The 72,089-nt window shown below is 36.0% G+C and overlaps 1 long non-coding RNA gene across 1 annotated transcript; it reads left to right on the forward strand.

The window, feature by feature from the left end:
• The first annotated feature begins 1,325 nt into the window (after positions 1-1,325).
• On the forward strand, positions 1,326-50,112 carry LOC117660807 (uncharacterized). The gene is made up of 6 exons (XR_004589809.2): positions 1,326-1,457; positions 6,547-6,681; positions 42,302-42,431; positions 43,473-43,651; positions 48,934-49,027; positions 49,917-50,112. It is a non-coding gene; the product is annotated as an uncharacterized LOC117660807 (long non-coding RNA).
• The last annotated feature ends 21,977 nt before the right edge of the window (positions 50,113-72,089 follow it).

A 72,089-nucleotide genomic window follows, 5' to 3' on the forward strand; every position in this document is an offset into this window, starting at 1 on the left:
GACATGACAGATGTACTTAGGATAAACACATTGCACCAGAATATATACAATATATTGTAATGTATGTAATGAGTGGAATGGTAGCCTAGTGGTGAAGACGCTCACCTCCCACTAGAAGGTTGAGAATTCAGTCCTAGGTAGTGGCTGATCTTTCTCTTTCAGGGCACAAAGAGAAAATATCTGCTGTGAACTCAGCATAGGCATCAGGAAGGGCATCCACCAATAAATGCTCAGCTCCTTCCACTTGCCCCAACTCTACCCCAAATTAAGAGATTATGGGGTGGTAAAAAGAAAAAAAATAAAACGTATGTAATGTACCATATATATGTTTCATTATGCTAGCTAGTCACAATTTTGTTCTCATTACACAAACACAATTTTTCATTGGCCAGTATGTTAACCCTACAGGAATTTTTTTTAGCTCTGGAAAGACATTTAAAAATCCTAAAAATCCTATAAGGAAAGAATCAATGATATGAAGAAGGTATGTTCAAATGGATAAGCAAATATCATTAATACTATTATTATAAAATCAATATTAATGTAATGAACACTGTTGCAAATATTCTGATTACTATTTATTAAAATTATTTGTACCTAGACAACATATTGTTTAATTTGAAAATGGAATTTTTATATATAAAAAATAAAAAAATTGATTTAAAAAAATTCCTAAAATTTAATTTCTATTCAGGCAAGTTGTTTTTTTTTTTGCTTTGTCTAATGCATTATTACCACATTATAACCTATGTTTACATACTAAATTTTTATTTATTTTTGGTAGTCTAAAATATTTTAAAGAAATAATTTGAATTTCACCAGGGCAGAACCCTGTTACTTCAAGAAAGAACCTATGACTGTTCCTAATACTAGTAGTGAAAATGTGTGGCTCTTAATGATAAAGTCATTGCTTAGAGCAACTAATCATTTTGTATTCGTATTATAATGTAAATGCACATCATAATGCAGAAATAGTTCACATTCATATTAGCAGGTGCAGGAACCTAATTCAATTGAATTATGTCACAAGTATCTAAATGTCATTTCTTTGAAATCACTCTGCCAATCAAGAAAAGTGAAACATTTTTGGTGACTTCTGATTAGCTCACTCTTTAATCAAGAGGTAAATACTAATAACAGTGGTTTTCTATCATCTTTAATCGTTTTGGCAAAAAATATATCTGAGATTCAATAGACTTAAACATGAAATGGTACAACAGACTACATACTGTAACACCGTTCAGAAAGGGGACAATCCCATTGGTTAATACCCCCATATTTATTTTAAAGGCTTGTACTTGAAAAGGTGGCCAGGCTATATCCTTACCCAATTGAGTAGAGTAGGTAGAGCCCAGGTTTTGTAATCTGGTTGCTTTCAGATCAGCAAGAATGCTGGTTGATGCCAAAACAGCTGAAGGAGAGGGACAGATAGGGTTGGAATTGAAAGCAGGAGAGAAGTAAGTAATTTACACTCATGCCAAAGAACAACAGTCAGATTTTGATATTTTCTCTGTTGAATATTATTATTATGAAAGCAGATCGGACCATCTTAATATGCTAGGACCGTGATGGCGAACCTATGGCATGCGTGCCACAGGTGGCACATGTAGCCATATTGGTGGGCATGTGAGCTCAGCTCTGGCATGTGCCAGCTGATTTTCGGCCTTCTGGGCCTATCAGAAGTAGGGAAACAGGCTGTTTCCTGCCTCCAGAGGGCCTCAGGAGGTGGGGAAGGCCGTTTTTGCCCTTCCCAGATTCCTAGAGAGGCTCTGGAGCAAAAAACAGGCCTTCCAGTCCCACTGGAAGTTGGCAAACAGGCCATTTCTGGCAAACGGGCCTCCAGAGGAGTGGGGAAGGCCATTTTCGCTCTCCCCAGACTCATGTGCCATCATGTGCCAGGAGCAGGGGTGGGGGTTGCGCATGCATGCGCGAGGGCAGGGCACATTGAATTATTGGTATGGGCATGCACGTGTGCGACCCCCCCCCCGCTCCTTGCACATGATGGCAAAAAGGCTAGCCATCACTGAGCTAGGATTTTTATTTTTCTTGGTATTTTCTTTTTGTACTGATGAGTTTATTGAGTTCAACATTACTTACTCTAAAATATGAGTACATAGGATTACAGATTTTTCTTCTTATTTTTTTCTTTGAGATAATGGGTTTGAAGAATAAATGTTAAACTTGCTAACGGAGATAAAGAAAATGAATTAAAATGGCCTCTTTCTGTCAACTAACATGCCAAATTGACATGTTGCAGTAATAATAAAAGAGTTTTGGATATCAGAAATTATTATGCTACAGACAGATAAGGAAAAGGGTTAGGAAAGACCATAAACCAAGGATCGGCAAGTTTCAAAATAATTTTGTTTTTCACTATAATGTTCTACGCCATGTGCAAAATAAATAATAAATAGAATTAAGGAATAACATTACTGTAAACGAAATTTTCTACAGTCAGGGACTATTGTATAGTCACACAATTAAACACTCCATCCCTTACATTGTTATTCATACTTCACACTTCATATTCTTCATAGTCAATGAAGAATAACTATAGTTGTATTTATATTTTATGCCTCCCTATGCTCTCCACTCTTAAAGGCTTTTATACTAAAAATTAATTCAAAGTTATTTTTGTATCACTTGAATTATTTTACTTACCTCTTGCAATAATAACATTTCATACATCTGCTGGTCAGGTATGATCTTCAGTAGAAATCTCTGAATGCCAAAGTGCTAGAGGCAAATGAGTCTTCATTTCCATCTCCATTTTGGAGATATTTATCATGTGTCATATCCAGGGAATCCAAGTTGAGACAGCAGCCACTCCAAATAATGGAGTGCCCAAGTAGCAGCTCTCACTAGCTAACTGAGGGTACTTGCAGAAAAACATGACTGAAGTAAAGAGTGAATTTTGGCTCATTAATGTAGGAAGGTTATCATGGATTACTCAGTGGTTCTCTGTGAATCTCTAATGGTCTGTAAAAGGTTAAAAATTGTTGCCCTAAGCACATTAATAATAAGCTGAGTAAAATACCCAGCACCATAGAAAAAAATGCATTCTTCTTATTAAAATGAAGAAACAACTCTTCAGTCCTCAATGCGGTGGTTCATATAATCTGAGAGGCTGCTCTGATTATTGGAATTGCACAATAAAATACAAGAAAGGAACAAGATTTTTCTTTTTTAACCCAACAGTTCTTATTCCTCTGCAAAGCTGATCTAAACAAGGGGATGCATCATTTGAGAATTTAGTGAAGGGAGCACTTTTTTGAAAATTTTATAGAATCATGCTTAGTCCATGAAATTAGTGACAAGGGTCACAAAGTTTACAACTTTGAGATCTCAAATTCAAAATATGCTTCTCATTTTACTTTCAGACTCTTCTACAACCTATAAAGAAAACATTTAATTGTGGCTACTGTTAGAAACATAGGAATCAGAAAGTCTGTACAGTACATCACCTAGAAAATAACTAGTATGTCTTGGATCTACTTTTTGCCTATCATGCCATTTGATGAAGAATGGTACTTGTTTAACTCTAGTCGTGACATAATGATTAATTTAGTCAATTGCCATTGCTTGGGAGAAAATGATTATCTCTGCAATCCTAAACTGTTATTCCATTCTTTTTTTCCTTTCATTATTCTGACAATTAAAATGTATGAAAACAAGTAACAAAAAGTAATTTATAAATAAAATTTTAGAAAAGTATGTAGAGCATATGCATGTACATGAGTGTGCCTGCATGCATGCACACACACATATACACAACATTTGTATATAGATTCTTACATAATCATCTTCTTTTGTGTATCTGAAATATGACAGATTTTTTTTCAGTTGAAGCAGATACTTCTAAATATTTTATTAGTAATGAATTATTTTCTTAGTTCTGCTCAGTCAGGAATTCCCAGCAGATTAGATGAAGAATGGGTGATTTAAAATTGTTGCCCACAATACATTAAATTTAAAAAAAAATGTTGGGGTTTCTATCACAACTTCAAATCAGAGAAGCTGATGAATCAGGGAGAACATACTGACATTTAAAGAAAAGCTTTTATATTGGACTTGGATTTGTTCAACAAAGGTTTCCACTGTTTGCTGTGCCTCATTAAATAGCCCACTTTGTATTTTGTTGGTCTCATTTCAGCTCATCATTTCCCAGCAAACTTTATTTCAAACTATTCAGAATTTCATGCTCATTTAGATGTAATAAGAATATTTACATAAGTAAATGATAGCGTTACTGGAGATTCTTTAGAAAACATTCTTTAAGCGCCAAACTTTCATGGGAGAATTTTGAATGGCGGAGAGGAAATTCCATTCAAGTTTAGTTCTCACTGTCAGCCAGACTGCAGTTCACCATCATTTGAACTCAGACAGTAATTCAGGCAGACCTGTTCTGGGTCACCCCGGTGGCAATAGCTTTCTGATTGTTCTTCCCTTTGGATCAGAGTCAGCAATAGGCATTAAATTAGTACAGTGACACCAGGAGAGAGCGCTCAGTCTGAGTGGTCCAGATTGTGTTGAACAGCATACTAGATTACCTTGACCTCCAGGGCTTGGTAAAGATGTGGGGACTCCCTGAGTTGCATCTTTAAATTCTCATAACATGGGAGCTACAGGCTGAACTAAATAGAATCATTCCTGTTTTATTTTCACTCTTTAAAACATATGGGAAGGTAGAGAGGGAAGGATGTTTTGGTTGCGCCTGAGCTGATTGTATCTCACTGTAATTCTGAGGCTATGCTTTTTTGAAAGGCATAACAATATTAGGAAATTATCCATGCGTGATAAAATTTATTTTCTGTAAAAAATAATAATAATAAAAATACCATAATATCAGGTGATCAACCACTTACTTGCTAAATTATAGATTCAACCCATAGAACCAATAACCTGGAGCCCGCTTACCAAAAGGACTTACTTCAACTTTAAACTAAACTTTAAAGCCCTACTCCAACAAGTTATATTAGATAACTCTGAGCCATTCTACCTATGGAATACCTTTTGTAGATAGGGTTACTACCATCTGTCTTTCAGTCTTTTCATCACCAAATGAAAAGTCTCTTCTGCACTGGTCATATTAGAGAGAATGTCATATCTCATACTGGACACTGCAGTTTAGAAACAACATTGATAAATCAGAGCATGCCCAGAGGAAACAACAAAGATGATAAACTGTCTGAAAAAAACAAACAAAAAAAGATGAAGAGTTGGTATGATTAGCCTGGAGAAGTGACTGCAGAGAGACATTAAACTTTTTCTGCAGAGTTACCATGTAGAAAGTGGACTAGACACATTCAGTTTACTCTAAAAGTTGGGAGACATATCTATAATACTTATAATATTCAGCTATTCAGTCATAAATAATTATATACTTTGCTATTTCCCTTAGGAAAATTCTAGGTTTTCTTAATTACTGGGCAGATATTTTTGTAACTAACTATTTATTTATTGTTTATTTATTGGTTTGATTTATATGCCGCCCTTCTCCGGAGACTCAGGGCGGCTTACAATGCGTTAAGCAATAGCCTTCATACTTTTGTATATACCTGCTTAGTAGGGCTTTCGGCCCTACACCTAAGCAGTGTTCTTTTTTATACAAAGTCAGCTTATTGCCCCCACAATCCGGGTCCTCATTTTACCTACCTCGGAAGGATGGAAGGCTGAGTCAACCTTGAGCCTGGTGAGATTTGAACTGCCAAATTGCAGGCAGCTGGCAGCTAAGTGCTACTTAACAGCACGTTAGTCCGCTGCACCACCAAGGCTCTTGACTAACTGAATATTCAATATTATTTCTTTCTTCAAAGGAAGATTTATTTCCAATTTAAATACTGTGTAATTTGTTAATAAGGTGGCTTTCTAAACAAACAATATTTGGGAGTAAATTCCATTAAATATATTGAGATATAAAAATGCATATCATTGGATTTTTAGTTATGGATGTATCAGTTAAAGATGCTGTCATTAAAAAAAACGAAGTGAAGAAAACATGGAAGTAGGCTATGTACATAGGGGAAAAATATTACTCTCTGTAATATTTATATTTATTGTAATATTCTCTGTATATTTATTATTTACCTGATTCTTGTGTGTGTTTGTTGTGCTGTGTTTGTATAATCTTAAAATGTTCAGTTAAAATAAGAAGGCAAGAATTCAGTTAACTAAAATCCTTATTATAGAAATCCAAAGGGCAGGCCAAATTATATGTATGGAAAAGAAAAGAGAGGAGAGGAGAGGAGAGGAACTACTTTTTGAAATACCTAACTCATTCTACGATAATGTCAATTTTTTTTCTATTGCTTTACATCAGGGCTGTCAAACTCCCAGCCCACAGGCCGGATGTATCACATCCTGGCCATGCCCACACCTGGTTTAGCAAAGAGGGGAAAGTTCCATTACGTCCTGTGATGCTGCCATTATGACATGAGTTTGACACCCCTGCTTTACATGATAGGAGATCCATATTTGACACTTATCTGGTGCCAAAGATGGCAGAGAAAAACGTTATTTGTCCCCACTCTCTTTATATATGTGCAGCAACTGAAGCTGGTGAAGTTCAAGCTGGTTCTACATAGAGCAGAAAACACTGTGTAAAATGAAAGCAGATGCATTCCAAACTCAACCATGGGATAAGAATGGCTATGATTACAGGGCAGAAGGAAAAAGCTGCAGGTAGGTTAAATCCTCAGAGCTGTCATATATAGATAATCCTCACTTGGGACAGAGTCTTTGTCATTGAGCAAAGTGGTTGTTGAGCAAGATACCCATACGACTGTTTCGCTCAATTATTGTGATCCCAACATTCCCCCTTGTGATTGTTGATCTCAGGGGGTCATTAAACAGAGTCAGTCTCTGTGCCTGTGGAATGGCTTGGAGTTCTTTGCATGCTTGAGTTTCAGTTGGTGAGATCTAAGCAGGAATGAAACAGCAGGGTTGTCTTTCATCCTGTCACCAGAGACAAAATGGAGTCCTATCAGCAGGCAGTAGCAGTTTGCAATTTTACCTGATGGGTTTTCAATGATTTTCTAGGAAAGCCAGCAGATATAGAATTCTTTATTGGCCAAGTGTGATTGGACACACAAGTAATTTGTCTTTGCTCTCAGTATACATAAGGAGAATAAAATACATTCTTCAAGAATAAAAAGATACAACACTTAGTAATAGTCAAGGTTACTAATAAGCTATCAAATCGTACTAGGAAACAAGTAAAAACAATATAAATTGAAAGATACAAGCACATGGTTATAGTAATAAATGGGAAGAGATAGATACTAGTAAGGAAGAGAAGAATAATAGTAATACAGCCTTAGTAAATTATTTGACAGTGTTGTGGGAATTAGTTGTTAAGCAGAGTGAAAAAACTGTCCTTGTATCTAGTTGTTCTGTGTGCAGTGCTCTATAGTGTCTTTTTGAGGGTAGAAGTTGAAACAATTTATGTCCAGGTTGTGAGGGGTCTGTAGATATTTCCATCCCATGATCGAGGGATACTTGGCAAGTAGTCTTACGTACAAGCAGGCTGCCAAGAACCCAGATTGTGATCACGTGACTGAATGTGTGTGTGTATGTGTGGGTGGGGGGGGATGACATTTTGAAACAATCAGAATTAATTCACATACTGTAACGTACCCTACTGTAACGCATGCCACTACTGTACACTTGATATTAATCAAAACCCTCAGCCATTCAGGTCATTTTTATGTTTGATATTTCTGTTAGATAAAGATTCTACAGTAAGATACAAGTTGCTACATTTGCATTTCTAGCATTTAAAATGCTAGGCAATTTACCTAATATATAGAGGAGTAGAAGAAATATAAACAATACAACATTACTTTTCTCCTTCTGCTCTCTTTTTTTAGTCTAAACAATTTAAGACTTGGTTTATTAAGATAAAGGCTATATCCATATATCTGTGTTATTGTTTAATATCCTTTCTATTTCTAGTATATTAGACTATGCAAAATTTTACCATAGATCTTATTTTGTTATTCTATACAGTACATGGCCCCAATATTTATGAAATTAATTTTAACTCATAGCCCCTACTGTTTCTTATTTTTCTGTTTATATATTTTTAAGTTAATCACACACACACACACACACACACACACACACACACACACAAAATCAGGAACTTTGGGTATATCAGGTGTGGGGAAGCACCTAAACAATTATTTTGAGATTTATGATATTTATGACTGGATTCAGGACCTGGGTAATTTTATAGATTTTTGAAGAATCTATGTTTTCTATTAATGGTAAAGTGATATGTTTCACTTTGGCATGGATTTCCTGATATTGTAAGACTTTATAAGTCACATTTTCCTGTAAACCTGTACATTTTATATTTTGCTTAACACTTGATAGGAGATTGTGTTTTTTATTTTTTCTGTTTTAGTTTCTTTACTTTTGTTTATAATTTCTTTTTCCTATTTCTTTGCCATGATGTTTGTATTTGTACTTTTCTGTTTTTCTACTCCTACACTTGGAATAAGATAAGTAAGCAAACAAAAGTTTGACCTGACAAAGAAATAATCCAGTGAATTGGGGAATGGGGTGTCAATGAAGACTGAAAGAATTGGGTTGATTCAAACACCTCAGGATATAGGAGGTCTCTTTAAGGAGGTGAGATCCAGCCAGTGGCCAGGAAGAGAATAAGAGAAACTTTGTACAGAGAACTTTTACAGAAACCGCCATTGTTGTGGGTGCTTTTGTAAGGAAGGAATGAGAATGGATTTATTAAATCAACCCTGCTTTTGAAATACATTGTCTCTTTAAGAAGAGGATTCAGAATGTTGTATAGAATCTCAGAAGCAAACTTCAGAGAGAAGTTTCTGGTAGCAAATTCTTGTTCCTTTGGTATTATCTATATATCTTGTATGGTTATTGTTTTTCTAATCAGACGTAAAAATATTCTTGCTTGTTCAAATCTTTTTCTTATTAATGTCCTAGGAAGGAAGATAAAAATTGCCCTTTAGAGCCACTCCGTTATTTGAATTCTTGGAAATAGGCTTTTTGAAAGTGAATTAGGTAAGAGCTGAAGGCTGAGTCCCTTTTCTTTTCTTTTTCTTTTTTTCTTTTCTTTTCTTTTCCCCCCTTTTTTCTTTTCTTTTTCTTTTTCTTTTCTTTTTTTTCTGGTGGGGACGATGATGACGGGACAGGTCTTTGAATTCAGGAACTATATGTAACTATGCATGACCCCAAAACAAACAATATATAGGATTTTAAAATGCCCTTTAAGGAGTTTATGACTCCTTATAAATACAGGTAATCCTTGATTTCAGCACTTCATTTAGTGACTGTTCAAAGTTACAACGGCACTGAAAGAAGTGACTTGTGACCATTTTTCACACTTATGACCGTTACAGCATCCTCATGGTTACATGATTTACATTCAGATGCTTGACAATTGGATCATATTTATGACAGTTGCAGTGTCCCAGGGTCACGTGATCCCCTTTTGCAAACTTTTGTCAAACAAAATCAATGGAGAAGCCAGATTCAGTTAACAACCATGTGACTAACTTAATAACTGCAGTGATTCACTTAACAAATGTGGCAGGAAAAGTCATAAAATGGGGCAAAACTCACTTAACCAATTTCTCACTTAGCAACATAAATTCGGGGCTCAATTGTAGTCGTAAGTCGAAAACTACCTGCAGTTGGGGGATCTTCGGGAGTAAGAAAATACTGGAAGAAAGACAATCAGATAGGCCCAACATGGGTTGTCTAGAACTGAATTTCTCCCCACAAGACTGGGTATTAAAGCTTGAATAAATTTATTTATTTATTTATTATTCCAATTTATATACCGCCCTTCTCCCAAAGGACTCAGGGTGGTGTACAGCCAAAAGTAAAAGCACACAAATATAAAATTTAAAACGATTTAAAAGCATATTAAATAATTTGGCCCAGCTATTCGAATAAAAACCCCATTTTAAAATTTTAAAATTAAAAAGTTAAAAAATTAGGCCAGTCCGGCTTGTTGGAATAAAAACGTTTTGAGGGCACGGTGAAAGGTGCGCAAGATTCATAAACTATGAATCTTGTAGTGGTGGCCTTATGAAAAAGGTCAGTGATTTTTCTCTGTAATATAATTTTACTCTAGTGGGGGGAAAAAAAGTTACTGGGAAGCCATCTATATTAATAAAAAAGAAAATGATTGTTAGAAATAGCCAAAGTTCTATTCTCTGAAACTTTTTTTACTCTTCTCCATGTGGTGTACACCTGAGCAATTTGGAATCTTACATCTGGGGGCTCTTTAGTGCATCTATGAAAAAAAAAGAAACAAATTAATAATATTTAAAATGAGTCTGCAAACTTTTTAAAATGTAGCAATATTACTTACTATCTTTAAAACTAGCCTCTTAAATTACTTTAATTTTTTGTTTTGTTTTGAACAAAATCAAGATGTTATAGTTTCTTGTTTTATTTATTTATGTGAACTGCCTTAGTAGCATTTAAGCAGAAAAGCCAGCGTGGAAGAATAAATTAGAAGTAGTGAGAAATAAAACTTTACTCCATAAAATTTCCATAGTTCAAAATCTGCATAGCTTAGTCCAATTAATTTTGCATGTTCAGGGCCAGAGTGGTGAATTAGCATTAAAACAGATTTTCATTTAATTTGGACTTCTTATGTTCAGACTTACTTTGAAAACAGCAGGAGGGAGTTCTGTGATTAGGACTGTCTGGATCTGAATTTCCTCACCATGCTGTTTCTGTTTTTCTTAGGACTTTAAATCTGGAAGAAAGTGGAACTGGTATTTCAAATTAGCCACAAAGACGATATAACTTTAAATGTTCAGTAGGTAGCCAGTATTCTATAAGTAAAGCTTTTGTGGATGGAAAAAATATTTCCATATTACAAAACTTGGGTTGGAATTAATAAAGAAAGCCATTCAATTTGCTTTTTGCTAATTAAAAAAAAAAAAAAGACAGGACATTTTCTTAGGTTACAGGATAAAGCCTAAAAGGTGCCTCATGATTAATAGTTTTACTCATTTCTTCTAAATTCTCTCTCCCGCATTCAAATCTCTCTCTCTCTCATGCACGCACACACTGCACGCACATATGCTTTCTCTTTCTCTCACACATTTGATCATTGCTTTGTAATGATTTCCTTTGTTCCTCATCTGTTAAAAGCACCAAGTGCTATAAATGTAATTCCCCCCCCCAGATTAATAGCAAGAGGATGAGATGACCAATGCATACTTTCATTGAAACATTTCAAGGAGTGTTTATACAGTGCTGATGAAATCAAGGCAAGGTAGTTTCTTCAGTCCTGCACACCTAAGAGTTATTTACAATGATATGAGTGGGTTTTGACAGTTGTTGTTTGGCAAGTCAGAGGACTGGTTTGAGCTTCTCATTAGCACTGCATCTTTCATCACAACTTCTAAAGCCACCCTCCCGCGCCCCCCCCACCCCGAAAAAGGTGAATGAGGAGCTATCACAAAGTTTTTCAAATTAATTTCCAGAAAGTGACATGCTCAGCTTCTTTAAGAAAGGCCCTTTCATTAGGAGCACTGTCAAAGATAGCTGTAACAATACAGTTAGAATGCACAATCGATAGAGAGCAACTGGAGAACAGAATGGTAACATTTGGAAAATCATTCACAGCTGCTTTGTATTTTCCCTATCAATCAGATATGTTTTAAGAAAAAAAGCATCTTACCCAGAAATATTTCCATTCCTTTCTAAAGCAACTTTCCATATTCTGAGTGCACTGAGTGCATTTTTACATTAAACTGTTACCCCTCTGCATAAACAATAAAAAGGTAAAGATTTCCCTGTCCAGTCATGTCCGACTCTAGGGCATGGTACTCATCTCCATTTCTTAACTGAGGGAGCCAGCATTGTCCAAAGACATTTTCTGTGGCCATGTGGCCAGCATGGCTATACGTCAAAGATGCACAGAAGAGCTTTGTTACTTTCCCACCAAAGCGGCAGGTATTTATCTACTCGCATTTGCATGCTTTCAAACCGCTAGGTGGGCAGGAGCTGGGGCAAGTAATGGGAGCTCACCCCATTGTGCAGCACTCAGGTCTCAAACTGGGCTGTCAGCTTTTCAGCCTGACAAGTGTTTTTAACTGCTGAGCCATAAATAAGAGGTATCAGAATTTGCAGACAGAAGTCTGCTAATTTCTACCATTGCCAGTTCTTTTGGTTGAAACTATGAAGTGCCATTCTGGATGTGCAGGAGGAAATGTCCTATCACTTTTACTGGTATAGTTCTTGGCAGACATAATACAGAGAGAAGTCGGGGAGTGAACAAGATGATTAGCACAAACTATAGAAGCACACAGAGGAATAATTTAAGATGTTAAATGTTCAAAGTGTGAGGGTTGTCCTTTGGTTGTATGGCTTTTTACTAGCAGTATTAAGAAAATAAACACCTGCTTGATTATATGTTTGTTATTTAAATGGCAGTTATTCAAATGGAAGGCTGCTAATGAGACGGGGAAGCATTATATTGTTATCTGCATCTAATTAAGGAAAGATTAGAGCAGATCCACTGCTCTCTCTCTCTCTCTCTCTCTCTCTCTTTTTTACATATTTTAACATTTTTAGTTCAGAATGTATAGTAATGCAAGCCAGTTTGGTGTAGCAGTAAAGACATCAGGGTAGAAAGTGGGAGAATATGAGTTCTAGTTCCACATTAAGCCCAAAGCCAGCTGGGTGACCTTGGGCCAGTCATACTTTCTCAGCACTAGGAAGGAGGAGGGGCAATCACTAATCACTTCTAGAAAACGAAAGGGGAAAAGAGGGAGAGGGGAGAGGGGAGAAGAAAAGAGAGTGAGAGAAAAAAATAGTAATGGAACATTTTGCATGTAAAGAAATTTCAACACCTGGGTTAAAGAAAGATTGCTTCTGACTTTTAAATAGGCTATAAATAACAGAATTGTGCAGGTTTTTAAAAACATAATCAAATAAGCATACCTGGTAAAATTTGCACAACTGATTATTCAGTTCGCCTTAAAGCTCCTTAGAATAGAATAGAATGAGCTGCAAAGGACCTTGGAGGTCTTCTAGTCCAGCCCCCTGCTCAAGCAGGAGAACCTACACCATTTCAGATAAGTACCTGTCTAGACTCTTCTTAAAAACATCTAATGAGGATCACCCATGATTTCTGGAGGCAAGCTGTTCCACTGGTTAATTGTCCTCACAGTTAGGAAGTTTCTCCTTAATTCCAGATTGCTTCTGTCCTTGATTAGTTTCCAACCATTGTTTCTTGTTCTGTCCTCTGGTGCTTTGGAGAATAATTTGACCCCCTCTTCTTTGTGGCAGCCTCTCAAATACTGGAATACTGTAGAGTTATGTATGTTTTTGCATTTACAAATTCATGTGTGGAAAACGCTTTTCAAAACTGTTTGTAGAATTGTCTTCAAATAATTTTAATTTTTGTCCTGGGCAGAGGAGGACAAATATCAGTCAGTATTATTGTTTTTGTTTAAAGTGGTTCCTAAAGCAAATATCACTAAATATTCTACCTGTTTGAAAGAACAGCATTTTATATTTGTATTTTATTTTGAAACTTCCAATACAAAGAAAGCAGTTAATCATTCTAAATACCACATTCCAGATGAGGAAGGAAGAGGAAGGAAAAAAAAAAACAAAAGAAGAGAAAAGGAGGAGGAGATTCTGATCATCTAATGTAAATTTCAGTTTAGTTCACACATTTCCTAAGCCATGATTTGTTTTACTGACTATGCTGAAATGGGTTGGGTTCTCCAGCTAAGCTAACTATATATAAATATGTTTAAAAGCCATATTTGAATAACAGAATGTGTAACTCAATGTGACATCTTCTTGTGAATAGGGGTAAGGAAATATCAATCTCTGTTTAAATACCAGAAAAAAAATCTGTTTTTACGTACAAATGTCACTGATCCTTCATAAGCCATGGGCTGCTTTTTTACAAAGATATCCTGATTATTTCATAGGTTCTTTAAATAGCTAATGGCTTGTAAAATGTTGTATACTATATGGTGCTGCCAAGCATGTAATATGTAAAAAGAGTCAAACTGACCAGTATCATATCTATATACCATATCTCATCATTATGCTAACTTAGTACTTGCAGTCATACAAGCCATGTATATATGATTTGTTGAAAATTGTTATTGCAAATTACATTATTATAATTGGATAAAATAATCTAAAAGCAAGATTTTTTATATATAATTTCAAGGCTTCATAGCTAGAATCCCTATTACTTTTGAAGGAAATGTCTTTACTATTTGATAATACAACTTTGTACTAATACTTTGGTACATAATATATCCAAACTGTTTTTGTAGCTTCTTATAGTTTTTTCCAAAGTAGTCATGTCATAATGTGATCTACAACTTTATTTTTGCAACAGATATGAAATGTGAGTAAGAAATATGTGACTAGATTAAAATAATACAGCTGGCCAAACCCTTTTGGGATTTCTTGGTTGTAAGTAATTGTTCTTAACAATCTAACTATTATATCCTTTAGCTATCCCAGAAGGGATAGATAGATAGATAGATAGATAGATAGATAGATAGATAGATAGATAGATAGATAGACAGATTTGTTTGCACATCATCATTTTGGTAAATAGCATTTACACAGAAGCTCATTACTTCTAGAGCTGAAAATATTTTCCCGAAACTAGCCAAGTTATGCCATGCTGTAATAAATGACTTTGCAAATAACCATCAATGCCATTGTTTGAAAATGGGAAATCTACCCACATCTTGTCCAATTGGTCTATAACGGATATCTGTTTTGACTCATTTTCTAAAGCACTGTTTGAATGTTGGCTTGACCCACTACTATTTTTTGTAATTTGGGGCAATAGTTCATGTGGCTAGTTTAGAAAGAGTAAACATGATTGATGTGCATATGAGCAAAATTAAAAATTAATTCATTAAGTATTCCATCAAAATGTGTTGGAAATGACGGTCCAAACACTTAGATAGATTCTAAGGCTGCAACTGATTACTCACTGTTAGCTTGTCACCTCCGTATGTTTTGATTTTTCCAAAGCAAATGAGATGTGAACTGTTAGCCTATAAATGAAACTAAAGTGGGCTCCTAAATTTTATGAACATGAACTGATTTACTCTGGGCTTTTTATCACTCATAACATGTAAGAAGTGAAAGAACATTTATCATGAAGGACATAGAACATGTCTTTTAATGAAGTATTTTCAAGGGACAAAAACATTCACAAGCAGGTGGACTAATTCACTATGTACTAAATTTAAAAGGCACTGTTCTGCATTATATTGCTTATTCATCATACCTATACTTCGCAAAAGTCACAGGTGAATATTTTACAACATGCAAGCAATGCATTATACAAATTATTTATAAAAGTAATCGGTTCTATTTTCATTAGATTGGCAGTTGCTGTCTAGATAAAGAATCTGTCCAGAAATGTAGAAAAGATAGGAAAAGTCTAGATTGCTGGTAGAAGTGAAAAGCATAATATGCAAGAGTTTATAATGAGATAGTGATGGCTAACAGTTTTCTGGCTATTACAGCAAAATGCAGGTGTTGTTGGTCTATTACTATTACTATTAATCTTCTCATCTTTCTTATCACCCATCTCCTCCCATTTATGACTGTATGACTGTAACCTTGTTGCTGGTATCCTTAAGATTTATGTTGACTGTTTCCCTATGACTATCATTAAGTGTTGTACCTTATGATTTTTGACAAATATATCTTTTCTTTTATGTACACCAAGAGAGTATGCACCAAAACAAATTCCTTGTGTGTCCAATGACACTTGGCCAATAAAGATTTCTATTCTGTTCTGTTCTGTTCTAACTACTGTATATATCCTATACACAAATAGTTAGATCATAGGCAACATGTCATAAAGAAGACACATGTATATTGTGGCTCTTCTCTTTCTTCCATTGTTCTCTTGGCCCTTTATTGCCCTCTCCTTCCTTAAAGGATAAGACATAAAGGAGGCAAAAGAAGTATTGATAAGACTATTTTCTTTTCTAGATCTAAGTCCAAAATATTTGAACTTGAGGACTGGCCTGATACATTTGTTCTTGTTTGTTTGTTTGTTTGTTTATTATTTATTAGATTTATATTGCCACCTTTTTGCCCATGGCGACTCAAGGCGGCTTACAAAATATAAAAAAACCACATTTAAAAAACCAGTAAAACTATAAAAAATCAAATAAATTAATAAAATCACCCCTGACCCCCACCTCCGTCCCAGTGACAGCCAATCACATGAACCATTTAATGGGCTCCATCCCGCTCTGGGTTCCCCAGGCCACTGGCAGAACCAGGTCTTCAGCACCTTCTGGAAGAGAATTAGGGTGGGGGTTGTGCTAACCTCTGGGGGAATGATGTTCCAGAGAGAGGGGAGCCACCACAGAGAAGGCCCTTCTTCTGGGTCCCACCAGATATATCTCCCTCGGGGATGGGACCCACAGCATTCCCTGCCTCCACACTCTAATGGGTCGGGTAGATGTGACCGGCAAGAGACAGTCCCTCAGATAACCTGGTCCCAAGCCATGAAGGGCTTTAAAGGTGACAACCAGCACCTTGAATTGCACCTGGAAGCAAATCGGCAGCCAATGGAGCTCCCACAGGAGAGATTATATAAGTGCACACCGGGGTTTGCACAAAACCATGCGGACTGCTGTATTTTGCACCAACTGGAGTTTCTGGATGCTCTTCAAGGGCAGCCCAATGTAGAGCGTGTTGCAATAGTCAAGACAGGAAGTGACTAAGGAATGACTGTGAGTAGGGATTGCCAGTCCAGGAAACGGCATAACTGGTGCACAACTCGCAGTTGCGTGAAGGGCCTCCTGGCTGCGATTATCACCTGCTCTTTGAGCAGGAATCGTGAGTCCAGGAGAACTCCCAGATTACACACAGGGTCTGTTTGGGGTAGTGCCACCCCATCCAAGACCAAAGATGGCAATTCTCCCTGAGCCAATGAACCCCAAACCCAGAGCCACTCGGTCTTGCCAGAGTTTAGTTCAACCCATTGCTTCCCATCCAATCCCTAACAGCCTCCAGGCACTGAAAGAGGGAGGACGCTTGGGAAATTTGTCCTGGGAAGAGAGGCAAAAATTATGTTCATAGAGTTTCCCCCAAACATATTTTCTTAATATTCTTAATGCAATATTAAAGCAGTATATTCACTATCACTAGGCTGAGGGCGTCCAGTGGGATATTTTGCCATTTCTTTAAAACAAATCCAGTAATTCCTAATTAATAAGAATCAACTATGTCCATGGCATTTGTAGTCAATGTATAATCTAAAGTGCTAAATGGAAGTATCTGTAAAAATGATAATGTCTAGCACAGACATTTATTTTGAAGACTGGATGCCTTAGAACTAACAACACTTCATCTAAAATTAAATAGGACTGCGAGTTTCATTGATAGAGATGAATAGTACTGAGTAGTAATGAAAATCTCACCCACAAATCTGTAGGGGATAGGATATAAAGGACAGAACTCTTCTTAAACAGGAACTCATCTGTTCAGATTCCATTATATATGAATATAATGAAATTGGGTACATCTGAGCTATATGCTGCTTTTAAACTAACCAACATTTGTTTTAGCCTTCTCTGAATGAGTGCTCAAACTACATGGTAAAATTATATGGATGATAATTTAGAGAGAAAGCTTATTGTGGCCAAAAACTGACTCAACAAAAGCATCAAATCACTATGAAAATGTGTATGCTAATATTCCCTCTTTCTCTTATTTCTGTCTTTATTCTAACTTTTATTCATTTCACCATTATATTAAAAGATGTTCCCTTTGTATTACAATACTATCCTTCATTATTTCATTGTTCAATATTTAAATATATAATTCTAATAACAATCACAATATTATTTAAACATACAAATTAATTCTATTCATATTCTTTGCAATCGTCCAATCAATATGATTCCACTATTAATACACCTGTTTATATTAAAATATGTTCTTTCATCATTTTATTACTCATTATTTCACTTTATTATTCCACTGCAAATCATATTACTTAAACATACACAATAATACCATTATTCAATCTCTAATTTCCCTCTTTTTAATACTTAGTTCTTATTCATATTTCCCATATTTCCCTCTTCAAATCTATTTATATTAAAACACTATCCTTCATTGTTTCATTATTCAATGTTTCAATATACTATTCTAATGCTGATCACAATATTATTTAAACATACAAAATAACTCTATTCATATTCTTTGCTTTCATCCAATCTATATGGTTCTAGTATTAATACACATGCTTAGATTAAAATATGTTCTTTTCATTATTTAGTTGCTCAGTGTTTACCAATCATAATGTTATTTAAGCCTACTTAATAATACCATCATTCAGTCTCTAATTTTCCCATTTTATTATTACTTTTGTTTTATCATATAAAGATATATGTACAAATAATCCCTCAATCTCTTACAGAACACATGCCTATCTCTGTTCTAATTTCTCCTCATGCCACCATTATAAAAAAGAGCCTTGGTAGTACAGTGGTCTAAGGCACCCTGTTATTAAGCTGGTTATTAAGACCAGCTGCCTGCAATTACTGCAGGTTCGAATCCTGCCAAGGCTCAAGGTTGACTCAGCGTTCCATCCTTTCTAAGGTAGGTAAATTGAGGACCCAGTTGTGGAGGCAATAAGCTGACTTTGTATAAATATACAAAAGGATGAAGACTATTGCTGAGCACATTGTAAGCCGCCCTGAGTCTCCGGAGAAGGGCGGCATATAAATCAAATTAAAAAAAAAAAAAGGAATAAAAAGATTTTTCTTTCTTCTTTTTCCTATCCGCCTTCTATCCATCATCTCTTGCCTGCATCAATATTCTTATTCTTCTTTTAACTTGCCTCCCATATTCTTCTCTTAAATCTTTATCTCTTTCTGTATCTGTGACTACATCCTGCCTAGTCAATCTAAGTGTTTCTCCCATCCCTACCCTCTTCCACTGTCTAGCTTTGAAATTATCAGCCTGGACCGCTGCCTCCCTTCCCAAAGTATCTTCCTGCTCCTCCCATTCTCTTTTTCAGATCTCTTAGAATGTTTTCCCCCTGGTTTGATTCATCAAACATTATTACCGTATATACTCGAGTATAAGCCGAGTTTTTCAGCACATTTTTCATGCTGAAAAAAGCCCCCCCTTCAGCTTATACTCGAGTGAGGAAAAAATGCCTTTTTTCCTCCAACCCATTCTGGCTTCCAGGGGCTGCAGGGAGGCTTGGGGGGGGGGTGTTGCCTAGCATTCCCCCCATGAGGAATGGGTGCCTACCAAGACTCCTTGCAGTCCCTTGGAATCAAAAACGGGCTGCGGGGGGGGGGGGGGGGGGCTTCAAGGGAGAAAGTAACAAAGAAATCCTCACTGTTTAGGGAGATCCCCGCGTGCACTGAGCTTGAGTTGAGAGCTTTTTGTAGTAGGCTGGCTGCTAGCTATCCTTACTCAGGCTAAGCTAATCAATAGTGGGGCTCTAAGAATGCCAGATGAGAAGGAGAAAGGGAGGGAGAAAGAAAGAGAGAGGGTGGAGAGGAAGGGAAAGGTAAACTCTTTTACTCACACTTCATCCTCACTGTTTGGGGATCCCCACGTACACTGAGCTTGAGTTGAGAGCTTATTGTAACTGCCTCACTAGCTATCCTTGCTCAGGCTAAGCTACAAAACGTTTCAAAACGTCTGGCTTTTCTTCCTCCTATCAAAGACCTTCTGGGGTTCTTCACAGAAAGGGAGAAAGGAGAAAGGGAGGGAGAAAGAAAGAGAGAGAAAGAGAGAGAGAGAGAGAGAGAGAGAGAGAGAAAGAAAGAAAGAGAAAAAAAAAGAAAAAGGAAGGGAGAGTGAGAATGCAGGTATCTCTTAACAGAGGCTTGAACTTGCCTGAAATTAAGCCCTATATCACTTAACCCAATGTATCAGATTAAATTGTTATTGAATTATTTTAAAGGTTTTAAAGGTTGTACTCTTAAAGTTATTGTTGATACCATATTGTTTTTGTTGACCCTCTTTTCCACTTACAGAGCTAGTTTACTGTTTTTCTTTGAAATAAATATTCAAAAACATTTAACCTACTGATGCCTCAATTAATGTAATTTTATTGGTATCTATTTTTATTTTGAAATTTACTAGTAGCTGCTGCATTTCCCACCCTAGGCTTATACTTGAGTCAATAAGTTTTCCCAGTTTTTTGTGGTAAAATTAAGTGCCTCAGCTTATATTCGGGTAGGCTTATACTCGAGTATATACGGTATTTTTATTGATGACACCTTGTTATCTTCTTTTCATTGATTCATCAATTCTGTTTTTCCCTCTATTCCTTCTGCTAGTTCTTTCCTTTCCTGGGCATCTTGATCATTACTCATTGTCCTTTGTATAATATTTTCCAATTTTTGATCTATGCCATCCATTAATTCCATAATCACCGTATGTTCTTACTGTATAATATCCTTTATGCTTTAAAACATCCAGTCCATCTCATTCAAAGTTCCACTCATTTCATCCTTATGTTGCATCTTATCTTGTTTTAATAAATTCCACTTTTGGCCAATAGCCCAAGAACCATTTGTTCAAACCTGACGTTACTCTTCAAAGTATACACTAATCACAGTTCTTTATGTTCCATAAGAAGTTGGTCAGTTCCATTTACATAGTCCAGAGAGTTATCCAAGCCTCTTTAAGTCACCTTTATAGATTCAGTCATATAACATTCAGGGGTCACTTTAATTAACTGTCTTCCTTGTTCTCACATTTAAATCTCCATTGGTCAAAGGGTAAATATATATAGTTCAATCAATATTTTCACAGTCCTTTAAATGGGTATTCCCAGGCTTGTATATTTTCCTTTCATCAGCAGGTGGCACTCTCAGGTTAATTTTCAATATTGTTACCAGAAATCTGGTTTTAATTATTTTAAATTGTAATTCAATTATAGAAACAGTGTTAATTTTTTAAATCCATAATTCCAGCATTTTAAATTGTCTTCCCAATGTTATGTCTTCCCAAATTGAGAGTCCAATTTCCTGCATTTTTAAAGATTTTTTTTTCTCTCTTTAATCCTTTCCTTGCAGTCTGGTAGTTTTCTCAAAGTGTTTGATTGCCGCTTTAACAGATAGTACTGAGTAAATCCTAGATTTCTCTTTTGAGGTTAACTTTTGGGTTAAAAAAAAAATCCTCTCACCCAGTTCCACACTGTTCACCAAAGTCCACTCCAGCTCAAAGTTTAGATGGTTGTCGGCTGTCCCAGCTTCGTAGCAGTCATCTTAGGCTGTCTCTTCTCATCATGGCAAGAGGGAAAGTAAGCCCCGGGTCAGGCAGGAGAGCTGTGACTCTCCAAGACCTTGCAGGGCATCCCTCTTTGCTTCATGGTCCCTCCAAGGTGGCTTTAGCTTCTTTTGGAGCCCACCAATGGGGAGAACTCAGCATGGGAGTGCAGAGACCTGCTCTCCATGTCTGATCTTGCAACGACGTCAGGCAGAAGTCCAAAAAAAGAATGCTATTATTGTCTCCCCTTAGTATTCTCCGGTTCTTTAACAATTCTTTATAAGTTCCAAGCCTCTCCACATCTTCTTCAGTACTCTCTGCATTCTTTCCAATTCCTCAGAATCCTCCTTGTATTGTGATGACCACAATATGTATATAGGTATGTATATAGTGGAACTATCTCTTCCTATCTTCTTTTAATGACCCCATAATCCTTTGCGGGGTGGAATCTAAGCAACTGAATGGACCTGAGTGTTTACTGGCCGGATGCCCTTCCTGTTGCCAATGCAGAATTTTATTCAGCAGATAAATTCTCATTGTGGTCAGAGAGAGAAATATCTGCCTCTACCTAGGATCAAATTCACAACCTCCTGATTTTGAGGTGAGAGCTCCACCTCTAGGCCACTGCACCACTGTGGAACTACCTCTTCTTATGATCTCAACATTATCTCTGTTGATTGCATTTGGGCAGCGGCAACCTTTTTTAGTTCCTCTTCACTTATTCACCTTATTCACATGATGAAATTATTAATGGAAAACATGCAGTGCTCTCTTTTTTGGCACCTGTTAAGCTGAACAAATCACAGCTTCTTGAATTATTCAAATATATTAAAAAAGGCTATTTTCATATTCAGTTAATTGAATGAAACAACTGGGCAGTTTTATATGTCTCCAGCAGTGTTAACCCCAGATGAGAATTCTCTGCTAGAAATTCAGTGCGAATAATGGCTGAGAAATAGCTGGTATAATCTGTTAGTTCACAGGTGATTGTATTTTGGATAGAGAGTGAGGGCAATTATAAAATTGAAGGTAATGACCATTAAAGAGCTCCACTGATTACTGAGCTCAATAATTTATAGATTAAGGATTACATCTGGTAAACACAAGCATGAAATACAACAGCCCTGAAAGACTAATGGTCATTCAGTATAAACTGTAAATGATTTTCAGATTAACCTGTACTGTAGACACTTGCTGGAATAATTTTCTTCAAACTAGATTAATGAAACCGTACAGCCTTTTTACAATATAGCCATCACTTGTGAAAAAAGAATCTCCCAATTATATTTTTTAAAGAATCATATTTTTGGAAAGGGTCATTTAGGCTATGCAGCCCAAATTAAAGCATCACAGACACAGGAGTACAAAAGAGCAATTTCAGAAGCATAAAACATTAATCGAAGAAAATATGTGTAGCTGAGGGTTGAATTGTGGAGGTCTCGGTGCTCTCTGAGCTTGTTTGTTGGCTTACAGATCTTTCATTACCCAACTAGGTTATGCCATCAGCACTAGTGAATGTGGCTTTGCTCACTGTTTATACACAGTAGTTTACCTTGCCAGTATTGGTGGGGTATGGTTTTGTCCTTGGTAGCTCTTGACTATGATATTGTTTTTTGCTTATTTGTTTATTTTGTCGATCTCTGCTTACCTGGGTATTGGTTGCTGAAAGTGATGTATTCTGGTATCTTTGTTTCCTTTCAGGTATGATTGTGGATGTTTTTCTCTTGATGTGTTTGGCTAGGTTGGATGTGTTGTACAGTACTATTATCATGGATTCTTTTCCTAATTCCAGATCTATGAATAAAAAAGTGTTGTGACATTGACTGAAAATATAATTTCCTCCTCTTCCTCTTTCTCTTCCTCCTCCTCCTCCTATTTACTAGAGGCATTGTATTAGGGAGTTGATGGAATATTTGCTCCTCTCTTTTTGTAACTTTTTTGGCTATGTTGTCTGTTTAATACAATTGAGCAAAGAGATATGTTGGGCTTGTCTATTTTTGGGCATCCATTGAAGATAGGCCTACTGCTTTTTAGTTGCCACTGTTCTTCTTTTGTGATTTGATCTTTTTTTTTTTGTGTGTGTGTGTGTGTGTTAGGTTGTTGATCGAGTGTCTAGTTTCTGTACTGAACTGGTGTTGTATAAAGGTTCCCCTTGCACATATGTGCTAGTCGTTCCCAACTCTAGGGGGCGGTGCTCATCTCCTTTTCAAAGCTGAAGAGTCAGCACTTTCTGAAGATGTCTCTGTGGTCATGTGGCTAGCATGACTAAATGCCAAAGGTGCACAGAACGCTGTTATCTTCCCACCAAATGTGGTCCCTATTTTTCTACTTGATTTTTTATGTGCTTTCGAACTGCTATGTTGGCAGGAAGCTGGAACAAGTAACTGGAGCTAACCCCATTACACAGCACTAGGGATTCAAACTGCTGAACTGCCAACCTTTCGATCGACAAGCTCAATATCTTAGCCACTGAGCCATCATGTCCGTATGTATAGGGGCGTTGTATAGGGATGTAGTAATTCTGTGGCTTTTTCTATGTATTGTGTTCTGTCTGTGATAACTGTAACTTATGTTCCTGGAAATGCTAGAGTGTGACTCAATTAGCCACATAACTGGAACACCTGAGTGGATGCTTTTAGTAAACTGAGCAAGTAGAGAAATGAATGAATCAATGGGCCCATCTCCTCTCACATTTCTGGGCCTGTAAATTTTTAGAGAAAAAGCATGAGCTGAATTGAGGCTTGAGGTAGTGGGGATGGGAAGCATTTCTGCTTGGCTGAAGTTACTTTTCCCAAATGAAGTCAGCCACCCCAGCTTTATTCCTTCAGGCTATGGGAAAAGAATAATGAATGTGCTAGAACTTACATAGATGACAAAGTGCTTGAAAAAAGAATAAATTCTTCTTTTCTTTTGTATGCACATTGAATCAGTAACAACCACATAATCATAAGAGCTTTCTCCTTCAACTTTCCTCCAACTCTCCTTCAACTTTTTCTTTATTCCTGCATAGAATTAGCAAGCACAAAATAACTAGATGTTGTGTATTCTTCAGTCCTCTAGATATACATAATAGTCAAAGCAAACAAAAGGACTTCAGTTATATAGTCAGGAAACATCTTGAGTTCTAGCTTTTGGATTGGCAATGGCACAAGAAAACTTCAAAGAAAACTATGGACTTTCTATGAACTAATAAGTGGTTTTTTTTATTCCAGTCTGTATAGAAATTTTTAGACATTATACAATAAGCAGCATTACCATAGGCCACTATAATTGGAATGTCATTATGTGATATCCAAAGAGATAAAGTAGGTTTCTGCAAATCTTTTGCTGAGATGCTCTTCATATAAACTAAGGGCTTACTTGACTGGAGAGTCAGATCTTCAGGGCAGAAGAAGCACAACAAAACTTTGATTTGCTGACAATAGTTTGACTTCTCATCAGGTTCTCATCAGATGATTTGTGCAGCCTTATAAAATAGTACGATAAGATAACGTAGCTGTTGCAATATTTTTAGGATCAGACTCAATAATAATAGTAAGAGTTAAAGGTTTAAATATACTTCCTTTTATTTACAATAGGCATTCTATATTCACTGAATATTCACAGATAGAAGCAAGCAAAAGGGTGAAGGTGGCTCCTTATATATACAGTGGGTGGAGCTATATGAGGGAGTGGTGAAATATGAATACATTAAGAATAGAAGGATAAGTTAACCCCTGATATCCCATTCATATACTATTTACACATTATAGAATAAGGCATTTACATCTGACAAATCCCCCTCTAAATGCCGATTCGTTATACAACACCAATTACATTCAGATTCAGGACAATACAAGACATACAATTTAGAAGTTAAATATTTGTGCTGTTTAGAAGGTAAAGGCTTTGTCAATATGTCAGCTAATTGTTCTGAAGTATCACAATGCACTGCTTTAATAAATCCATCCTGAGATAATTGTCTCACATGTTTAAATTTTATATCTATATGCCTGGACCTTTGTCCAATGGCATCGGATCTAGATATTTCAATGGCTGCTTTATTGTCTTCATGCATAACAAAAGGCAAAGCAGGTTTTTTCCAAACATCTGAAATTAAATCATTAAACCATACAAGGTTATTTGCAGCTTTGGATAAACAAACATATTCCGCTTCTGTCGTTGAAGTGGCTACTAGTTCTTGTTTACCAGTGTACCAGTAAACTGGACAGTCATTTAAGAAAAAAATATAACCAGATGTACTTTTTCTGCATGATGTGTCACCAGCCCAGTCCGCATCTGCGTAACATGCAAGCTTTGGTTCTTTATTATCACTAGGTTCTAATACTAAGCAAAAATCTAGTGTACATTTCAGATATCTTAAAATCCTTTTAACAGCTTCCCAGTGATACATTGTTGGTTTGCTGACGTGTCTGGATAATAAATTGAGTGGTAAGGCGATATCTGGTCTAGTCCAATTAGATATATAAAGAAGTGAACCTATGATTGATCTATAAAATGTGTTATCTTTGAATTCAGGAGAAGATTCATCAGTATTTCTAAGAAAATCAGTTTGCATAGGAGTATCACAAGGTTTGGCATTGTTTAAATTGCATTTATTTAAAAGTTCTATAATCTTATCTCTCTGAGTAAGTTTGAATCCTTTTCTAGTCTTATTAATTTGGACACCAAGATATTTGTTCACTTTACCTAGAGATTTCAACGAGAAATTACAAAAGTTTCTCTTCTCTCTTTGTGTTTTCCTATATACAAAATGTCATCTACATAAATCAACACAAATTCAGTGTAATCATCACCCTTTTTGACAAAGAAACAGTTATCAGCAGTGGTAGCATTGAAATCCATGGTCTTAAGTACTTTTACTAAACAATCATACCATCTTTTACCTGATTGTTTTAATCCGTATAAACTTTTGTTTAACAGCCAAATTTCATTTTTGTTGGTGTACTGACTGTGAGGTGCTCTTACATATATTTCCTTATCTAGTTTCGCGTGTAGATACGCAGTCTGTATGTCATATTGAAATACATCAAGGTTGAGTGCTGATGCTACCACTAGAGCTGTTTTGACACTCTCAGTTCTTACTGTGGGGGAATACGTTTCAGTATAGTCCTCCGGATATTTCTGTGCATAACCTTGTGCAACTAATCTAGCTTTGTATAGAGTATTGCCTCCTTCTAAGTTCTTAATTTTATATATCCACCTGGTACCAATAATTGTTTTATCTTTAGGTGCAATTGCAGGTGTAAATACATTTAATCCTTGTAAACTTTCCATCTCTTTCTTCATAGCAAGTTCTCATTTTTCTTTTTCTTCATGAGGAAGTTTTAACACTTCCTCATATGTATTAGGTGTTATCGGTTCACCATCCATATGCATTATGTAATCTCTGTATTTATTTGGTGTTTGATTTCTGTTGTTCCTAATGGCTCTTTCAGGTTTGCTATTGTTATCATGCAAATATCTTGCTTCCTTTTTTGTTAGTGTGTCTGTCTTTATTTTGTGTTGGCTATTTGTCCAAGTTTTGGTTTTGCTTTTATATTTGTTGATATTTTGTTTTTCTATGGTCCCTTCCTCATGAGATTTTGTATCTTTGCATTTATTTGGAAATATTTCATTAAGATGTAATTTAGACCAGTTGGCCTGTTCATGGAACACAGCTGTTCTGAAAACTATAAATTTGTTATTATTATCAATGAATCTGTACCCTTTGGTGCCAGTTTCATATCCCATAAATCTGAGTCTTCTGGATACGTTTTCTCCCTTCCTTCTCAACTGTTTAGGTATGCGTACGTCTGCAGTGACTCCAAATATGTGCATGTGTGCTAATTTTGGTTTCCTATTATACATTACTTCATATGGTGTCTTATTTACAATACTGGACCAGGTTCTATTTTGTGTGTAATTTGAATAATGTAAGGCTTCTGACCAAAATTGTTTGCTTAAGCCAGCATCCTCCAATGTTCACCTAATCATGGTTTGTAAAGTGGAATTTTTCCTCTCTACAATCCCGTTCTGGAACGCAGAAAATGGACTGGACGTGTAATGTAGCATTCCTCTATCTTTTAACCATTGGGAGAATTCTTTGGACATGAATTCACATCCCCTATCTGTCATAATTTGTTTTATTCTGATATTGTGTTGTGTTTCTATGCGTTTGTAAAATTCCTTAAATTTTTGAAAGGTTTCATCTTTGTGTTTTAATGTGTAAACAAACCCATAGCGGCTATAATCGTCTACTATTGTCAGGAAGTAACGTTTTCTATAAGTGATTGATGGAGTTAATGGGCCAACTAGGTCCATGTGTACTAAGTCAAAAATTTTGTTAGTTGTTCTAGTAGATTTTCTTGGCCTGGGACTAGTTTTTAGTTTTGTAGATTTACATACTGAGCATTCCAAATAGTTTTCACAATTTTTTATTTTGACACCTTCTGCGTGTTCAATCATTTTTTGCACTACAGGAAAACTGGCATGTCCTAACTTCCTATGTAAGATGTGAGCACACTCATCATGAATTGGCTTACCTATTTTTGGTTTTTTTTCTTTGTGTGCATCTGCATGATCATGAGATATTTTACATTCATCATTGTCACTGTTGCTAATATTTTCATCATCTGCTTCAATACAATCTTCTATATTTGAATCAATGTTATGCAACCATTCTTCCTTTGTTATCAGATAAGGTAGGCCTCCTTTAATCATCACAGTGCCTACATTTATTTTATTCTTCTCCAAAGTCGCTTTTCCCTTTGAGAAAACTATATTAATGTCAGAGTCTCTACTTAGTTTTATGGCACTTAGTATGTTATGAGGTATTTCAGGTATTAATAATACCCCCTCTATTTTTCCTAGACCAGGCAAGGTTACGTTCCCTCTGCCTAATACTTGAACCTTTTCTTGGTTAGCTACCTTTATTACAAATTTATCTTCTGTAAATGAAGACAATATATTTTTGTTATTAGTGGTGTGATTAGTTGCTCCAGAATCAATAAGCCAATTGTTGTTCTCATTTTGTTGTATTTTAGCGTTGTCTTGTTTATTTAGTCCATTCAGTGAACCAGATTTTCTATCCTTTGAATTTTCTCTGCCCCCTCTATTTTCTCTGTAATTTGGTGGGCTTCTATATCTATGTCTATCTATGGAAGACTGTCTATAATTGTATTTGTTCCTATATTCTGACCTATGTCTTTCCTTTGAAATTTTGGGACAATCTCTTCTATTGTGTTCCCTGGATCCACAATTGTGACATTTAAGTGTTTCATTATATTTGTCTTGGAAAGCTACTTTCCTAAAAGGTTTGTGCTCTGTGTGATTGCTAGTACGATTTTTTCTTGAATTGTCTTCTGCTATCAATTTGTTGGATAGACTTTCTATGGATAAATATCCTAGATTGATAGTGTCTAAATGTGACATAAAACTATCCCATGATGAATCAAGTGAATTGATAATAACACTTTTCATTGTTTGGTCTGAAATCACCTCCCCCCTCAAATGCAGTTCAGCTCTTATTTTGTTTAAAGATATCAAATGCTCACTTATAGAAACTCCTGGTTTCACCCTAGATGAAAAGAAATCCTTAGACATTCTTGTGGTGGTGGCTACACTGTCACTGTGAAACAAATTAAACATGCATTGAATAATTTCTGAAACAGTTAGGTTTGGTTTGATGCTATGATACATTGCAGGAGACACACTAGATATTATTAAGAAAAATGCCCTATGGTGTAAACAATCTATTTTTAAAGTCCAAGGTCTTTTTGGGGGACTAGTGATAAAAAATAGTAAATTTTCTTTCATAAATATAACCTGGAGCTGTTGATACCATTCTTGCAAATTAATGCCATCAACCCTTAGTTTTGGGAAGTCGCTGGGTAAGTTTCCCATATTATTTTGTCCATTACTTACAACCTGAGGTAGTCCGTGGTCTCGCAAGTGTAGAAAATTGCAAAACGGCATGGGGATGCTCGCAACGAGTCTGCGCGGTTCTCTCGCCAGTTCATGTCTTCCCGGACCGTCTGCATAGTTTCGCGCATGCGCGTTGTTCATTTCTTCTTCGGCGTCGTCGTGGAAGGTTCTCTCCATTGCGGCTCGTTCGCTCCGCTCCTCTTCAGACGAGTCGGTCTCTGGTTCGGCCTTGGGAGTTCTGACGACGGCGGCTGCTCTTCTTTTTCTTTTGTGGGCGTTGGCACTTGCTTCGGTCTGTGGTGTAGGACGGAATCGACAAGGCTCTCTGGGTTCGGGCGTCGTCGCTCTCGAAGTCAGGATGGGAGCGGGCAGGTCTTGAGGTGTCGGCTTGCTCGCTCGCTTCTTCGGTGGCTCTTTGGTAATTTTTAGTTTTGGCCCAAATGCAGCAAAAAGCGTTTTCATTGCTGACTTTACTTGGGATCTTGTTGGGTCATCTTCACTTTCTGTTTCTGACTCTTCCGATGAGTTTGAATCCTCTTTTTCTTTTTCGTTGTCTGATAACGTTTTTCGCGCCAGAAATTTTGAACTGAGCATTTTGATTGGCTCTGCTTCGCTCATCTCGGAGGTCTGTTGAAACCAAGATGGCTGCCATTCAAAATTTCGCGCTGGAGCACATTTTTTCTTCTTCGTAATGACTTTCTCTGCAGTCGTATTACTCACTATTTTTGTGTCTTTAGATTTCTCATTAGTGATGTTTTTCTCTCTCGCTGCTCCGCTGTTCTTTAGCATTTCTTGGAGGTTCGCGATGAGGCTTTCATCATTCTTCTGGCTTTTTAATAGTTTTAATATCTCTGACCTGAGTTCATTATTCTCTATTTCGATTTCTTCCTGGTCATCATTTTCATCTCTTATTTCTTCGTCTTCAGTGATGTATTCTTCGGATTCTCTCGAAATTGCGTTTGTGGATTCGTTGATTATTTCTTGTTCTGTTTCTATTTCTTTGCTGTAGGCCCTGGTGTTGGGCCTATCTTTCTTAGACATTTTTAAGTTTTTATTGAGTCAATTAACCATCCTCTGCTACCAGCTTGTTGCAATATTTTTAGGATCAGACTCAATAATAATAGTAAGAGTTAAAGGTTTAAATATACTTCCTTTTATTTACAATAGGCATTCTATATTCACTGAATATTCACAGATAGAAGCAAGCAAAAGGGTGAAGGTGGCTCCTTATATATACAGTGGGTGGAGCTATATGAGGGAGTGGTGAAATATGAATACATTAAGAATAGAAGGATAAGTTAACCCCTGATATCCCATTCATATACTATTTACACATTATAGAATAAGGCATTTACATCTGACAGTAGCATTTAATGATAGAAAGTTAAGAATTTCACAACCAAGAAAACAGATCACTGGGTAATTTCATGCCTAGATTATTATAAGGCATTTGACATGGGTATCCTTTAGATTTAGTTTAACGTTTCCTTCCTTTACTCTGAACACTTTCACACAATGGCACATTTTCATTCTTTTTGGATCTCAGTTCTAAACAACTGTTAAGAAAAGAATATTTTCCTTTAGTTTCATTTTTCTATTTTTGTTTAGTCCATAGAATCCCCAAAATGTTGCTAAATATTTCATTTTTGAAACAAGATCATGCTAAGAATTTACCAAATATATTGTTTATAGATACATAAAATTCATATTCCCTTCAAGAAATTATGATTGAGTCTCAAGAAATGATCGTGTCTGCAAATAAGAGAAATATAGCGATGACCAAAAATAAAGCCTTATGTTTACAAAAGCATTTTAATAACTGTCTTTACAAGTGTCAAAGAATTTTTTGAAAAAAAAACCCTCAAATACAAAGACAATATTAGTAGAAAATGCCAGGTTTCACCAAATAAATAAAAGTTCTGTGACAAAATATATTGTCCTTCTCCAGAAGTCTACTTGGCTTCATTCGCTTCCTGTTTTGCTGGCATTAACACTGACTTCCATTATGAGATTGCTCTTGAACGCATCATTCAAGCTAAATTTTCTCCCAAATCACTCACCATAATTAATAAAGCAGGCAACATGCAGAATGAGTGTAATTTGCTAATTATAAAATGTTCTGTATAATTAGATTACGTTCACTGATTTTTAATCAGATATCTTTCATGTCTGAAATCAATGTTTTTCTTTTCTGCCAAAAGCAATAAGGTAATGAAGGTAAATATAGCCCTAAATGTGCCCTGATCAAGGGAAGTGGTTTAAGCATTACTCAGAATATAACAGTACTGCTGCTGGATCAGACCAAGGTCCAGTTAGCATGAATACATTCTACTGTCATGCCATTTTCCCTCTATAGTTGGTTTTTGGAGGCAGACTGCCCTCTATCTGGATGTCAGCTCAAATGTTCAAGTCTTTGATAGACCTCTCTTCAATGCATTTATTAAATTCTCCTTTAAAGTCCTGTTAGCTGGCACCACATGTCTTGGGGCAAAGAATTCCATAGGTTAATTCTGCAATATTTCTATTCAGATTCTTTTTTCACTCAGCATCATTGAATGATCTCTGCTCTTAGAGTTCTAAGAGAAGAAAAAGCATTCTTTCTGCTTTTTTATTGCTGTTGTTGTTGTTTGTTACTTTATATACGTAGTCAGTTCAGGTCATTCTACCTCCCTACCCTTCAGCAGCCATTTTTCTAACTAAAGAGTCCCAAATATTCTAGGTATTTTTCCCATAGGAAAATGTTTAAGCATCCTGCTTAATTGTACAGTTCTGGAGGTCTTTTGTACCTTTCACAGGTTACTATAGATATATAGATATATAGATATTTCAAATGTGGAAATATATAGTGACTATATAGTTCTGGCCATCCACATTTGAAAAGAAAAAATAATGTATTGCATATGTAGACATATTATAGATGTATATAGTATTATTACAGTGTTGACAGTTTTCTGTCCCTTTTGTAACAATTTGTAGCATAAAATCAGCCTTTTGTCACAACTGCCACAAGTGAGTCAAGCCTTTCACCAAGCTATCTGTTATGACTTCCAGCTCTCATTCCTGATTAGTTACAGAACAACTCAGATCTTCATATGGGAAGTTAGAACGTCTTCCCTCAATATGAATCACTTTTTATACTTAAACCAAACCCATATTTGCTATTTGCTGACAGTTTACCTAGTTTAAAGACAATTGTAATGGAGCTTTTCACAATTACTTTTGCGTCTCAGTTCTGGACGGTTCGTTGCTTATCCTTAAGTTGTCTCAAAACAAGCTTTTGAAGGAATATATTTCTTTCTTTTTTTTCTTCATGGAGGAAATTATTCAATTTTTCCATGTTTTTATTTTATTTTTTTAACCTATAAATTTATTTAAAAACTAAGTCTGCTAACGTTACTTAGAAACTCTTTGATGAGAAACTTTGTCAAAGGCTTTTTGAAAATCCACACATACAGTGTGGAGAAAATTCACCTCTATTTGCTCTCCTGATAACATTATCAAAGGTTAATCAAAGGTGGAATGGCAATCTTAAGATCTCACTTTCTCACTTACTTTCTCATACTTTTAGGTTCTTATTTCCCCTCAGAATTTTGACTCCAGTTTCAACAGAATAAAAGTTCTTCTACTTGTAAAGGGAGGGGGCTGAGATGATGATTATTATTTTGCTACATTCTAAAATGAGCTTTTCTCCTTCAAAAAATATTGATTCAAATGTCTGAGCTGGGAGCTTGTTGTTTGGCAGGCAGGATGCAAGCGTAAGGGTTTGTAGCCTGCCACTTCAGAGTATTTGTATTGTTTTCTTATTTTCTGTTTGCTTTACTTGGAAGATAACAAACTGTTCATGACAGTTATGGTTCTGAACAGCAGCATCTATAGCAAACCAAAATGAAGGCACACGCATGATGATATAATAATACAAATAGGCGATGGTGACATATTTGTGTCACGACTCCAGTACATAAGTCACAACATTTGTGCTATTATGTCATCACACACATTTTGTCATTTTGCCCTTTGCCAATATCATCCTCATATAAGCATGAGGAATCTAGACTAAATGTCTCAAAAAGTGTCAGTTGTTATACATAAAAACACTTTGAGTGTTGATTTATTCTGATGCCCAATTTGCCATGGACGTTTTTAATGTTTACAGCATGCATTTGTTGTATAACTGTAATTCCCCCTCCCCCCCCAGAACAAACTCAGAGCTTTAGGGATAAAGTAAAAATCAAAAATACACTATTATTATAGCTGAGATTTTTGCCACAAAATCTTACTCTCTGTAACCAGAGGTTCAAAACTGACACCAATGAAAGAAAAAAGCATTCCAAATCATTCTCCACTTAATAATAATAATAAAAAAAATCTACCAATTAGGTCTGAAAAATGAGTAATCATAATTTTGATCTATCCACTTTTTCCAAGTGTAGCATTTAGATCTCCAAACCTAACTTCATATGACTTTAAATTTTATTTCTAAATTATCCACTGACACTTCACACTACTGTTCTGAACATGATATTCCAGAGGCCTTCATTAGTTTGAGCAAGTTACCATGGAAACTGCAGCGTAGTTCATATTAGTATGTTCTATACAAGTGTTTATCCTTCAGAGTTTCTTTTCTTTTTTTCATGAATACAACAGTCCCCTACAAGCCATAGAATAATAAAATAATTTTATTGTATACCTTTGTAGCTATGGGGTTCAAATATATAACCTCAGGCAGACATCAGATTGTGATATCAATTATCTTTTGTTCACGAAGAGAGTGGCCTACGGTCTTTATCTCATCCAGTACAACTATTCTTAAATAGGAATGTCTTCTTCATTTTCTCCCTTGGATTTGTCACATATAGCCATAGCCAAATTTTTCCCAGCTACAATTACAATTTGCAGATAGTTAAGGGTACTGAGCACGGGTCAACTTAGTCAGAATTCATTTATTTTATCTTGTTATCTTTTATCTGTTTTTACATTCTTTTTGTGAATTTCAGAGCTTCTCTCCTTTAGACTAAGGAAATAGTCTTAATATTAAAATTCAGAATGTTTATTGAAATATTTTAGTACTGTAGTCTTACAATATTAGCAACCCTAACTTTCAGGGTTAGCTTTTACCTCTTAAAAAATTTAGTGACATTATTGGAACCGCTGTAGTTTTCCTTGTTTGTATTTTAAGATGGCTAATACTGAAATAAAAGTTGCAACTGTCTTGAATTTGCGCTGTGCGGTGCTTTGGAATTAATTCCAAAAATGTGTTTCAAAGTACAAGGCACTATCATAGCATTTACTAGCACAAGGCAACAACTTATTACCTACTGCTTTTCTACCAGCAGTCATATCTTTTCCTGGAATAATGTAGCAGTTGCAGAGAGCAGCCATACATTTTTTTGAAAAAGATGTTTCTGCTTTTAAACAGTTGGAGACAGGTAGCATGCTTGTTGCTCCCTCCTAGCATTTTTTTTAATTATTACAAAATGCTAGATAGATCAGGTATGGATTAGTCAATATTTGGTTCACATCATATGAAATGTTAATATCTTCTTATAGGAAGAGGATCTAGAAGAGCCATTAAATGAAGTAGGAGTCTACTTTTGCTTTTATGAATCTATTTTACATCTTCCATTATTTTACATTTTAATTTTTAAATCTTCACACTGTACTCTGATAGATGTCTAAAAAAACAGGTCTTTTTTAAAAAATTTATTAACTAACCATACCTTGTTCAGGTAACACAATCTACTAGCCCTGATGGCACAGTGGTTAAAATGCAGTATTACAGGTTAATTCTGCCCACAGCCTGGAGTTCAATCCTGATGGATTGGTATCCTTCTGAGGTTGGTAAAATGAGGACTCAGATTGTTGAGGGCAATATACTGACACTGTAAATCTCTCAGAGAATGCTGTAAGGTACTAGGTAGCTGTATATAAATCTACTGTAAGTGTTAGTGCTATATTTATGGTATACACTGAGCCTGCCCAACAGGACGGCCTAAAATGTTATTATTTTGTTATTCTGTTTCCCACACTGCAAATATTGAATTATGTGAATAAGTATCATACTTTCTTTTCAGATGGCAGTCTGAAAATGGTTCTAAAAGGAAGAATTGTTTGATATGGAAATGAATGACACGTGACATTTTGGTGCAGCTAGATTGCTTTAGGATCAGTCAGCATAACAGAATAACCAAGTTGGAAGGGATCTTGGAAGTCCAACCCTCTGCTCAAGCAAGAATCAAAATCTAGGCAGCATGTTAGATACATAAAAGGGAAAAACAAATGTACATATACACAATATTGTCCCACCCTGTTCTTTGATTGCTCCATCAGGTTAATGTTTGAACTGGCAGTTTATTCACTGTATAAGAAATTTTATATAATACATCTCTCTTCTTTTCATTTCGGAATGTTACAGCATTCTGATGTAACATGAGAACATGAAGTAACATTCATCACACATAATGACCCTGAAATATAAACCCAAATACCCTATGGACAGAAATAGGAATGCACCATAGCCATATATTGCCTTCTCTATAGCTATTGTCATTCCCAATCCATGTATTTGTAGATTGTGGGGGAGTGAAACAGTACTTGAGTCTATCAAATAATCTAACCACCATGTAGCAGCTGCTTTACATGACTGAACTTTGATATTCAATGGATATCAAATTATGCATTTGATTAGAACAAATAATGCTAACAATTATAAAGAAGACATACAGGGATTTTTTTTGTCAAAGTGCCTTAATACTTTAAAGGAAATTGTTCCTTTCAAATATTAAACTGGTTTTTAAAATGGCAGGATATTTCACATAAGGTCTCTTCTAAACCTTTAATATATTACAGGTATTATCAGTTACAGCTTTTACAATTGGTGAAGCTATCTCTTAAAAAGAAAGAAAAAATGTGTAAAGTGGTTGCAAGCAATTGAAGAAATTGAAACAACTATTATGTCACTGAAAATTAAGTACTTTCTCTCTTTTTGAAAAGCGTATTCTGTTAAAAAGATCAGTTATGTGATAATGGACAAGAAAGTTTGAATTACTCTCCATAGCTAACACTTATCTTCAATTTTAAACTAACATTTGATTGTCATAATTGCCAGAGCTACATGTAAATTTCTTTGGCATTAGGAAAGTTGGAGGGGTGCTATGAATTTTCATTGGTATGCAAGACAATCAATCCTCCCTGTTTTCACTGATGACACCAATTTTTCTCTATGCTATAAAAATTGAGAATATTGCAAGCTATTTTAAAGCAGTTCTGTTAGCCAGTGTGACTTTTCTGTCAGCATTTCAAATGTGAAAGTGCTTTTTGTTTTTGACTGAATACTCTTCTCATCAGGGTTCAGTCATTTGAACAACCCTCAGCAACATTGTCTTGAGAAAAAACAAAGATTAAATGGAGTGAATGTATGTTTTTCCCTCTGGTTGATTGGTTGGTTAAATCTATTGTATAAATTGCTTGGAAAAGGTAACATCCTTCATGGAACAAATCAAAAGTTGGTCTAGTTCATCATACTACAGTGAAAGTGCACAGGCAGGTCATAAGGTAATCTGCTTCTCCCATTGTTAATGCAGGCAAAGTATGAGTTAGAATTTCCTGTCAACTACTATTGCTGAAAATTAGTTCTATTGTTAGCACTTGGAAAGTAACATTCAGTGGGAAGTTAGAATATTCTTTATTGGCCTGGACACACCAGGAATTTGACTCCAGTACATAAACTCTTAGTGTACATACAAATAACAAAGTTATGAAATCATAAATCATAACATACAAACAATAAGTGTTAAATTGTAAGATATCAATAGGAGAAGATAGTAGGAAAGATGAGAAAGATGAGAAGATGAGAAAAATTAGAAGATAATAGCACTACATGGGTAAATATCTGTAAGCATAAGACAGTACTATGGAATTAGATGTTTAACAGAGTGATGACATACCCTACATCATTTACTGGGAAACCCTGCAGTGTATAGTGAAAAGTTGCTTCCACTGTAATAGAATAGCACCATAAAAAATAATACATATGTATATCACCATCATCCTCATTTTTTTCTGCTATGAGAGGGGGAAAAAAACCTTAGCTATTTAAGTGCTCTTTAAGCACTCAGACATCAAATAGGGAAAACTGTTCAGATTAATACTATGGTATTTTTTGTACTTTTTTATACAAACTATTGAATTTGTTAGATACGTAGAGTTGGTAGAGACTATTTATGTCATGAAGTCCAACCTCTTTTTCATTGCAGGAAATATTTCAAGATAATATTCTTATGCTCTGTCTTCCAACAGCAACTTTCATCATTAAAGTGGGGTGTGTGTGTGTTGCTTTTGGGATGTGGCTAGATTTCTTTTTCCTTTTCTGTGGAGAAATTCAGATGAACTATTGCTCAGTTTCTCTGATTTCAAATTTAGTTTAGTATCTAAAAATGCTGGTGGCATGGCTCTGATACATACATGATGCTTATTGACTATGACTGAGTCATTTGTGGAAGTTGAAGGATATATGTCAGACTAGTCCATCAGAAGTATCATGTGGAATGTGACAGCCAAATCTGGGGTGAATGTTAACTGAAGTGAGATTTTGAGAGCAACTGAGCAAAAAGAGTAGGGGCTTAAAATGGGATCAGGATGGGCAGAGAGATTTATGGCATGTCTTTGGAGGAGAAAGGGTTTTGTGCAGTCCAAGTTACTTTGTAACATTTGTAGAAGAATCATATCAAAATAATGATTAGATATTAGATATTTTTAATAATGTCAAATTGATGATACGGTGCAATTTGCTTGATTCAAGAAACAAGATCTGAACAGGAAATGAACTCTAATCTGTACAGGGCACACTGCTATCTGCAGAAGTGCTGCAAAACCACGTTGAAGCTATTTATAGGGTCATCAGATTAGAATGGGAATATTTCTTATTTCCAACTGCCTAATGCCAAAGTCAACAAGATGTTCAAGAAATGTAACGAGCAGCACTGAGTATTGAAAAAGATTTCCAAGTAAAAGTAACATTCACCAAATAGACACAAAATCTTAAAAAATTCTTTGGTGCCATTGTTTCTGAAAATAACAACAAAACAAAGAATTGTTTGTTTTCTTTCAATCCAAAATAATCACTCTCAGAAATTCAGGATCTTTCATGAAAATTTAAAAAGCACACAAAGTCAAGCCACATTGAAGGCAGTAGATACCACACTGTGAAGATGATGAGCTCAAAACCCTTTTCAACTCAGAACCGTGTGGTGGTGACATCATCATTTTTGCTTGTCTCCTATTTTAAACAAGTGAGATGAATACAGACAAAGAGTTGACAAGGCTTTCTCTTTTTTATTGACATCGAGCCCTGACACATGTTCTTGCAAATGAAACTTCCACCACATGAACTTAATCAGACCATCTAAGAAACTGCCTAGAAAATTGTCATAGTATTCTTGTCTGCATATTGCAATGTCAACAGCTAGCATAAAAGACAGATGGACCTGCAGCAGTACATTTAAAAACAATAATGCATCCTGAAATCCTACTGTTCCACATAGTGATAGAAATAGCTGCCTGGTTTACTTTTTTTTCCTCCAGTGTAAAAACTATGCACAGTATTATTTTTTTGGGTTTATTGAATGTTAGTTGTAACCTTTCATCCTTCACTAAAACCAGTTTTTCCCCCCCTACAGTAACCTTTCAGAAATATTTTCTGAATACAAAGGATTTGGGTTTGGCTAGTCTAGAGAAAAGATGGGCTGGGGGAACACGATAGTAGTATTCCAGTATTTGGGAAGTTGCCACAAAGAGGAGGGGGTCAACTTATTTTCCAATGCAGCAGGGTCAGGAAAAGAAACAAGGGATGAAAACTAATCAAGGAGAGGAGCAATCTGGAATTAAGGAGAAACTTCCTAACTGTGAGGACAATTAACCAGTGGAACAGCTTGTCATCAGAAGTTGTGGGTGCTTCATCACTGCAGGTTTTTAAGAAGAGTCTGGACAGACACTTGTCTGAAATGGTCTAGGATCTCCTGCTTGAGCAAGGGGTTGGACTAGAAGACCTCCAAGGTCCCTTCCAGCTCTATTCTGGTTGATGATATAATGATGCCTGCACTGGGAATGAATGGGGCAGACACTGGGAACAGGAGTTTAGGGAATCCTTCTCTGTCATAGTCTTTAATATTTGTCTCCAATGATGCAAACAAATCTTACTGAGATTCACTCCATTTATCCACCTTAGCAAGTTTCATATAGCTTTCTCTCTCACAAACATCTTCTTCATTCATTATGATATAGCTTTATTTTACCCACCATCTGGCTTACCTTTTTATTTCTTGGTACAGCCACAAATTGATAATTAAACTAGTAAGCATCTTCAGAGTGAACTGAAAAACTGATTAGCAGGATGGATACACACATGTAGAAACTGGCAATTTGCCTGATACAAGCAGTGATCCATTACATTTGGTCTGAATCTCACATTATTAATTTGGCAGCTCTGCACAGCCTAAGACACCAAACATACTCTTTTATTGAAAGTAGGACACTAACCTGAATCAATGACACAAAACATATGCCATTGTTTCATTTTAATACTGGCTATTTTTCCTACCTTATTGTGCTTATTTTTATCTAATTTGCTTTATATGCATAGTACCGTTCTTGAAGTGGGATGCCATTTTTCAGAAAGATGAATGTTTGTATGTATTGTGTGTATCTGTATCTCTGTGTGGTGCATGTGCGTATATGCTACAGACCTAGCTGGTTTGATGATGATAATGAAAGTAACAAAGATAACTTCTGAGGAAAATTATGCAAAATTGTGAATGATTCTGATGACAGAGCATAAAAAAAGTCTTTATAAAATCACAATGAAAAAAAGTAGATGTTTGAGTACATGGTTAATAATATATCAATTTATTCATACATTTCCTTCCTTCATTTCTATGCATTCTGTCATTCTTGCCATATTTTATCTTTCATTCTTCCTTTTAATTGGTTATATTGTAATTGTCTTAGTTTATTTTTGAGTTACTCAGAATTATTCAGGCTGGGCAGTATATAAATTTAACAAATAAATAAATTCATTCTTTCAATCCATGGGCTGAGGAAGAATGAATGTAGGTAAGATGGAGAAATTAAGAACAACTGGTGGATCATTGAAATCAGCTTTTGTTCATGCCTAGTGACATTGTGATATTGTTTGCACTTACATAACAGGCAAAGCTTATTTCACAACAGGACACATGAAGCAGGAGTTTCCCAAAAATTTTATTGCCTGGATGTAAGTAGATATACTGTTTTAGGTAATTAATCCTGAGTTTTCAGACTTGTATCATTGATTGATTGGCTGACTGACTGACTGACTGATTTATGGTTATAATATACAGATTGTCTATCTCCAAATAATTCTGGGCAGTTTATAATATTAGAAGCAGGCAACAATGAAATAGGAATACAGATCATATGACTCCAAATGAAAACAACATACAAACTAGTAAAAAAAAATTCTACAGGGACTCAGCAACCATCCTTCCCCAGTCCTAAGAAAATAATCAACTCTTTTGAAGTTTTACTAGATGGGAAGCAAATGGATCTCTGGGAGGATACTGTTCCCACCAGGACACAGAAAGCCTACTTCCTAGGTCCTGACAGATGATAATGTTCAGTTACAGGACACAGAGTGGAAAAAAACCTTGTGGTGGCCAACATGAACTCTTGCTTCCCTTTGTTTTCTCCACTGAGACTGAAGAACACAAGACCACATCTGGCTTCCAATTATAAAAAGAAAATGCTGAGAGAATCAGAGTGTACATGTGTAGGTGTGTTTCAAGGAAGAATTGTGCCATGTCAGAGAGCAGGAAGGAAGAATTTGCAGCCAGGGGAACAGCCATCAATTCAAAAGACAAGCTGATGTTAAAGGAGGAACAAGTTTAGAATTCACCAGCAGTAGACAGAGTGAACAGGGAAGCAGAGCAGAGCAGCTTCAGTAGTCCAGCGGCAAAGCTGAGAAGTTACAGTCAGCCAGCAGCTGGAAAATCATCTTCCTTTTCTTTCCTTGGCACAGACAGAAAGCTTCAGCAACAAGTTAGAATAGCAATAGCACTTAGATTTATATACCACTTCACAGCACTTTACAGCCCTCTCTAAGCCGTTTACAGAGTCAGCATATTGTGGCCCCCAACACTCTGGCTCCTCATTTTACCAACTTTGGAAGGATGGAAGGCTGAGTCGAATCAAACTCCTGGAGTGAGCAGTGAGTTAGCCTGCAATACTGCATTCTAACCACTGCGCCACCACAATTCTTCTTTAGAAGCTGACAGCAACAGAAGCCAAGTTGAAGGTGACTAAACAGTGGCTGAAGACTTCGGTGTAAGTTCAGACCACAAAAGAGAATAGAATTGTATAGCTTGTTTAATAATGAGATACAAACAGTTAAGTCTAGATGTTAAGGCATCAGACTAGAAAGCAGGAAACTAGACCCGCTTTAAGCATGATCTAAATCTCACATAGTTGTAGTGGGGAAAATAGGAGTAAAGAGGAGAATTAGGTCATTTTGTCACCCCAAGTTATTTATAGAAAATAATAAAAGTGGGACATAAGTAAATAAATAAAATAAACATAATTGTTAGCATTATTAAGGATAATACAGAATAGGCTTAGTAATATTGTGAGTGGTACATTAGAAGTTAGAACAATAAGCAAGTTTGTTAAATTTTATATAATAAAAGGCTCCCTGGAACTCAAGGATGATAAAAAAATATATCCCTGTGTTGTTGGTCTGTACCATTTCCTAAAAGAATCTCCCCCCTTCTCACCCACTCTACCCAACCTTTCAGGAGCTTACAGATAGTAATACCTTGAATCTGACTGAGTAGTGTTAGCAAATGATTGATTAGAATCTTGAAATATGCGATTTTTTAAAAATGGTGAAGATCACTTCAACACAATTTACCTCATTTATTTTTAGCATATTGTGAACACGTAAATTGGAAATATTCTTTCCCTGTTTGTTTCATTCAAAATCTGAATAATGCTAGCATGTCAACAACAAGTGGGTGGGAATGTTGATATAGCTGATTAGATCCAATTCTTGCCTGTATAACCTTCTTGACAACATATTAATGTCTTTCTAACATTTTTCTAGATAATTTCAAATGACTGATGCTGTTTGAAAACTGTGAAGCATAAGCACAAACATGAAACATGAAACTTATATACAAGTGTATTCTCCTTCTAAAAACAACAATTCCTAGAAGAGACATGAAACTTAATTGGTAATGAATGATACAGTTGAATTAGTTTAACTAAATATTTAGTAGGTAGGCACAGCAGTGTAAATTAATTGTATTGATGGCACCAGTTTTAATGCTGTAGAATGTTACTGTCAGCTGTGAAGAATCAGTACCACGTGTTAAGTTCCAGTTAAGAAGATTTATTACTCATGCCTATACACAACAGTCAGCACTAAATTGGCATTAGATAAAGCTCAATGGAAATCAAGGGGGTGGGGGGAATGGATTTGGACTGCTGGTGGAAACATAATGACTCTGAACTGATTCCTCTCTTGACTCCATTCCCAGGCTCTACCTCTTCTTCTGCAACTACATTTCTGCTGTTTTGACATTGTGGGTCTATATACAGAATTACTGCGATTACATTGCAAAAATAATCAAGTCATTTTTGTCTAGATTACAGTCTTTTACCTTTGCTTATATCTGTTACCTAAGCAGAGAGCCAAATCAATTTTTGAGGGGAGGGGGCAGGGGGCTCCTGATAATTCAAAGGAATACAACTTTTGAGCCATATGTAAATTTGCCAGAGAAGACTCCTGTGAGTCCCTTGGACTGCAAAGCAATCAAACTGCTCAGTTCTAGGGGGGATCAACCCTGACTGCTCTTTAGAAGGCCAGATCCTGAAGATGAAACTAAAATACTTTGGCTACTTAATGAGAAGGAAGGACTCACTGGAGAAGAGCCTAATGCTGGGAATGATTGATGGCAAAAGAAGAAGGGGATGGCAGAGAATGAGATGGTTGGATGGAGTCACTGAAGCAATCAGCGTGAGCTTAAATGGTCTCCGGGGGATGGTAGAGGACAGGAAGGCCTGGAGGAACATTGTCCATGGGGTCACAGTGGGTCAGACACAACTTCGCAACTAACAACAACAACAACAAAGAGTTGAATTTAGAGCTCAAAAAGTTAAGTTAGAAAACAGAGAAGAGTATTTATAGTGCAATGTTGATATTTTCAAGAAATGTCTTCCTTTGGCTAGTAAGTAATATTGTCTATGTATTAATCTATTATTCTCCATTTCAGAAGTGATCTCAATTGAGGCTTATCTCCTGAGACGTTTGAATATGAGGTTGGACTTGAAGAATCTAATCAGTATTAGCACTGCAACAAATTTTTCTGTTATCCCTTGATGGGAAAGATACGAACACCTCAGATTCATGTTATTCTGCTGTAGAGAGGATTCCCACTTGTTGGTTGATTGGGTTGGTTGATTTATTAATGAAAATATATGAACTAAATATATTCCATTGTTAAATTAGGAAGCAGGGTATTATCTGATATACAGCAAAGATAAAATTCCATTGAGATAATAAAAAAAGATAGCATACAATGGTACTTGCGATAGCTCTGGAAAAATATGTAAAATATTCTCAAAGCATTGTTATCTGGAAAATTGAATTATTTATATGTGATGCAGTTATCCCAACTCTATTGACTTTAAATTCTGTCCTGTATCAATAATTTTGTTTTATTTATTGCTATGATTTATAGTATTGATGATTATATTCTAATTTGGAATGCAATTTTTATTGTTATAGCCTCTGCTTTTAAACATATGTATCTTTATTCCTATGGAAACACTGTACAAAGCCTTTAAAAGGTTTACATGTTCCTTAGAATTTTAACTGTTAAATCAAAGATCTTGGAGCCAAAAGTAAACACAGTAGACAGCAATATATATACTGCAAAGCTTGTACATACAGTACATTAAACACTTTGGTCACACATGTCATCATTCTTGCTTCTTTATTAAAATGTCTTTCTAGCACAGATATAGCAAAGTATGACTCTTTTGATCTCATGGGATTCTGATTGGTCAAGGATGATGGAAATGAACATCCAGAGAGCTGGTTTCTTCCTCTATACTACCATGTTTATCCAAAAAGACGACCCACCTTGAAAAGAAGCCCTATCATGTTTTTGAGTACATGTGATCAAATTAAGCCCCACCCACAAAATTAGCCCTAATTAATACCACACCCACCCTGAGATTCAGGGGGTGCGGTGAGGCACACAGGTAAAAAAATAAGCTAGGGTGCGGATGGGGGGGTAGAGATGCCCTACTTACCAGGCCTCACACACCCCAACATCTGCCTCACCTTATTCTGTGGCAGTTTGCCACCAGTCACACACATCATCCTGGCCTCTGTTTCACCTTCAGATGCCTGCAAGAAAGCATCTGCAGTCAATCTATTATCAGCAGCAGAGGGCTTTCCGGAAGGCATATGTAGCCGATAACAGAGCTCCAAATCTGATAATAGATCAGGTTCAGATGCCTTCCAGCAGGCATCTAAAGCCAAAACAGAGGCCAGGGCGATGTCTGCAAGTGGTGACAAGTGACAGCAGAAGAAGTGGGCCAGCAGCGGGCTCCTGCTGGGTGGGGCTGTCGGTGCCACTACCGCAAGGTGAGTCAATAATTAGAACCCTCCAAAAAGAAGCGCTAGCCGTTTTTTTGGGGGGGGGGGTCAAAAGAAAATAAGACAAGTTCTTCTTTTTAGAGAAACATGGTAGATAGATAGATAGATAGATAGATAGATAGATAGATAGATAGATAGATAGATAGATAGATGATAGATAGACATATAAATAAATAGATAAATAAATAAATAAATAAATAAATAAATATCCTTAGAACAGTTGATAACTCGAGACAAAACAGCTATTAAAGATACAGACATAGATGATCCTGTTCTCCAATATAGATGTCTCTGGGTTTGTAGAATGTGCAAATAGACTTCTTTTCTTAAGATACTTATTACAATGGCAAATTAAAATCTTAAGAGATAGAGTTCACAGTGTAAGAAGTACTGGATATATCTATTAGAAACTGTTATGAGAGGCATTTGGCTACACATGAAGTATTGCAAAAATGGTGAGTATGTACAATATTTCCATCTGAAATGGTGACTGTTCACCAATTATATGAAAGGTCAATTACCTCTAATAAGCCAAAATCTGAAATCAATGATAAAGAACTGGACTTTCTCCAGCAGAGGTTTCTTCTCTTTTCCTACTGGTTATAGTATAAAACCTAGTGATGATTTGCTTTTCTCATTCTGATTCTTATCATGAAATACTATAGAGGAGGAAGGAGCACTAAGAATGTATTTATAGAAAAGATGAATTTAAATGACAGATGACTTTGATATAAATGAACAGAGCTTTTTGTCCAATTTAAGGACACTAGATTTTGAAGTACATCAAACAACACACTATATTGGAAGAATGAATACTATATAATGTGTATATTATAGATTTTCATAATAAAGTGTCATCTACTCCATCACAGATCAACCATCCTGTGTGATTTTGGTGGTAATTGTGTGCAAGTAACAATAGAAAGTTAAACTGTTTTCCATTCATCATAGTTTCCTAATCCCTAGATCTATTTGCCTGAAATAATGCCTATTTCTTTCTTTGGAATCAGCTCCATGATTTATGCAATTTTCATTAACAATGACCCCAAAACCTATCAATGAGTCAAAATTGAATGTTTTATAAAAAATTGATATGATATGATATGATATGATATGAATTCCACAATCTCTCTTTCTAAAAATTGGCAGACTTTATCCATCTGAAATATCTGAAAATTACATCCAACTGTATCAAAAAGTAAAAACCATATGGCCATTTGTTTATTTTTTCCCCCATTCTGTTCAAACGGAGATTAAGAATGAATAAATACAATTTTGTTGTCGATGATTATTGATGATTTATTTATTCATTCACTGGTTTGTTTGTTTTTTGCAAATTCATTTGATGGTGATGATAATATTATTGTTTAAAAAGAAGTTCCAAGTTTCTTCCAAAACTCAAGACAAAATTAATGGCCTTTAATGTAATTTTTCAGATTATAATTCAGTTTATTTTTCAGATATATGCTGATAAACTAATATGTAATCGTAGCTTGGTTTAAATTAATTCGGTAAATACAATAATACTATCTTTTTATATCAACACATTGAGTAACAACTTATTGTAGACTAAGAAAGCACATTTAACTATAATTTATGCAAGGTGAAGGGAAATGAAACAATTAGAATGGTAAGCACAACTGTTAATTGAAGCCTCAAACTTTTTAAGGCGACATTATGTTTTTTGGAAGGAATGTGAACCAAAAAGAGTATTCCTAGAGCGCAAACCCATATGTGTTTCAAGAAAAGATCAAACGTGTACCATCATTTATTCTGAAAAATCAATTTTCTCTGCTTTCTGAAATGAATGAACTATAGTTTATTGAGAAGTGATATTGATGTATTTGACTTCAAACAGCCACTCTTTCCCTAGCATAAAGATCAGTGATATAGTATCATTGGATTCAATATGACCTACAACACTCCCAGATAGCATCTTTAAAGTAATGATTTAAAAATTTGAGATCACCTAAACTTACAAGTGCATGTACTTCCTTAAAAACTCAAGAGAACATTGAAATCTTATGAAATATTGGTGAGTTACTAGAAATTAGTGAAATTCAGGGTGACTATCTGAAATCTGGTTAGTCTGGGTAATTCTATAAATTTCAATTATCTTTTTCTATTTTTTAATAATTTCTTGGTTTCCATGTTATGAACAATTTCATGATGATTCTGACAGCTGATATCTACCCAAGTGTACAGTAGCTTAGAGTCACTTTGGACAGAGAGATGGGTGGAATATGAATGTAATAAGTAAAATAAATTTTAAAAAGTATTGGTGAATAGGAATTTTTAGGACAAAAGTAGTTTTTTTCTTTAAAATAGGCAATGAAGTTATAAAATTTTGTAATTTTAAATTTTTAACATTTAACGTGTATAAATAAAACTGAACTAGCAGAACAAATTATTTCTCTCTATAGTATACATATGTGTGCATCAATATGTTGTCTAGTACATTTAAAAACTTTATATTAAGAATTTTTAAAAATTAAAACTGTAAACACATTTTATATAAATATATTTTCCACATGTTCATATAGTAGAAAATATACATTCTAAAATAATTGCTTCTCAATTATCTCTCAAATATAGTAAGGGAGGAAAAGAGACAGAAACATTCACTGTTTTTTATTATGTTGTGTTAACAATTACCACTTCAGCTTAATTTTTTATTGCAATTTTAAAAAGAAAAGAAGCAATACATATTAAAAAGGAAGTTTCTATTTGATACATATATTATTTCAACAGTTCAGAGTTAGTTCAAAAAATATGAGGTTAATAAAAAAAAATAGAAAAGAAAAATCTCATATTTAGGTCTCTGCATAAAACAGTTCCAGAAATGTGCACTGGACAATAACTAAAAATAACATTTAAACCAAAATAATAAATTTTGTCCAATATATCTTTAATTATCTATCTATCTATCTATCTATCTATCTATCTATCTATCTATCTATCTATCTACATTATTTCTCTTTCTGTTACTAAGAATGTTAATTCCAATAATACGACTACTGGGGTAGATACTACTGTTTCTTGTTTTTCAGAATATATATAGAAATCATAAAAACCCCACAAGATGTGTGTTTGTAATTTTTATTTCCTTACTAATAGTGTTCTTTTCCAAACTACATTTTATTGCACAAAACTCTTCGGGGCATTTCACAACATTTTACTGCATACAATGAATACAATCACATATCAGCATTTTCTTTATTTTTTTGTATCCAGCTATTTATTAACATACAAAATCACCCTTAACAGAAAGAAAATCTTTAACTTTTACATTTGAAACAGTGCTTCTATTTGTTCGTCCTAATACTATTCAACATTTCAAAAGTTGGTACTAATATGTTATTATCATATAGATGGCATGGAAAGTATTGTTCTTTCTCCTCCCCTCTTAAAACAGTTTGCAACCATCTGTAAATTTTGTTTGTAAAATGGTGATCCAATCTACATAATCATGAAATCATCCACTGGGCCGCTAAACTGCAAGTTACATATTCATATGCAGCAAGAAACGTCTTTTTGCAGAAGTTCCCAATATGCAAGTTTATTTAGATGCTTTACTCTATCTAATAATGCCAATGTATCCAAATCCCATTTCCCTTTCTCTCTGTGATAATCACAAGTGGCCATTTTGTGCCACATGACAATTTGGAAAAGGGCAACCAGTTCAGCTATACTGGGAGAAGGAATGTTCTTCACGTAACCTGCATAATCTGAATTCCTAAAGGATTAATCAATTATGCATTCAGGAGAGGACACAAAGCTCTTCTTTCTCTTATTACTAATTCAGAAGACTTTTTAAAATTGTAAGGAGTAAGTAGGTATTTCAGAATGTAATATCTCAAAAAAGTGTTTGCTTAAACTCTTATTTTAAGATCCCAATAAAAACAATGATTTTAGAGATCGCAAAAACTCTCGTAGCGTACTTCTGCTTGCCATCTTTTATCTATATTTTATTGGTTTTATTATAATATATTTATTTGCTTGATTGTTGTGAGTCACCCAGAGTTCTGGAAAATTATAGTTCTTTTTTTTCCCATTCTTTTTGATAGAAATGTGGCCTGAAAATACAGAAGCCCAACATCTGGATGCAAAAAGATTCCTCATCAAATCCACCTCATCATACAGGCTCCCTGTTAATTATTGGTATATTATATATCCTAAAATGTAATGTGACTAGCTAGTGCAGGGGTGTCAAGCTCTATTTCATTGAGGGCTGCATCAGGGTTGTGTTTGATCTCAGAGGGCCAGGTTTGTGTGGCCAGGGGACATGGTGGGCATGGCCAGGGGTGGGCCACATGCACCCCCCAAGCTCCACTTTCGCTAGCAGAGGCACCACGGGCCAGTCCTTTGCTGTTTCCAGGCCAGATCCAAGTACCTCGTGGGCCGCATCTGGCCTGCGGGCCTTGTATTTGACACCCCTGAGCTAGTGCAACTTTTAATAAGCCATTGTATGCAGTTTGCCAAAACCACATGTATATATTATTGAAGCTTTTAAACAAGAAGATAAAATTAATATATATTATAGAATAGAAATGGCAGATAACAGAATCTGCCACCTAGAGTCACTAAAGTGAGTGGGCAGCCAATAAATTACCTGAAGAAATAAGTAAAATAAATAAATAATATGTTTCATAAATTAATGCAAACAAGAAAAAGATCAATAAAAAGTAGAAAGTACAAGAAAAGAAAAAAAAAGTTGAAGTAAATATTACAATAGAAAATAACTAAATGGGACCACTATTGACAACTATATCCTTCTACTATTAATTACTGGTTTAATTTTAAATTTCCCTTGATAATTTTTTGTTAAGTCCCAGTATATCTACCATTTATGTTTATCTACCGTTGCTCTTCTATAAGAGACATCTTGAGGTAAAATCCATAAAGGTGTTTTCAGACACAATCTGGTTTTTAATATATTCTATATTGTCATTATGACACATATAATAAACTTGTTTGGTTTAGTTTTGAGTATTCAAAAGATTATTTATATTACTAATTCATTTTCTTTACTGATCATTTTTCCTCACAGATCCAAGCCTGAGCTAAAATTGCAAGAATGACTTCAAAATTGTATTTTTTGAAGACCTTTTGTTTTCTAGCCACAATTGTTTAAAGCTGACAAATCTAACTAAAGCTTTCTTGAAGATTGATACAAATGCATTTCCTCTGAAATGAGTATTGGGAGTTGGATAGTATACAAATTTAATAAATAGATTTCATGTGTTCTTCTTGTCCATCCTCTGCCTTCTTTCCATCCTTTGGATAGGTATCGTTTGTGCCAGGGGTGGGCTTCAAAAATTTTAGTAAAAGGTTCTCTGCCCATTTGCTGGGTGGGGGTGGCCATGGTGGGGGTGGCCTAGTTGGCCTCCTGCACCACAGCAGGGGGGGGCATTTTTGCTCTCCCCAGGCTCCGGAGACTTTCCTCAAGCCTCTGGGAAGGTGAAAATGGCCTCCGCAGGCTCCGGAGGCTCTCCGGAGGCTGGAAATGGCCAGAAATGGGCCTGTTTCTCGCCTTCCCAATCTTCCAGTAGGCCCATTTTCACCCTCCCCAAGCTCCCACACGCACCCTGAACTTACCTGCATCCAAAACGGGCCCCCAAAATGGGGACTCCTTGGAGGAGAGGGGCAGGGTGGGTAGAGCCAGCCAGGAGTGGGATTTGGAGTTCTCTGAACTGCACAGAATCTTAGCTACAGGTTCTCCCGAACCCCTGCAAACCCACAGCAGCCCACCCCTGGTTTGTGCCCTAAATGCTATCTCAGTATGTCTGGCTTTCTTATCTTTTGTGCAGTCATAGGAAGGTTATTTTCCCAATTCACTGGATTGGAAAACTCCCTTTCTGACTGACTGAATTTTGTCTTCAATTTATCCATTTATCTTTAATTAAAATATTTAGCTGATGACAACCATTTATAAAGGTATCACAATAAATGGGAACTAACTCCTTGCTATCTATATTTCAGCCCAAAGAAAGATATGAATCTATTTATTCTTATGCTTTTTCACTCTAACACTAATATTATTTTTCTGAACAATGCAAACCTACAGCCCAAACATGAAACTTAACAGGAAGATCTCAGTGGGCTTTGGGTTACAGTAGTTGAAACACAGCAGCAAAAGAAAAGGTGAAATAACCCAGTGCTTTCTTTGTTGATGCTTGTTGCTCTGAAATTGTTCTTACTCTTTTATTTCTTTGGATATCTTTGAATCCATATTGATTAGCAGGAGTCTAGCTTCTGCTCTGGAAAGAAAGCTTGTCATAGCTGTCTAAAAAGTAATAGGATCCCAGGAGAAATTTTATCCCAGCAAATGCATTTTATCCAGACTCAGACTGTTGAACATTTATCCCAGCGAGAGGAGGGGTTGTTTGCTTGTTTAAGTACACAAACTCACACATACATTCTGCAGTGCTACTGGGATTATTTTCCCCTTGAAAATATGTCTTGTATATACTCATTATCAAATAGTTCATGCAGAACTTACTGTGAACTAGAGAGTTACCTTATAGTCCACTACCATCAATCAATCAATCAATCACATGTATTACTTCTTAGTCAATCTTAAAGAGTCATTTGAATTGAAACAAACATAATAAAAAATAAAAAGCCTGTGATATGGATAATGTAAAGCAACATAACCCATTTTATAGCTGCAACAATAATGCACTTGATCAGAAAAGTACCAAATTTACAGCATTTCTGGAATAGGAGACAGATCATTTTCAGATATTGAGACATTGGTACTGCATAGCTACGGTTTACAAGGGGAATATACAAAAGGAGATGATACAGTTAGTGTTTGTAAAACAATAATTTTTTTTCAGTCAGGAGCAACTTAACACTTATGAAATATTTATTATCTCAATATATCTTCAGAAGCTGTGACAAAGTTGAATGTTTCTTATTTATGGTCAGCCTGGTGTTTCAGATAGATTTAATTGTCAGTAAAAAGCTCTTAACAAACCATCATTGCAGGTATATATCTACATATGACAGGAACCGGAAATACCTCACAGACGCAGCCGAAGGCAGCTCCTCGAGAGTCAGGGAATGGATCTCAAACTAATCATGCCAAGACTGCAGACATAACCCTTGTAACATCTTCCCTTTTTCATTAATACAATCAGTGGTGGGATTCTGCCGGTTCTAGGGGGTTCGGCCGAACCCCTTGTTAAATTGCTGGCTCGCCTCGCCCTTGCTCCGCCCCTCCGCACCACCATTTATTGCCAATAAATAGTGGTGGGCAAGGGGCCGGCGAGCCAGCAATTTAACAAAGGGTTCGGTGTTTTTTTGTAATTTTATTGGCCCGCGGAGCTTCAGGATAGTCTAATTAGCCCTCCCGACTCTCAGCTGATTTGCTCTCAGCTGTTTTCCTCAGGGCTCTGCTCCTTGCTTGCAAAGAGTGCTGGAGCAGTTTTTTCCCCCCTAGCTATGCTGAAAAACGAAACTGAAGGTAAAGCAGGCTCTTGGCTTTGCTGTAACGTTGGAAAATTAGGCAGGCAGATTTCTTTTCTTTTTCCTCACCAAAAAAGGTAGGTGCAAACTACCTTTAGTGAAAAGGTAGTTTTCTGTAAAGAGGTAGTTCCTCTTTAGGGAAAAAGAGGAGAGTTCAAGATTTTAAAACACAAAAGAAAAAAAGCTCTATTTAACTAGGGAATTGTAATAATTGAGATACTATTAATTGTATATTGTGTTGAAAGCAGAAATGGTTAAGTTGTGGTTTGGAGGAATATATGGGGGAAATTATTTGGTTTATTATTATTGGTAAATATAATTAATTGATTTGTAAGAAATTGGATTGCATGGAAATAATTGGAATATTCATGTTCATATTGATAAATATACAAAAAAGATAGTTATATAACTAATTTATTTATATTAAAATGTTGAATTTATATTAAACAACTGTAATATTACATAATTAACCAATGTGAGGATGGATATAAAAATAGATGACAATGGGAAGGGGTATAATATAGAATAGAAGGGAAAATTGAATTTGATTAAGATTAGAGATGAGGATGAAGGGTAATATTGGTTTTTTTAAAAAAATAGATGAGGAATAAATATGGCAAAAGGGAAATATAGAAATTGTAAATTTAATTGAAACGACTAAAGACTGTTTAAATTTGTGAACCGGCCAAATACTCTGTTCAAAGAAAATAAATTGTATGTTTGTATGTGTGTTTCTAATTACTGCTATTTATTCATATTTGTTTTCTTTTATTGTTTAAAGTTTAACAATTCATTCTTTATCTTAATATCTTTATATTTGTTTGGGGTTGCCTTTCTTCCATTTCATCTTTTTTACTGTACAGCAATCTTTCTCCTCAAACCTACCACCTCTCTCTTTTCTTTCCTTCTTACTTTCTCCCCCCGCCCTTCTCCTCCTCCCTACTGTTGGAAGAAATATCCTTCTAGGTTCTGCTCCAAGTTGGGAAAAAGACATTGGAGACATGGAGACTGCTTGGAAAGGTGGTTTAATGGTGGACAGGATCACATGGCTTGAGTTCCTGAACAGAAAAGAGCAGATACAGTAAATCCTCGGGTTTTTATGCTCTCTCTGGCTCTGCATTTCTTGGGGCCCCGAAAGAGTATTCTGATTGGTTGTCAGACTCCCAGGGGTTGGGGGTCTTAGCTAGCCTTTCTGGCTGATGGTCACATGTGCTTCCCAGGTCACATGTGGTGAGTTTCTGCTGCTATTGTGTGGAGGGCTAATCCTATCTTTGTTGGATCTTTGGCAATTCCTACTATGGCTCTGCCTGAAGGAGGTAGATCTTTGTTATGTAGAATAGACTGGCCCAGGCCTTAATGGCCCATTGACAAAGGGTGGGGGCAGGAAGGTGGGAGCTGCTTTGTCTGTAAAATATGCTTCTCCATTTCTCATCCAGGGAAATATAATATTCTGCCTTTTTCATATTTCTTAAAATATTTCACTCTTCCAGGAAAGGGGTGGGTGCTAACTTCCTACACTACTTCCTCTTCCTTTCTTCTTCTCCTCCTCTTTTCCTCCCTCTCTTACCCTCACTCCTATTCTAATTTCTCTTCCCTTCCTTTCTCCCTTCTCTTCCTTTCCTCTCTCTCCTTTTTTCTTCCCTCTCTCTTCTCTTTCCTTCATCCCTCTCTATTGCTGTATCCTTTTGTGCGTATGGATTACTCAGAGGGCTGAAAAAGTTATTTTTGACTGGTCCTTGCACTTTTGACCACTCCTCAAACTTACGACTGTCCTTACATTTTACGTTTTTCGCCCTATCTTGTCACTATGGTGAAGAGAAGCAGTTGTGAAATGACTGACATGGTTAAGAATGCCACAACGGGCATAAATGTGAGGATGGTCATAAGTGCGAGGACCAGTCAGAAATGACTTTTTTCAGCCCTCTGAGTAGTCCCTATGCACATAGCCATGCCCACTCGGTCACATGACCAGCTAGCCATGCCCACCCAGTCACATGACCACCAAGCCACACCCCCAACTAAGCCACGCCCACAGAACCAGTTGTTAAAAAAATTGAATCCCACCACTGAATACAACTATCATGTTTTAAAACATTAAAAACCCCACTAATCCCATAAGCATTACATATATACATTAAAATGATCTAAAACCCTATAACTATAAAATACTATAAAAACCACTACATTGTGAACCATTCGAAGTTCCGATGTAAGTGACTGTAACATCTTCCCTTCATATTACTACAACTATCGGGTATACCTGCTTGCTCCGAGTTCTCATCAACATTAATCTGAGGTCCCATCCACGTGCATTCCTCATTGTCCATGGGTAAGTGTGGCATGGTAATACCAGATACATCTGGCCTGTCCACAGGATATGTAAAGTCTGGCCGCTCAGCTACATGCAAGTCTACCCGATTGCAACAATACAAAGTTCCATCAACGTCCACCAAATAGTTCCTATTTGCCATTTGTTGTAAGCAGCTACCCATTTTCCAGCAATCTGTCCAATCTCCAGGGAGTGGTTTCATCTGAATCCGTTCCCCGACCTTCAATTCTGGCAAATCTCTAGCTGAGTTGTCATATCTTGCCTTGACCGCCTGTCTCTTCAACCAAAACTTTTCTCGAACCCCTTGTATCACCGAGGGCTCAAGCAGCCTTTCAGCCACTGGTAGTGATGTCTTTAGTCTCCTTGCCATCAGTCTCTGTGCAGGACTATTTTCCATGGCCTCAGATGGGGTATTTCTCCAATGTAGAATGGCTTTCCATTGGTCTTTACCTTCACTGTGAGCTTTCCTACATAGATTCTTAGTGATCTTCACAACTGATTCAGCTTTGCCGTTAGCTTGTGGATGACGCAGTGAAGATGTCACATGCTCGAACTCCCACTCAGCGGCAAATTTCCTAAACTGTATACTCGTAAACTGAGGACCATTATCTGAGATCACCTCATCTGGTTGACTGTAACGTGCAAACTGCGTCTTGCATCTCTTAATGGTAGTCTCAGCCGAACAGTCTGTAAGGGGTTCGATTTCCCAAAAGTCAGAATAATGATCCACTAACATTAGGTACTCTTTTCCTGCATAGTTGAACAAGTCCATACTAACAATCTGCCAAGGACGTTGTTAAGGATATTATTGAGTTACACCTGAAGTTGTGGCTTATAAAGCAGAGTACCGTTAGAGTTTTATGCACGGAAATGTGCATAAAACGTGAGAGTAATTGTGAATAACATACAGACAAACTGGTTATGGTATTTTACTTTTAGGGAAAAGCAAAATCATAGTCCTATAACATTCCAAGTCTTAGCCATATAAAGTGCAATATAAGATCAACCCAGTGATATAAAATCTTCTTACCAGTTTGTAGAAAAATACAAGGAACAATCAGGAACAATATAAAAACAGTTCAATAAATACCAGAAAGCAGTAATCGTGATCAAACAGTTGACCATAGAGAGATCAAAAAGAGTTACAGCATAGCAGCAGGTAAAAATGGTGTAGAGTTCCCAACTAACCATACTTTAGCTCTCCTTAAATACATTGGCTACAGAGCTCAGCCAATCAAGATGCACAATGACTCAGCACAGTTCTTAAAGCTACATAATACATTCATATAATACAAACATACAATGTTGGCTTATATATTTCCTGGACAACGAATTAGGCAATAACCATTTCCTAACAGATGTGATGGTATCTCGTGTGCCATCATGGTTTCACTATGTTGCGCATATGCATATTCATTGCAGGTGGAACAATTGCTAACAAAGTCTTTGATTTTGCCCTGCATATTAGGCCAGTAAAGTGTATCCAGGCTTGTCTATAGCATGCCTCTCCGCCAATATGGCTCGAGTGTATGCGCAATAGCATCTCTGCTCTCATTGACCTAGGCACTATGACTCTTGGCCCTTATACAAGATCCCGTTTTGTACAGCGATCTCATCTCTAAAAGACCAATATTCCCTCAATATTGCCAGAACTGCCTCCTTCTCATCTGGCCACCCACTCATGACAATAGCCTTCAGTGCCTGTAAAGCTACATCTGTACCTGTGTGCTGCCTAAGCTGACATAGACTGTGATTTGTGACATTAAGATAGTCTGCTTGGTTAACTTCGGCAAAAAAAAATGTTCCTGTTGCAACCAACAGACTGTCTGATGCTCATGTTCCCCTCTGAGTGTCACCTGATCTAATGTAGCCCTACTCAGGATATCACTAATATACATTTTGCGTCCTGGGTTATAGACAACATTTAGGTTGTAATTCTGCAAACTAAGCATCATGCTCTGCAGACGTTTGGGAGCACACAAAAGGGGCTTCTTGAATATGACTATTAAGGGCTTGTGATCAGTTTCAGCTATGACTGTATCCCAGCCATAAAGATAATGATGGAAACGCTGGCAGGCAAATACAATACTTAAGCACTCCTTTTCAATTTGGGCATAGTTCAACTCGGCAGCAGAAAGCGCTCTGGACGCGTATGTGATCGGCTGACCTTCTTGCATTAGGCAACATCCTAGTCCCGTGATGGCGAACCTATGGCACGCGTGCCACAGGTGGCACGTGGAGCCATTTCTGTGGGCACACGAGCGTTGCTCTAGCTCAGCTCCAGCATGCATGGGCATGCCAGCCAGTTGATTTTCGGGCCTCCCGGGCCAACCAGAAGTTGGAAAATGGGCCATTTCCGGCCTCCGGGGGTGGTAGGGGAGGTTGTTTTCACCCTCCCCAGGCTCCAAGAAAGCCTCTGGAGCCTAGGGAGGACGAAAAATGGGCTTTCTGGGCCCACCGGTAACCCTTTTGTCATTGTGTGCCAAGAGTGGGGGGGAGCATGTGCATGTGCATGGAGGCGTGGGGCGCATTGAATTATGGGTATGGGCACATGTGTCCTTGACCCCGCCACACTCCCTCTGCTTGTGGCACGCAATAGCAAAAAGGTTAGCCATCACTGTCCTAGTCCATTTTTGCTCAAGTCACTTTGAATTGTGACAGTCTTCATAACATCGTAATATTTTAACACTGGAGCAATAGTGACCAAATGTTTTATCTCCTGTACTGCCTACTCGTGCTTGGGGAGCCAATGCCAAACTGCATCTTTGTCGAGAAGGCATCTCAATGGTTGGCACACTTCCGAAAGGTGCGGCATAAATTTTGCTAGATAGGTAACAAATCCGATAAATCTCTGCACTGATTTAACATCAACAGGTGATGGCATTTCCACAATGGCTCTGATCATTTCTGGATTGGCTTTTAAACCTCATGAGGACAAAATATGCCATAGAAGCGGACTTCGTGCACCTTAAATTGCAACTTCTTTACACTAAGCCTTAACCTCACCTGCCTACACCAATCCAATAATGCTATTAACTTCTCATCATTGTCATGCTCAGCTTCTTCGTCTGTTTTGCCACAGCCAACTATAAGAATATCATCAGCTATTGGCTCAATTCCATCGAGCCCACTAAATAATTCATGCTGCTTCCGTTGATATACCTCTGGTGCTACCGAGTTCATTAATTCTCCTGAATATAACTTCAATTTGGTACTGCTGGGCTGAAGAGGTATCTCGGGTGCCAATTTCATTTTGTCCTTTAAACTCATAACATCACAGGTTGCACCTGAGTCCAGCTGACAGGGTTGAATTACGTTATTAAACCTGAGATTCACAAACCATTTTTTGCCCTTGGAATGTATTACACCAATACATTCTTTCCTGTAAACCGCATCAGTAATAAACAAGGATGCCTCCTCCTGAGATACATTCTCCGAGTCTGAGGTTTGCTCAATTGTATGCAACTTCGTTACTTCCCTTTTCCATGCCTGACACACTCCTGCAAAGTGGTTTAGCCTCCCACACGCTCTGCAGATTTTCCAATATGCTGGGCACTGCTCTCTCTCTCTTTTATGTGCATACTGCTGCAATATTTGCATGCTACTTGGTTGATCACTGATGAATTATAAAACTGCCTTTTATTCTGATACCTGTATTGATAATTCATCCTACTTGGCTGCTGTTTGGAGACTGTATTAACACAATCCTTATCCCGCTCTAGGACTCTCAGCTGTTTGTCAGTAAATTCTATAGTCTGACACGTCTCAATTGCTGCTTGTAGGCTTAAATTATGCTCCCTCAAGATACGGCAGCATGTGCTTTCACTAGCAACGCCCAAAACTATTTTGTCCCAAATGAGCTCATCCCTTAAAGCTTTTTTCTTTAAACGTGTGACAAAATTACTTATTGTTTCACCTTCCTCTTGCTTGCAGCTGCCAAATATGTATCTTTCAAAAATAACATTTTTAAGAGGTCTAAAACAAGTCTCTAAAGCATGTAAAATAACTTTGATATCTCTTTCTTGCTCCACAGAAAGGATTAAATTGTGTCTGTAGATATGAAGGCATTCACTGCCCATCAATCTCCTTAATGTGGTAACTTGAACTGCTGCCGGCTTCTCATCCAAGCCTGTAGCTAAGATATAATCTTCAAACTCTGCTCTGAACTTATTCCAGTTGCTACCGCAGTCTCCATTCATCCTCATAGGCTCAGGCAAAGGTATACTGTAAGCAACTGCCATACTTTCACTGCTTAGCTTTCGGGAGTATGCTTCAAATGTGTCCAGAATACATGGATTTAGGCTTCTAACACCATGTTTCAGATAGATTTAATCGTCAGATGGTTAACAAACCATCATTTGGGTCTTCAGACTGAACCCATCTTGCAGGGACGGGGGACGAAGAGGGGCGCCTCGGACAGCCGAGAGGCAAGTTCCTCAGAAGTCAGAGGGAACCCTCTGAGTTGGCTGCGGGAGTGGCAGCCATGGTGGCTGCCACGAAGCCGCAACAAACCAGGAAAAGAATTGTGCAGGAGGAAAGAAGAAAGAATGAGGTACTTCGAAGCCAGGAGAGTAACACCAACCCTGTAAGGAAACAACACTTGAGTATGGACTTTTACCAATAAGATCCCCAGCTTTAAATAGCGGCTGTAGATTTGTGGAGCATGAAGATCTGGCAAAGTAATAAGAGGAGACAAAGACCCATTAAGGAATCTGCCTTGGTACAGGCTGACTTGGTAGAATTGATTATTAATATATTAGAAAATTGGGTTTTTCTTTAAATTGGAATTGATTTGATCCTTGGAAAAAGCAAAAAGCAATAACTATGGATTTAACACTTTTAAAAGTTAAAAGAAGAGAGACAAATGGATGGTTACATAATGGATACAAAGTGAGATTGCTGTGACTAAGTGAAAGTGTGGATTGTAGAGACTCGCCTTCTGCTTGAAAAAGAAATATTCTGACTTGCTACTTGTTTTGGATTATTTTGAAAATAACTATGGACTTTTGGATTTTGGAGATTCCTACTCTGTCTATGGGTGATTTGATAAAGAAAGAAGAAATATAATGGAACTATTAAAATCAAAACTAACTGGCTCAGGAACAAAAGATGTGGCACAGGAACAAAAGAAGGGAAGCTGATGGATTTATATGGAACAGATGTTACAAAAGAATTAAAATGACTTATAGAGTTTCAAACATGGAAACACAGATTTTGAAGTGGAATGCTTATGGACAGATAGAGAAATGAAGAAATAAAATAGATAAAATTAAAATGTAATGTTTAAATGTTCAAATGTTTAAATGACTTTTAAATATAAACAGAAGGTACTTATAGAATAATAAAGATGGAGAATAAAAGAAGGTAATTAAAATACAAAATTGATGTAAAGGTGGTTAAAAATGAGATCTTTATAAAAATACAAGAGTATATACTAATATGAGATAAACCTAAGAAAACTTATGAGATTATGAGAGAATAAGAAGAGAATATGTCTGATATAATATGTTTTAATTTTAAATTGTAAACAAAGTTGAGAATGGTAAATATGATTAAATTTGAATGTTTAATGTATTTTTAATGTATTATTCGATGATAAAACAAGATATACAATTGTGATTGAACTTAATGTGTGCTGGAAATGATTAATATTAAGAAATATGTTGGGAGTCACCCTGGAAGAGTATGTTAGGAAATAGTTAAATAATAGATTGAATATACTGAAAAGAAAACAGTTAAAATAAGATATGCTGGATATCAGAGTTGGAGAGGTAGAGGAGAATATGCTGGAAATCAGCCAAAACAAAATATGCTGGAAATCGGCCAAATAATAGTTGGAGGTATGAAGGAGAATATGCTGGAAATCAGCCAAAACAAAATATGCTGGAAATCAGCCAAAAAATAGGTGTAGATACGGAGGAGATTATGCTGGATATCAGCTAAAATGAAATATGCTGGAAGCCAGCCAAACAAATAGTTGGAGATATAGAGGAGAATATGTTGGAAAATACCTAAAATAATACAGGGTGAAAAAGAATATGTTGGAAGACAACTAAAATGAAGTGAAATGAGTATGAGGTGAACCTGTGTAAATTGAAATGTGTATTAGATGACAAATTTAAGAAAATTAAATGTAATTGTTAAAGTTTAAGATTTAAAGATTTAATGAAATGGGTCTAGAGATTAAGGAATATAGATAAAATTTTGATTTATAAATTGAAATAAAAATAGAGTTGTACATATTTGGGAACTAAGATTTGTGGGGATAAAATAGTAAGGTAAACATTTAGATCAAGATGTTAGAATACTTTTTAAAATTTGTGTTTTTGATTTTAATGTTAAAAGATGTAAGAGAGGGAATTAAGCTAGATAGAATTTTGATTTATAATTGGATATAAAAAATGAGTAGAGTTTATTTGGAAATTAAGATTTTTTGTGATATAATAGACTAGTTTAGATTAAGATGTTAGAATTTGTGTTAAAAACGTTTGTTTTGATTTTTAATTTTAAAAGATGTAACAGGGAAATTGGGAATAGAGCTTGTTAAAGGAATGTAAGCGATTGTACCTATCTATGACTGGATCAAGACTTCGTTCTTAAAAGATATATTTTATGTGTATGTTTGGAAAGAAATAAAAAAAATTTTTTTTTCAAAAAAAACACCCCCAAAACAAACCATCATTGCAAGTATATATCTACATATGACAGGAACTGGAAATACCTCACAGACGCAGCTGGAGGCAGCTCCTTGAGAGTCAGGGAATGGATCTCAAACTAATCCTGCCAAGACTGCAGACTTAACCCTTGTAATACCGGGCTTAGTTTAATTTAAACTACAAAATCATTTTTTGGATACTACAGGGCATTAAATTTATAAATGATCTATAACTACTAATTTAGATCACAAGCATATTAACCCCTTAATATATTTGTATTCATCTAGCTTTCACCCCAAAAGACCACAAAGTCTAGAGTTACTAGAAAAATCACAGTTTATAGGATTCAGAAATATTTTGTTAAATGGTGTACTTCAAAACACACAATAGGAGATCCATACTGCCCCCATCCTTTTGACAGTCTGTCATCTGTACCTCTATAACTGTCTGGTTTGGTTCTGCAACCCAGCAAGACAGACACAGACTTCAGAGGATAATTAGAACTGCAGAAAAAAAATTACTACCAACCTGCCTTCCATTGAGGACCTGTATACTGCACGAGTCAAAAAGAGGGCTGTGAAAATATTTACAGACCCCTCACATCCTGGACATAAACTGTTTCAACTCCTACCCTCAAAACGACGCTATAGAGCACTGCACACTAGAACAACTAGACACAAGAACAGTTTTTTCCCGAACGCCATCAATCTGCTAAACAAATAATTCCCTCAAAACTGTCAAACTAGTTACTAGTCAAACTAAGTGTGCACTACTATTAATCTTATCATCATTCCCACCACCCATCTCCTTCCACTTATGACTGTATGACTGTAATCTTGTTGCTGGTATCCTTACGATTTATATTGACTGTTTCCTAATATGATTTGATTGCTTATTTGTTCCCTATGACTATCATTAAGTGTTGTATATTATGATTCTTGATGAATGTATCTTTTCTTTTATGTACACTGAGAGCATATGCACCAAGACAAATTCCTTGTGTGTCCATTCACACTTGGCCAATAAAATTCTATTCTATTCTATTCTATTCTATTCTATTCTATTCTATTCTATTCTATTCTATTCTATTCTATTCTATTCTATTCTATTCTATTCTATTCTATTCTATTCTATTCCACAAATTGCTAAAGACCTAGTTGTGCTTCCTTGGGTCAGACCCTTTGGGGTTTTTTGGTTGCAACTTCTGGTCAACAGTATCCTTTTTTTCCTCTAATACATGTTCTTTTCTTTTACATTTCTTTTCAATTTTTAATTGTAAGCCACCCAGAGTCATGTGGGGTTGGAAATAATAAACTGAAATAATAAATTGGAATTGAAATAATAAATAAATAATCCATTATATATGCATTGCTGATGGCCATGACCTGCTGCGTTATACAGATTATAAATGTGTACATTGAACAGTAAATAAAAACAAATCCAACATCAGAAAAACAAAACTTTAAAAAATTGTAGGGAATGCTTCAGCTCTTGAAAACATTCTTTTATTAACAATTATGTGACTGGGGTGACTAAACTAAGATTTGAATTAAAAAAAAAATAAATGGATTTCTATTCATCAAAACAACTTCCAGTCTAAATCATGTTGTTTGAACAGGAATGTCATATATACTGTAAGTCAATTCACTAGTGTTAGAATTTCTATTGCCACTCAGCAACTGCTTTATAAATGATCTCTATTCATCTTGGAATGATCACATTTTTATATATTCCCATCTGACCTCACTGTTTGCAGTTCTTGCCTCAACATGAAAATGTGTAGAGGAAATTGTAAATAAACTTGCAGAAAGAATGCAAGAATGGTTCAAAAATGTTCACTTAGCCTTAGTTAGGAAGAGGGGGTGAGAAAGATACTCACTGTATGTAAGTAACTTGTGGATAAGTAACTCTGAATTTGTTTGGGATAAGAGAAGGTTGAGGGAAAACCTGGCCTTGCTTACCTTGAGGGCTTACAAAATGTTATTTGTGGTAGGACTTCATACATATAATGAAGTGGATTGTTTTAGACTCGGTCCTTGAAGTGGAGCTACAATAGTGGCAAAAATTGTGGAAACCCTTTAGGAAAAGTGTATTTTCTAAAACTAGCTAATAACACCACTTTTTTTGGAGTAGTATCATAAAATTACATATCAATGGAAAGATAATTTAATCAAGAATATAATGCAATAACTTTTATGAAGGATTTGCTAATTTGCTATTAACTGGGTTTTATTGCTTGGTCACTTTTGACTAACACATTTCATTAGTCAGCTCTATAGATTTTCAATTGGGTTAAAGTCTGGGCTATTCCCAGGCCATTCCAGCAGTGGAATATGATTATCTTGAAACTCCCCAAAAAAGTGGTGTTATTAGCCATCAAACCTCAAAAGTACACTTTTCCCTAAAGGTTTCCACAATTTTTATCGCTACTGTATGTTGTTAAAAGTTATATTTTAAATTCAACAAATAACTATACTAAACAAGATTGTTTCACTAATTTCATTTAATTTCTGGATCATTCTTACAATGCAATACACAAAACATTAGGATTATACATTTGTATTATGGAAAACATTTTTATGATTGTAGTCTGTCATATCACTTTGTGCTGCACAGAAGATCATTTTTAAATATGAATTGCTACATAAGCTACGGTATCTGAAAATAGCCTTTTGTAGTACTTTGATGTTTTTAAATTTGATGTTTTTTTAACAAGGTGCAAGATAAGATGCTACTATTATGTCTTGCTTAGCTCTGTATGCACAGACAAGCTTGCTAATCAAAACAAAAGATCATTGTGTATTAATCTGCAATCTGTGTAAATTGGGAAAGTGCCCAATTTATATAACAAAACAGATCATTTTGTTATTGCTTTGTCAATGTACATTTTAACCCTCTTTGTAAGTTGCCTTAAGTCACTTGTAAATCAAGTGGTCATGTAAATCATTCAGTGAAAATATATAAATAAATGTATTTTAGAGTTATTCAATTGCAGATATATAATTCCCTCTAATTCAGGCTGGAACAGAATATTACTTTACTTTCTTCCAAAATTAGGGTTCTTAATAAGGAACTGGAAAGAGCTGGAATTTTCTCTAAAAATGTTCAGCAAATGTAATGTGTATGTGAACTCTGATTCTGAGTCAACAATTTGTCTGAATGATTTTTTTCAAGAGGATATGTTGTCTCATTATAGGATGTCTAATTTATATCTGCTCAGCCTTTTTCCTGCCATCAGTCATTTGCTATAAATCAGAAACATAGTCAGAGAGCTTGACATTCCTCTTCAGCAAAAGCTAAGCAATGATGTAACTGTATTATCATGGAACTGAGCTTATGTTTGTAAATAGGAAGACAGTCAAATCACTCCTCTAATATCCTAAAAAATAATCAGTGACTTTCTGTATGGCTGCAATGAATTAAAAACTCTTTGCAATTAGATTTTCTAGCTATTCATGTGTACTAAATATAGTGTGAACAAGTGGCAAAATGGCTTTCAGAAGAATAGGATTAATGATTATTTTTTCTGAACAAATGGACTCCAGGTAATCATAGACAATGTGTTCCTGATTTCTGTGCATGTACAAAAATTATATGATCATAACCAAGTGAGAGGTGGTACGAACAGATGAGATAATAAGAGGAAATAATGGCAAAGAATAATAATGTAGAGAAAACACTCAGCATACCAAAGCACAAGTTTGTTGGGAGGTTTCCTTTTTGTTTGTTTTTGTTTTTTTGCCTTGGTCCTGAACTCTAATGATAAAATGATGTAAAATGATATTTAAAAATTTTCATTTCCATTTAACAAAATAGCAATGAATGGCACAATGGCAATATATTTGAATGGAATTATGAAAATTGTTCAGGGTGCGCTTAAATTAATATATTAATAGGAGTTCATGTTTTTGTAGATATGCATGACTGAGATATATAATGGGAAATAAGAATTAAATTGAGAATTGCTGCTGACTTTCTGCTCTATGTGTTGGCACATATGCTTTGAACATTGGGTGCAATATATCCAGGCTAACTAAAGGCAGTAATTCCACGTTTGTTTGATAGGGAACAAGTAATTGCACCTATGGGTCATTCAAGTACTATCATCACTTAAGAATCAAACTACACATTACCCAACAGAAGCATAATTGCATTTATTGATGATTTGATTTATAATTCAATATTACTGAATGAGACCGAATGGCAGGAGGTGTCATTTTAATTGCAGAATGGAAGGCAGTAAAGGAAGACAGAAATATAAATGAATACATAAAAAAGTCCAAAGAAAAATAAAAACAATTAAATCAGCTGCAGCTGTAATTCTCCACAGCAGTAAACATATGCTCTCCTATTGTTGGCCTTTCAAGGTAGATGAGACTAAGAAAACAAAATTATGCATTCTAATACTACTTTTGTATATTGTTATCATAACTGAATCTTGCAAGTTGAAATATGCTTCCTCTCCATTCTTTTATCTTCATGATAATTAAGGACAGTTCTGTCGGAACACTTCCTCAAATTACATTTCTTTCCCAGACCCAGATTCTTTTATCTGATAGTTGTCTTGGTGGTGGTTCTTCCTCCTGTTCCTCATGGCCATTCCTTCAGCCCATTAGATTTATTATCGACTCTGCAAAAGATGTATAGACTTGTGCATAAAGTCACATATCCTAATGCTATACTCTTGTTTCCCTAAGCACAAAACTTGAATGGATAATTTCCTTGGTTTTCCTACCATATTTTTGAGAAGACAGCAAATATCTGACATTCATTCTTACAGGAAAAGGGAGAATTAACGTAATCCTAGAGCTGGGCAAGCATCTATTATGGGAAGGCAGAAACTGATAACGATACCTTAATTACCTCTATTAATCCTTTTCTCAGTGTCAAACCAATCTCAAGATGTATTTTTCTGCTCAATTTCAGAAGCAAATAGTTCATGTTATGTCACCTGAAACATTCCTGTCCACCTCAAACAACATGTTTCAGTTTGTTGTAGGCCAGTCCCAAGAATGTAATGGCTAGTTCACATAGGAAGGAATGTTCCTACAATATTTGTCAATATTTGTCAACCACATTTTATTTACAAGGAGCCGTGGGGGTGCCATGGTTAGACTGCAGTATTGGAGACTAATTTTGCCCACTGCCAGAAAGTCTGATTTTACCCGGCTCAAGGCTGACTCAGACTTCCAACCTTCCAAGGTCAGTAAAATGAAGACCCAGATTGTTGGGGGCAATGTGCTGACTCTGTAAACCGCTTAGAGAGGGCTGTAAAGCATAAGGAAGCTGTATATAATTTTAAGTGCTATTGCTATTGCTACTATTTTACTAAATTTATGGTAAAAGGCACCTTGAAAAGGTTTTATACTGCTGAGTAAACTGAGTAGCCAATGAATTCCCAGAGTTAGCCTGCAACAGATGAAGTACCTTATTTGATATAGTAGTGCCCAGAGTGACCTAATATGGAAAGTGGACTTTGGAACAGAAAAACACACACTGATGTTGCTTTGATATGTGTGACAGATGAATGGGGACAAATGGGGATGACACCATTTTTACCCTTCAGACATGATTGCCTCCATGCTGTAGTGCATGGAGCAATAAGGCAGTTCAAATAAGCTCTAAATATCTTATGGACCTTTTAACATCTTTAAGAGTAAGTATGGACATGCCCTAAATTATCCTAACAGAAGGTTGTCCATTCTCTCTGTGGGTAATTGTAATTACTGTTACCAGAATGATTTCTGGTAACTTGAGTTTATTATTCCCTGTATTATGGGAGAATGAACAGCAACTTTTCTTTCTTCTGTGAGAAACTCACTCAGATACCTGAAAAATATTTTCATATAACTCTCCATCTTTTCCTAGCTAGAAATTTTGTATTCCTTCAATATTTTCTCCATGTTAACCAACTTTGAGGGTTACTCCAGGAAAATATTGATTAATGTTAATGCCAAAAGTATATCTGAAGGCCATTTCTCTTGATACTGAAACACACCATGCTGGTGAATTGTGAAATGAGGTGGCTTATTTCCTTCCTTCCTTCCTTCCTTCCTTCCTTCCTTCCTTCCTTCCTTCCTTCCTTCCTTCCTTCCTTCCTTCCTTCCTTCTATGCACCTTACTGCACATAGGAATTGAAGACAGATAAAGGTTCATAATATTTCATACCAATTTATCAATTTCTTTAAAAATGTATACTTTATTTTTTTCACAGCATAGATCAATGTATATATTACATAAAAAATCTGCAGTATTGAAGGTCATCATCCCACTATGAATATTATTGTAACAAATGGCCTTCTGAATGTTGCCATGGGAATGATTTCTGTTGCTTGAGCTCTTGAAGAAAGACTATTCTTATGAAAATGCAAATTGATTCTGTCGCTGTCTGGGTAATCAAAATCTACTGAGTACCAAAAAAATACGTAGTGTTACTTCTATAGCTTTACAATCAAGCAGCTCTCATTCAGCTGTGAATCCTGAACAATTACTTCACACTTGGCTTTCTTCAGATTTTCATGCATCCACTGAGACAGAAAAACACTTAGAAAGATTATATTCAGCACTTCTTTGTAATGCAATCTGATTTGTACTTATTTTTCTATTATAGAATTATATAATGTATGAGTAAGAAGGGATGTTTTAGGTCATACTGTTCAACTTCCTGTCCATGCAGGAATCCATCAAATCTATCCCAACAATGGCCATGCATTCCCCATTTGAACATCTCCAGTGAGGGAGAATGTGCCATTATTTTAGGTAGATAACTACATCGTGTAATTTCTTTCATCACCAAAAAATTGTCCTGAAATCAAGCCTAGATCTCCATTCTGTTAAATTGTGGATCTTTGTCCTACCCTTGATATCAATCAAGAATAAATAATTCTAATTTGCATGTGACAACCTTTTAGATATTTCTAATCCACAATCATATCTTTTCTTAATTTTCTCTGGTGCAAGTATGTGTATCTTCTGTTCACCGTGGATATATTTATAATTTCAGATGTTGTTAGATATTTATCTCCATTGATAGATTTCAGGTGATATTAAGAATGACAGAATGGACGGGAAAATGAAATAATTCAGATTTCAATTGCAACCTATATTAGGATGGAAAAGAATAAAATGGTTTCTATTTGCCCGCTATATTATATTAGTGCATCTATACATATCTATCATGAATACAAAAGTTTCATGAATTCATTTATCTATTTTAGAAATGTGTAATTTATTTGAATATAAACAATTTATGAAGAAGTGGCATGTAAATAAATATAAGTATAGTGATGCTATGATTCAAATGCTGGATGAGACATTCTGCCAGTGAAAGCATTCAACCAAATGCATAGTGATGTTAATAAGATTGGAATTATGCAGAAGAAAATGAAGTTGTTGTTGTTTCTGATGAACTTAATTTCTCTTGGAAGTAGCACTGCACTTGATGGCTGATGCTACTGGCAGGATTTGCTTTCGTGTTTCCTTCCATAGATAATAGAATGTGCAATGGGCTTCAATAAGACGTAATGATGGATCTGGCATTCGTTTCATTCTTTCCAATGATTATGTTAATCCACCTTTGAGTCCAAGGATTGTTTGATAAAATGATGAGATTGTGGTGTGATAATAATAGCAGCATGATATCCATCATTCTTAAACGTAAACCAATTTACTTTTTTCATGCTGTTCCTTCATATTGCATTGCCTACCACGCAACAACTTTTACTCTTAGTCCACTATGGCATCAAGTAATTTTTTTAAGACATTTTTTTTCAGCAACCATTGCCAGAATGTGGTATGATAAATAGGATTCTGTACACCTGTGGCGATCAGTAATCCATCAATACAAGAATTATTTCCACCATTTCAAAGAACCAATCGGCTTGAAGTGGCCTAACTTCTCCCTGTGAACATTATGCAATTTCCCACTCACTGAGTAACAACATCAACAAAAAGGTTTAGGACTCAGATACTTCTGATAGGTTCCTAAAAGAAACACACACACACACATAGTAGAGAGTTACCTTTATTCTGCCTAGGACTAATAAATAGAATTATATATATTTTAGGAACATTACTCAGACAATCTTCTAAGGTCTCCTTTGCCAGTGATTGTCTGATTTGTTTACAGTGATTTCCTGGTAGCATCTTAAGCTATTGAATTGCTGGTTAAATATCAGCAGGAGGAATCCAGGACCAAGGGCATCTGTTTTGCAAACTATAAATTGCTACGCAGTTCTGCTGTTCCAGAACTAACCAGAAAGCCAGGAGAGCATTTTGAAGAAAGTACCCACTCTTCCATATGCTAAAGCTCTGTTAAGATCTCTGTGGATGTTGTTTAGTGATGAGATGATAACCCTTTGACACAATGTCAGTTGTAAGCATCAGTGTGCTTGGCCTTGTCAGAAAGGAGCCGTCACTCTTTTGAATCACCTGTTTTTAAAAGAGTGCTCTCACTACCGAAAGAAAGAAAGAAACCATCAAAAGTATTGAAGACTGTTATCTGCCAGAGGAAAGTGCTGTTTTAGAATGGAAGCAGCTATTAAATTTGACTCCTTGGCTCACATTTGGATTTATTTCTCCAAACCCCTAGGTGCTGCTTCCATGTTGTATTTATTTTGTCCTCTTTTTATTTGGGTTTAATTGAGAGATAATAACTGCAAGGACCATTAGCCATTCCACAGCATTCTGAATAAATTGGAAAACCTGAAATTCCAACACTGTAATAATACTGAATAGTGGCAATCCTTGCAGAAGGCATTGAATTAAAAAATGGGAATCGTTAGGGAAGCAGGTCTTTCTTACTTATGTCAACTAATACCATGGGTCCAAATTATTTTGTGCTCATGCTTCACTGAAGTGAAAATGATTTAGTGTAGTGCACAAGCTTAAAGCTAAATCATATAATTTGACATGATTTACAAAAGGTGAAATCTTGTTCTCTCCAGCTTTGGCTAAACCCTCCTGGGAAACATGAATATGGCATAGATTTCACCATCCTATAAAAATGGATAAAGCATATCAAAGAACTAGCAAGATTGTTAAGAACTGACTGAGGCTGTAAAGGTAGAATTTAAATCCCACAAAACCGTCTTAACTATACTGTTTATCTGCTGTATATGAAGAGTATATCTCACAGACACACCCATAAATGTAATTATTTTTCCACTTAGACATTTACAGAAAAGTTTGCCATCTTTTGCAGCAGAAGATGGATGGAAGGATGTCTCTTGGGAACTGAAGTGCTTGCTCCAAGTTTCTTTGTCAGTCAACCCAGGACAAGTGAGAAAGGAGGTGTCCATCCTCCTGATTGAGGAATGAAAATGTCCTAAGCAACTGAATAACTGAATCAGCAGCTCCTTCATTTTAGGCATGAGCTATAGTGATTTAGAAAAATATATATTTTAGATATCACCAGTTTCTAACGTCTGCAAGAAAACAAGCAAGCTCAGAGAGCACCAAGGACACCTCAATGAGTAAAGTATATGTAATTATTTATATAACTGTCTATGTGTCTATTGATAACTGATTTGTCAGAGTGCCAGGCTTCTAGAAATTCCCTGGTATTTTTGGACTCAGCATTCAGATCAGCATAGATTAACTTCAAGGTTAACTTCAGATCAACAATCAAGTAAGCAATACCCTGCCAAAGATCCATCAGTAAAGAGCCCAACCAAAGAATCTCTAAGACCACCCCCACTCACACAGACAGGCAAGACACTAGAATATAAACTGACATGCAAACAGCACTCCTTACTAGCACTGATGATGTTACGTAGTGAGGGTAATGAAATGTCTGCAAGAAAACAAGCAAGCTCAGAGAGCACCAAGGACCCGTCATTTCAATCCTGAAATATTCTCCTTTATTGGTACTTTACTCTTTCATTGTCTTGGATCCAATAAGTCAAACCTCTTACTCTTATTCAAACAAAATGTAGATATGGGTTAGAAAGAGAACTCCTTGTTCAAGCGATTGCCAAAACCTCAAATCACATACTACTTGATTTAAAGCAACTTCTATTTCTATTACATGTTAGTAACAATCAGCATGCCTTTGCCACATATTGCTTGTTGGAATCCAAAATTAAATAGATATAGGCTGTAATTTTAACTCTAGGATTAAACTCTTTCCAGTATTTTAAACATTTGTGTTTCAAGCTACTGTGCCTTGTGAACCTTTTTACTCCATTCTTCTATATTCATTCATTCATTCATTCATTCATTCATTCATTCATTCATTCATTCATTCATTCATGCTTCAGTATGCGTTCTAAAAAAAAAAAGTTGCAGCTAATTTAAACAATCAGCTCAAATAAAGTGGTCATGCCTTCAGTGCACCTCATAAAGCAGTAGAAGTATAACAACTTTTAAGAGGTGCTGTGTTCACACCCCTATACATTCCAAAACATTTTTCTGAGTTACTCTTAAAGCATGTACAGCCCTCCTCTCCAGAACTATTGAAGTTGAAGTTTGCTTGTTTGCTTATTTATTTATTTAATAGCCTGCTGTGATCCCAAAGCATTTTGGCAGTTCACAGGAAATGCACTAAACAATTAAAACATCCACAGCTGATTTCAAACTAATAAGGATAGACTTCTACCATGGTATTTCTAGCCAAAGGCCCTCTGCAAGACTCCATTTTCAGCTGCTTCAGGAAGGCATTTAAAGTAGGGGTTAACCTGATTTCCCATGAAGGCCATTCCAAAGGGCTAGCCCTACTTCTAATCTAGCAGTACTTCTAATCTTTGTATCTCCTCTCCTCTCCTGA

Source organism: Pantherophis guttatus, chromosome 1 (genome assembly GCF_059756535.1).
Source record: "Pantherophis guttatus breed Tessera chromosome 1, ASM5975653v1, whole genome shotgun sequence".
Taxonomy (NCBI): Eukaryota; Metazoa; Chordata; class Lepidosauria; order Squamata; family Colubridae; genus Pantherophis; species Pantherophis guttatus.